This window comes from Hibiscus syriacus, unplaced genomic scaffold (assembly GCF_006381635.1).
Source record: "Hibiscus syriacus cultivar Baekdansim isolate YM2019G1 unplaced genomic scaffold, ASM638163v2 tig00113724_pilon, whole genome shotgun sequence".
Lineage (NCBI taxonomy): Eukaryota > Viridiplantae > Streptophyta > Magnoliopsida > Malvales > Malvaceae > Hibiscus > Hibiscus syriacus.
In genome coordinates this window covers 2,023,043-2,095,131 of record NW_024063470.1, presented here as the reverse complement: position 1 = coordinate 2,095,131, position 72,089 = coordinate 2,023,043, and the positions used below count along the sequence as shown (strand labels likewise).

Here is a 72,089-nt window from a genome sequence, read left to right as displayed (position 1 = left end):
AGTACTTAAGAATAGAACACAAGTATATTTAGAATAGTCATCTACCATTACAAATGCATATTGTTTTCCACCCAAGTTAATAGTCTTAATTGACCCAAAAAGATATATATAGATCAATTGTAATACTCTACTAGTTGATACATCATTAATGGATTTAAAGGAGGCTCTTTTGTGTTTTCCTTTAGCACATGCATCGCATATTTTATCTTTATCAAATTTTAGCTTTGGCAACCCTCTTATTAAATCTCCTTGAATTAGTCTTTGTAAAACACTCATGCTTGTATGTCCTAGTCTCCTATGCCATAACCAACTATAATGTTCATCCTTAGAAACTAGGCACAAATTGGTCATATTAATGGAATCTAAATGCACCATGTATATGTTTTCTATTCTATGACCAACAAGCATAATCTAATTAGATGCAATGTCAATGACTTTACAACCATTAGTTTCAAACATGAAATTGTATCCTTTATCGCATAATTGACTAATACTCAATAGATTATGCTTTAATCCATTCACATATAGAACTTTTTCTATTTGTATGGAAGATGTATTACTTATAGTACCTATACCTTCAATGTAATCTTTTGAGTTGTCACCAAAGGTTACGACTCCTCCATTTTTTTCGTTAAGCTTAATAAATCGACTCTTGTCTCCGGTCATGTGTCTCGAGCATCCAATATCAAGGAACCATGAATTTGAACTTGTATTTTGTTCCTTGTAGCAATGCTCCTTTTCCTACAAACATAGATTAATTTTTGATTTTTGGTACCGAAATTCTTTTTGGTCCATATTCATTAGTCTCTAAAATTCTAGTCCCCTTGTGTATCCATTTGAGTAGGATATCCTTATCTTTAGTAGTAATGAGTTCTTTAAGAACCCATATACTTCTAACGATTTTACTATTAGAGGTTCTTTGGGGATATCTATGATTGTAAGTTTTAAAATTTATTCTAACAAAGTTGGATTTTGAACTCTCTCCATTTTCAAAACATTTTTTTCCAACTTTATCAAAAGAAGTTTTAACATCATCAATTTTTTTATGACCATCATTAACTCTTGAAAGTAAGTTATGAAAATTAGTATTTTTCTTTTCAAACTCATCTAGTTTGATTTACAAATTTTTAATCTTACTTTCAAGATCAATGTTGGTATTGGATAAGAGATCATTTTCGTTATTCAATTTTGAAATATCATTCTTGTATTTCAAAAATAATTTCTCATAGTCCGATGCCAACCTAGTATATTCCTCTAATAACTCATCAAAAGAATAATCTTCGAAATCAAATGAATTAGAGGTTACCTGAGAATCTTCCCCGGTGGCCAACAAGCACAGTTCACTACTTCTTGTTCCTCTTCATTTGATGATTCATCATTATTGCTCCAAGTAGCCACGTGTGCCTTTTGCTTCTTCTTTAATTGAGGGAAATCGTATTTGACATGTCCGGGCTTTTTGCATTCGTAGCAAATGATCGGGTCTTTCTCATTTAGTTCATTTTTGAAGCCTCCATTTCTTTTGAATTTTCTTCCTCGTTTGGGCTTCATTATTTTCTGAACCGTTTGGCAAATAATGCCATTTCCTCGTCATCGTCATCATCAGAATCACTCTTTTTTTTGGATTTGAGAGCAACTCCAACGTTCTTCTTTCTCTCCGTATCCTTCTTTGTCTCATCATTCTTCTCAATGTCTACCTCATCTTAAAGCATCATTTCATGCGTGAGGAGAGAACCAATTACCTTATCGAGGGTTAAAGATTTTAAATTTTTAGCCTCGATAATCATCATCTTCTTTGATTGCCAAGCATTTAGAAGAGAGTAAACTATCTTCCTTACAAGCTTCTCGTCTGGAATGATCTCTCCATATGCCTTGAGACCATTGACAATCACAAAAAATCTATCTGTCATAGCTTTGATATCTTCATCCGGTTTCATCATGAAATTTTATAGCTATGAGTTAGAAGACTAATTTTAGATTCCTTTACCTCGTTTGTGCTTTCATGAGTGACTTGTAATTCATCCTATATCTCCTTGGCGGTTATACAAGATGAAATTCTCTCGTATTCATCTGGTCCAAGAGCACAAAATAGAATATGGATAGCTTTTGAGTTGAGCTGGAACATTCTCGTCTCTTTTTTACTCCAAAAATTGGGATGTGTGGATGATTCGATGTATCCATTCACCACGACTTTCCATTCTCCCATGTCACTAGCTTGAATGAAGTATCTCATCATATTCTTCCAATAGGCATAATTAGCACTATTGAAAAATGAGGCTTGTTTAGGGGCTGAGAATCTAGAACGAAGTCGAAGTTTGATGTGGAGGCCATTGATGACTTGAATATCGATATAAATCTTCCCGAATCGAATCAAGAGGTGGCTAAACCTTCAAGTGAGTGTATATCTAATACCAATTGTTAAGTTAATCGATCGATGAATCGACCATGAGGGGGTACATTGGCAATAAAAAATTTGGTGGAAGCTTTTGCAGAAAATTGAAAATATTTGCACATCGATTTAGAGTGGTTCGACTTTCTCAACCAAAGTCTGTGTCCACTACCTTAGCTATCCACACTAAGGATTTTCCAAAAATTCACTAATTTGTTTTTCTTTTGAGGACAAAGAGTAACCTTACAACTCCCTTAAGAATTATACCCCAAATTCTTGAGAACACTCTCTCCCAAAGAAAATTACAAATTCCACAAACTTACAGAAAAACCTCACTAGGCAAGATGTTTGCACAATTCTAGAACAAAGAAAGAACACTAAAAATGAATACAATTAAGTACAAATGGTGTTCTTGAAAGCAAAATGAATATTGAATGAAAAATAGGCTTGAAATGCTCAAACAATAAGGTTTGATGCTTTCTTTTTGATTCTCTCTCAATTCTTGTTTCTTCTTATTGATCAATGGCTCCTGAGCTTGTATAAATATACCTTGGATCACTTCTGAACGTTAAGGATCATTGGTGAAGTCACTAGAGCCTTTATGATGTGAATATCATTTAAAAAATATGTTGGGAGTGTAGGTGTATCGGTACACTATCAAGATGTATCGGTACACTCAGTGTAAAATTCAAATATTTCGACCGTTAGTTGACCTAGTGTATCGGTACACTCACATGTGTATCGGTACATAATTACATTCGATTTTTCTCGAAGCCAGGAGTGTATCAATACATCAGCTGTGTATCAATACCCTTATTCCATTCGAAGTTGGGGGTGTATCGATACATCCAAGAGTGTATCGGTACCTCCCTTTGTAAAAATTATTTTTGGCCCGATTATGGTTCGAAATACTTTCTAAAAATTGTTTCAAAAATACTTTAAGACTAAAACACAATTTTACACTTAAGTAAGGATTAAAATCGACATTTGAAAACTTAGAATATTTTTTATATTCGAATAATTTAATATATAATTTTAAATCAATATAAAATCTTAAAATCCAATAGTACTTTATTTGTTATATCGAAACATCAAAATGTTTTCAACAAACTGGCTCATTCAATAAAAAATATCCTCCTCCTTTTGTCCTTTTCTGCTCCCAAGAATGCCTTCTGCTACAACATTCTTCCACTTTTTCGTCAATAAAAAATGCTACATCGAATCTCCTTACTCTCATTTGCTTTTAAAATCACCTACCCATCAACAAACAAACACAACCTTCCCCATTAAGCAACACCATTTTACAAAATAAAATGTTGCGGCAAAACAACTCCACCAGATGCAATTATATGATCCTAAATTTATCTATAGGAATCTAAATGAGCACAAAGACAATCAATAACCTATGTGAAAAGGCACATGATATAGCCTTTTTAGAGGGTTATCACACCTCCAAACTTAAGTTATTGCTTGTCCTCAAGTAATAAATAATAATCAATAGAAAAAATTGGTATAAAAACTTTGAGATCAAGACAGTTACTTGGTTTAAATTTCATCCCTCAGAAGTGAATTGGTTTCAACAAACTAGACAAGTGGAAATTTCAAGAATACTACCCTAGGAAAAGGTCTTTTGCAAGGTGTGTGCATAATTGTACCCAATCCATGCTTAGTCAAGTTAGAAAGATTCTAATGAAATCTACTATTCTTCTATAGCATATGTTCAAAATTAAATCTCAAATACCTTACTCTCAATTCCTTGAATAACTTAAAATTAAATTTTTTTAACACTGCTACGAGGGGAGTCAGATTATCACAACTATTATCCCACACTCTAGATGAATTAGAGCAAACATTCTATCCTCGAGCTAGTGAGGTAGAGTCATCCTGTGACTAATTTCATTCACTCATATGCATACAACTGCCATTTATTCAAGGGTTTTCTAGACAATGTTATAGCATAAAGGAGTGTCCCTCTACAGTTATGTCAAGGCATTTATTCAAAATTAACCACAATTAAAAACCATATAGGAGTTTGATTCCAGTAATTAAGTTCATTCACATTAAGATATAATAAGGCATTCAAGCTTTTTTACCTAAAAATTTCTAACAACCCTGAGTATATAGAGCATACAATTGTGTAACAAATTAAAACACGAACAACCAATTCTTAAAACAAATCCTAGCCAACTCCAAACTCATATACATTTAGTTTATGATAGCCATAAGGATATATCATCATCTGGCGTCCTCAAATTATTCCACTAACTGTCTAAAAATCACAAAATTATGCTATAATAAAAACTATCAACTATCATGAATGAAAATGCTACCTATGAACACTACATCCCTCAAAATTGAAGGATGCATTATCCATAATGCATAAAACAAAAATAAAAACTAAACTATATGATATGATATGATATGCAATGCAATGTATCTTGGCTATCAACGGTGGTGGTGTGTGGTCCTTGCCTCGTGTCTAGGGCACTTCTTCAATATGGTGGAGCTTGGTTGTTTTGACTCTGATTCCATCTCAGCAGGTGGTGTGACATCGTGTTCTAGATCAATAATAGGTGGGATCTTTGTATGGCCAACAGTCATTTTCAAATAACACATGGTCGACCGTTGGGGAGATTTTTGCGGCATCTCAAGTTAATGGGAGACTTCATTAGTGGGCTCGATGATAACTCCGTAAAAAGTCTCAATTTCCAGTATTTTCACTAAATTTATTGCTCGTCTAGACAAAGTGTGCACAATATTTTAGTTGCATATATGTTATGTTAGCTTGTGGTGGATAAGTTTTGCTTAGGCAAGATTTATCTCACCAAGGCTAGGTTTATATGAAGAAGTCTGAAGCAGGTGTGACGAAATTGCCTATGTCACACGCCAGCTGGATGACCTACTTCACGTGCAAGCAAGCCTTAATTATTCTGAGAGCCGTCAACCACCTTTCATTTTTAAGTCTGGGCATTTAATAACAGTTATTTAAGGAAACTCCAAAAGCATACAAAGCCCTAGGAGATATTTCCTTATAAATAACTAACCGTACCTGCCAACGAGGGAGGCAAGGAAGAAGAAGAGAGAAGAGCTTTATCCAAGGTATGAGCAAGAAACTGCAGTACTTTCCCGCCGTCAACCGACAACCTTCCTTGGTGTCCTCCATAACAAGACTTTAGCAGAGTGGTGATCAGGTCTCGAGAGAGGCTGATCACCAAGGCAGGCGTGGTACTGATCAGAATTGTCGCGACAGAGCCCCCGGTTTTGGGAGTCATTCTTCCTTTGTTTTAACTCTTTATCTATTTGAGGTTGTATTAAATGTTGAATCTTGAATGATCTTTGATAGCACCATGAATGTCTTACTTGGTGTTAAACTTAGTTTTTCCTGAACAATATTTTTATGTTTTATGAATGATGAATTATGCTTTGCTTATGACTGTTTTGCTCATCGTTTAAATATTTTACCATTACGCTGTAAGAGCATCGAGAGATCGCCTGGGGTTTGCTAAAACATGTCTTGGAAATATAAGAGCTTTGAGAGATAGCCCTTTGTCTAGATAGTGATTCTTATATTCGAGAGAATTAAGATAGATCCACGTGAGCAATGTAATGAATCCGAGATGGTGAAGTTCTAACTTGTTACCTTAGAGATAAGGAGTGAGTTTCAAACGACTAAAAGGGGTAGACGCTACAGTAGGATAGACAATGCCTATAGTTCACGCTGAGAGGTATTGCTACAACAATAGTTTGAAAAACCAAGTGTTGTAGTTAACGCTGAGGAGTATTGCCATAACAACCGTCTAAGAATACCTAGTAATCATGTTGAACAGCTTTAGCAAGTCATAGTAATTTATTCTAGACTTAGAATAATTATTGTCAATACAAAAGTTTAACATAAGTTCTCTGTCATACGTCTGAATATATGAGGTTGTTTGCATTATATTTTAATCAACACTTATCTTATTTTATTCCAACATTATGCATACTTATTTTGCATCGAGCAAACTTTTCTGCAATCATTAAGTCAATTCTTTGTTTTATTAATAGTATTTCTGAACTTGATAATTAGTAGGACTTAGTTTGTGACACTAGTTCTAGTTGTGGTGAAAATATATTTCTCGACCAATCCCTGTGGAGACGATACTCACTTACCATATATTACTTGCATCAATTGTGTATACTTGCACAGATTTGCTTGCCTTAGCATATATATTTGCAAGCGATCACTCGAAAATATCATGTAGAGGTTCAATAGACTGCTTAGGTGAAGCTGGTGTAGCATTTTCAAATGTAAGCAGTATGGAATTGGGGAAAGTAAAAAAATAGTTTGTCTGGAAATCATCTCCTTGAAGTAGGATTCTAAAACTACATCAAGTTGCTTTACGTAACTGAAGAATGTCCTTAGATCACACATTAGACATTGACCTTCTCCATAATACTCCAAGTAGAATCAACCATTGCAGCAAGTTTTGCTTCTGTAAAAGCTTTTGTACTACTCTCCAGTGTTCCGCTAGGCATATCTTCATCAAATCCTAACAATTTCGTGATTTTTCCTTAGTCAGACCTTTCTTTCCTTGGTTCATCTCATCAAACTAATCTTCAAAAACTTCTTTCTTGTGACAAAGGGATGTAATAAGATTTGAGAAGACCAAAGGGATAACCTTGCGTTTCAAACATGCATGCACCTCCTTGATAATGATTCGTCCTATGTCGATGGTACATCTCATAAGAATAGAATGCAACAAAAATATTCACAGTAATGATACAGTTGTATGATGGGATATGGGCATCAGCTTTGATTTAAGGAAATGATTACATAGTTTGGCATTTGGAATGAGGCATCTCCTTTCCACCGTATATCAGCTAGCTTTGTTTCCACGCCATGTAGTGCCCTGAAAACAAAGATCTTACAAGACCCCTAAGTATCACTTATTATTGGCATCATCCACAAACTTACCATACCAGTTTACTACATCTTGGAGTTTAAAGAAACGATTTATGGTAGATGAGTAAATCGAATGGTCTTACCTCAAATATAAATGTAATGTTGAGATGAATTTACAATATTGGCGTAAAATTCTTTCACAACTGAGACATTGACATTCTCAGGGTGTTGAGCAAATTTTTTCCACTTGTGCCTTGTCATCACATCCATCACCTCGATGTCAAAGCCTTCATCTCCCAAAAATATAAATCATTGTTTGGGAAGTATGTGGTGGCCCTTCACAAGTTGGAATCGCTCCTTGGCTTCATCGTCTTTAAATGGCTATAGCAGGTGGCTGGTTTAAGGTGCTAGCTTACTCCTCACCATGTTCGAAAATTTCAAAAAGAACGAAGGAAGACAGAGAAAGCTTGAAGCTCTAGCTATGGAGATAGCTGGTATTAGGGAGAAAGAGAGGGTTGAGGGAAAGGCATGAGGAACAAAAAAAGAAGAGAGAGTAAGGAAACTAAAATTGGTGATTGCTTTTAAAGTGGGGAACGTGCGAAAAAGTGGGGGTTTTGGTTAATAAAAAGAGAGTGTAATAAATAATGGCTAAAAGGTTGGAGAGAGAAAATAATAAAAAATTAAGAGTGATGGAATTTGAAAATTAAATATATAAGTTCCCCTATTTTTTGTTTGTTTGTTTCCAAAACCTATGACGGTATGGTTTAGTGTAATCCCTTTTTGTCTAATTACCCGGTGCCACCACATGTCCAATGACTAAGGTAAATAATACCTAAGAATAAAACATGGAGAATGAAAAATTAAATAACAAGCTAAAGTAATAAAATAAAATAAAATGCATGTGTTATTTATACATATAGTAACCAACAAAAATGATGTAGCAATTTAAAAAGGATACAAGAGCAAACTCAGGCATCTTGAAAGTAGAGCGTAGCCTTGTCACGCAAGATGGGGGCTCCAGTGTAGATCGTCAATCTGTGACCATTAACCTTGAAAACGATTCCATTTAAAGGTTCTTGATATCAACAGCTCTGTGGGGGCGTACATGGTGTACTTAAAATTGACCTGACTACCTTGATTTGAGCTTGCCTAGGAAGAGCTTGAGCCTAGAATTATAGAGGATCACCTGTTGACCCTTATCAAAATGTCATAGAAAAATGTTGTTTGTCATACCAATTTTTGGTCTTTTCCTTATATAGGATGGCATTCTCATATGCTTGAGCTCTAAATTCGTTCATCTCGTTTAGCTCTAGAAATCTTCATTCACCCACTAAATGGGCATCTAAGTTAAGCTTTTTTATTATCTAGTAGGCCTTGTGCTCCAATTCAACAGGGATATAGCATGCTTTGCCATAAAACAACTTGAATGGAGACATTCCAAGTGGTTTCTTAAAGTTGTACGATATAGCTATAAGGCCTTGTCAAGCTTTGGGGATTAGTTATTCCTTTTGGGGTTAACCACCTTTTCAAGAATTTGCTTGATATCTCAATCAGAGACTTTAGCTTGACTGATGGTCTGTGGATGGTACACTATAGCAATTTTGTTTCTAACCCCACTTAGATATGTAATGCTTTAGAAATTAACTTGTTGTCAAAGTGGGCTTCTTCATCATTAATGATAGTCTAGGAGCACCAAATCATGTGAAAATGTTTTTTATTAAGAAATTTGAAGAAAATCTTTGCGTCGTTCCTTGGTGTTGCTATTGCCTCAACCAACTTAGATACGTAGTCCACTTCTAATAAAATGTAAAGATATCTAAATTAAGAGGGTAAGGGTCCTATAAAGTTTATACCCCATACATCGAAGAGCTCTAGCTCCAAAATATTTTGCAAGGGCATTTTATGTCGCTTGGTGATGTTTCGTGTGGGCTAGCATTTGTCACAAGCTTTGTAGAAGTCATGTGCATAATTGAGAGTGTAGACCAAAAAAAGCCTGATTAAATAACCTTTTCAGTAATCTTTGTCCCTCCAAAATGACCTCTACAAGGAGTTGTACGACTGATATAAAATCTCTTTTTGCTCAACTTCGGGGACATATCTTCGGATCATCTGGTCAGCACATTGCTTGAACAAGTATGGCTCATCCCAATAATAAAATCATGCATCATGTTTGAATTTTCTTTTTCCCTGGCTGTTCAAATCATAAGGCAAAATACTACTAACAAGATAGTTAACGATGTCCGCATACCACGGGATTGCCATGGAAAATAAAATTTTATCGTCAGGTAATTCCTCTTTGATTTATGAAATGTCATGGCATTCAACAGTATTTTCTAGCCTAGAGAGATGATTAGCAAATTGCTTCTTAATACATTTCCTATCCTTAACATCTAAGTCAAATTCTTGCAATAGCAATATCCACTTAATAAGCCTAGGTTCTGCATCCTTCTTATTCACTAAGTATTTGATAGTTGAGTGATCAGTATGAACAATAACCTTAGTACCCATCAGGTATGCCCTAAACTTGTCAAATGTAAATACTACAACAAGTAATTCCTTCTTAGTGGTTGTGTAATTAAGTTTTTCTTCATTTAATGTACGACTAGCATAGTAAATAACATGAAAAGTCTTACCTCATCGATGCCCAAGCACTACTTCCACAACATAGTCATTGGCATCACACATTAATTAAAATGGAGCAATCCAATCAGGTGGAACAACGATGGGGGCCGAGATGAGTCTATCCTTCAGCTCTGTGAATGTGTTGAAGTAAAATTTATCAAAAACAAACCATTGATTTTGTTGTAGCAATGTACAAAGAGGCTTGGAAATTGGAGAAGTCCTTGATGAATCTCCTATATAATCTTGTTTGCCCTAAAAAGCTTCGAATATCGTTCACATTGGTTGAAGGATATAGCTTGTCAATCACCTCAATATTTGCCTTGTCTACCTCTATGCCTTTTAGTGAGATCTTGTGACCTATAACGTACCTTCAGTTACCATAAAGTGAAACTTCTCCCAATTCAAGACTAGATCATCTTCTTCACATCTCTTGAGTACCCTTGCTAAATTACCAAGGCATTTTTCAAAATCATTACCCCATACAGAAAAGTCATTCATAAAGATCTCCAAGAATTGTTCTACCATATCTAAAAAATGGCTAGTATATATCTTTGGAAAGTTTTTGGAGCATTATAAAGTCCAAACAACATCCTTTTAAATGCATAAGTACCATAGGGGCATGTGAATGTGGTCTTCTCTTGGTCCTCTTGCGCTATAGCAATCTGGTTGTACCCATAATATCCATCGAGAAAGCAATAATAATTCTTGCTCACCAATCAATCCAACATTTGATCGATGAAAGGGAGGGGAAAATATCCTTCTTAGTGGCTTTGTTAAGCTTACGATAGTCCATGCAAATCCTTAATCCAGTGATGGTGCATTTGGGGTAAGAGCTCATTTTCTTCATTGCTTACCACGGTCACACCTCTTTCTTGAGGACACATTACACCAAGCTAACCCATGAGCTATTGGATAGATAACTCCAACATTTTTTTATCATTACCTTCTTTATAACAGGATTGAGCCTTCTTTTTGGTTCAACAGAATTGTTGTGGCAATCATCAAGCAAAATCTTATGCATGCATATAGTAAGGTTAATTCCTTTTAAATCAACCATAGTCCAACCTAAATTTTCTTTCTCATGCATTTATCAAACTATGTTCTTGCTCAGGTGTAAGACTAGAGGAGATTATTACAGGAAAAGTTTTATTGCGACCTAAGTAAGCATACTTAAGATGTGCTGGAAAAGTTTTTAGTTCAAATGTAGGAGTATGCTCCAGTGAAGGTTTTGGAGGAATAAATTCTTCAAAGTTTAGGGGTTCTAATTGCGTACCTGACCTAGTTATGAGTGAGCTAGATTATTGTACCTACATTGGGAAATCCTCAAGCTCATTGCCTACTTCTCCATTGAGCTTCACATAATCTACAAGCTAAAGGAAATTGTTGTAGAAAAATTCCACTGAGTCCATGTCTAAAATGTACTGGCATTCCCCATAACCATCCGCATACTTAAGGGTATGAAACATATTGCTTGTTAAACTTTGATCATCTATTCGTATTATTTTACTCTTTTCACAATCGATAAGGATACAATCCGTGGCTAGAAAAGGTGCCCCAAAATTATGGGTGCATTTTCGTCGACCTCACAATCAAAGATAAGAAAATCAACTGGGAACACAAATTTGTCCACTTTCATTATGACATCTTTGATCCTTTCCTCAGGACGAACTTGGGATTTATAAGCTAGTTACAAAATAACAGTGGTCGATCTTGTATTTCCCATCCCAAGCTTCAGGAACACTGACTTGGGTATCAAGTTCACGCTCGATCCAAGATCGCATAGGACTCATCCAACATAATTGTCTCCTATAGAACAAGGAATGATAAATCTGCAAGGATCTTTTCACTTTGGCGACAACTTGCTTAGTGTAGAGCAATATTCTTTTGCTATAATAATTGTCTCATACTTCTCAACCTTCCTCATCTTTGTGACAATTTTCCTTGAAACATTTAGCATATGTGGGCATCTTCTCAATGACCTCCAAGAGTGGGACATTGATATATAGTTGGTTAAGGATGTCTACAAACTTCTTGAACTGAAGGTCATCCTTATGCTTCTTTAATTGTTGAGGGAAGGCTGGTGGGGGTCTTACTTCTTCTACTATTAGTGGAGGAACAACTTTTGTTGTGGTATTTTTCTTTGCTCCATCAGTAGGTTCACTTATTGAACACCTTTTTCCTTTTCCTCAAGTATGTCCTCTTACAACTCTGATTGTACTTGCGTCATCGTAGGGTTGGAATCGTCCATCTTAAAAGCTTGACACTTAAAAGACATTGAATTTCAACAATGATGAATAAACAAGTTAGTAGCATAAGAAATTCAATATATCCAAGTCTAATATACTTTATGCAATACCAATTGTTTTGTTTAAGTGCAAGTGCATAAAGCTATCCAAAAATGTTTTGTATTTGAAAAACAATTGATATCAATTGTTAGAGAGATATCATTTGCAATTAAAATCATATGCATAAGCATTTAAATTAAAGGTCAAAAATAAAAATTTGTAAAACAAAACATTAAAACCAAATTTTGACCTAAATTCATTATGAAGAACAAAATTTATGAAAAATCATTAAAACTTTAGAAAATGTTCATCACGTCACTTTTTAACATACATGATATAGAAAACATAAAATTATATAAAATCAAAATTCATGCATGATTAAACTAAATGAGCAACCAATTATGCAAGATAATCAAGATAAGCTTAGAGGTTACCCATTCCATATCAAGTGTGGCTAGAGCATTTGAGTATCTTCACTTTAATCATCATTGCTCTCGCACACCTACAAGAGACATTTATTTGGATTTTGGTATCCAAATTGCTTTGGATCCTTGAACATTAGTTTCAATGCCCCTTGTTCCTTTAAGAATCCATACTTGTCTAATTTTAAAACATTTTCATTTCTTTAAAGGATAAGATGTTCCATATGACCATGATAATGGCAATGTGAGCATTCTGCCATTATCAAACTAGATGAATTATTTAAAATAATTTCTTTTTCTTTTGTTAAGCATCGAAGCTTAACTTTTAAATCGAATCATTCTTTTTCAAAATTTTCAATTTTTTGCTTTTGAAAACTCTAAATCATTTTTCAAAATTTCATTTTGTTTTTCAAACTCCAATTTTTCTTTCAAAAGAAAATCATTTTCAACTTCAAATTTTGAAATCATTTTCTTGTATTTGGAGTTTATAGTCTTAAACTCCAAAAATAATTCATCATATGCTTTTTGTAACTCATCAAAAGAATATGAAACGAACTCATTAGAGTTAGAAGATACATTGGGCTCTTCAAGAGCCATTAAGCACGCACCTTTGTTGGTTATTCTTTTTTGTTTCCATGGAGTTCTCTGACCTTATTCCAAAGATCTTGGCATTTTAACAATAAGAAACACCTTCATAGACATCAGGACCAAAGGCACAAAATAACATGTGTATGGCCTTGGCATTTCGTTGGGTGTTCTTTCATTCTTGGGCACTCCACTCCTTCATCTTATTCTTTGGAGAAGAGTAGCTATTCTCGATCATCTCCTATACATCAAGATCATTGGATTGGATGAAAAACTTCATTAATTTCTTCCAATGATGGTATTTGGCTCCATTGAAGTGTGAAGACTTGTTTATTTGGTTGGAAGTCATCTTCTCGGTTGTGTTGGAAATGTATAGAGCTTCTTCAAGGATCATCTAAAGGTTGTTAGACCTTCTAATGAGTTAAGCTCTTATACCAATTGTTGGGCTCAATGAAGCTCGTTTGATCAACTAAAAATGTGCCAAGATAGGGTGAATTGACTTTTTTAGATTTAGGGAGTAAGGAGTATAAAGATAGAAAATTTTGCACAATGATTTGTAGTGGTTCGACTTCCTCAATGAAGTATACATCAACTACCTAAGCTCTTCACTTAGGATTTTCCAACAAATCACTAATTTGTTCTTTCTTTTTCAAGGATCAAGAGATAACTTTGTAACTCCCTAATTTTTCACTTAGTTAAACTAGAACAAAACCCTTTAACAAAAGGATATGAACGTGTTCACAAAATTAAGCTCAATAAAACACTAATATTTACAAGAGAAAGGAAAATAATAATGAAAAACTCTTCTCTTGTGTTTGATTGCTTGGATATGTGTTGTGTAACCTTCTTCAACTGTCTTAAACTTGTTTCTATATATTGGAATGAGTTACTAACTGTTTCTAGCTGTTTAGGAAGGTTTGGAGCCATTAGAAGACTTTTTGTACACAAAGTTTTAAAACTTTGGGAAAGTTTCGAAACTCTTTGAAAGAGACGTTGGAAAAATATGACAGTTGGACCCAAAGTATCGAAACTTTAATGAAAGTTTTGAAACTCTTGAATAGTTTCGAAACTATTAGAAAGTATCGAAATTTTTGGGAAACTGTCTTGGAAAATTTCGAAACTCTGGTAAAAGTTTCGAAACTTCTGGTCAAAATACTCATTTTAAGGTTTTGATTGGACTTTGAATCATTTTGTTGAAAACTTTGAATAAATTCCAAAAATATTTTACCCTTATTTGTTATATCAAAATATTAATTCTACAAAATTTAAAAAAATTGATTTTTACTAAAAAGAGTAATTGAAGTTACATAAGTATTATATTGTGATAGAAAAACATGTAATTTAAATTTAATAAAAATAAACATAAAATAAAAATTAAGAAAATCATATAAAATTAAAAGATTAAATTACAAAAATAAATTTTGTTGTTAAAAAAATTAAAATTACACAAATATTATAAAGTGATTAAAGGGCGTGTAATTTAAATTGGATTATAATGGTCTTAAAGAAAATAGAAGAATAATAAAATTAAAGACAAAAATCATAAAATAATTAAATTTCTTAGTCAAATATCAAAGACAACGTTGTTTTAATTTGGAAAAAAATATCACAGGTGTTTGTACTTAAAAAAAACTAATATGGTCATTGTATTATTTTTGTCACGATGTGGTCCTCCAACTCAAAAAATAAGTCCAATTTTTTCGTCGTTTGATCGTTACTATATTGATGTGATAGTTCAAGGTGCTGACATGACAGTCTATAGTTTTGACGTTGTTCACAATGGTTGATAACGTGACAGATAACATGGAAAGTGTGCTAAATTGGTAACTCAAACATAGAAGATGGATTGTCACGTCAGTATTGTAGACCACCACATTAGCATCGTGAACTGCCACATCAGCATCGTAACGATCAAATGACGAAAAATGTTGGTCAAAAGGTTACGTTAGATTTGTTTTTTGAATTGGAGGGTCATATTGAGAGAAAAAAATAATACCATACCACATTATTTTTTTAAAGGTGTTGATTTTTGGCAGGTTGAGTGCAAAACTCATTTTAGTTAGATTCTTGGAAAGCTTTTGAAGCTAAGGGAAGAGGCGTGGATTTTGTTTGGAACTGTTTGGATTGGAGCACAATTAGTTGTAAGTGGATTTGGAAAAATAAAGTTCCAAGAGATAAGGTGAAATGGAACATACTTATTTGGTTTCCTTTTCATATACCAAATCTTTCTATGGGTGGTTATATTGAATAGATTGCTTACTATGGATAGGCTGATTCGATTTCAGATTGTTGTAGATAGTCTATACGTTTTGTGTGGTGATGGTATAGAGTCTCGGAGTCATCTCTTTACTGATGCTCGTTTTCCAGAATAGTTTGGAGGGATATGTTAGATGTCTGTAGGTTGTATTACAGGAATCTATATTGGAATGATTTTTTTATGAGCGATGATAATTTGAAGGGGTTCTCTCTTTGCATGTGGAAAGAGCGTAATCATCACCTGTTTAGGTCTACTAATAGTTCAAGTAGTTTTGTTGAATGTGTTAAAGAGTTGGTTAAGATTAAATTGAGTAGGATTCCTATAAATAAAGCTAATGGAATCAATATGACTTTATGTGTTGATTGGGGTATTTTGTAAAGGCTGGTTAGATTGTTTGGGTCGGGATGTTATTTTGTTCCAGTTTGATTTTGATAGAGGTGTTGTTGCAGCAACTTTTCTGCTTTCTTTTAGATAATATATTGCATTAAACATATTTTTTGTTTCTGATAAAAGCATAAGTGTTTTCTCAAAATTTCCATAAAGCATATATTTTTTATAAATTGGAATAAATACAAGGCAATATATATTCAAAGATAATTCTCAACATTTCAACTTGAACGCTCACAACCCTGACATATGGTGCTCGAACTCGGGTTCAAAGAAAAATAATAATTCCTTTTACAACAGAGGTCACTTGACTCGTGCTAATTTAATAAAATACGCTTTAAATTTTTTAAAAACAAAACTAAAAAGACTAATAATATAATTTAATACACATTAGTTTCACGAGATAAAGAGCATAAGGGTGTTAGTTTATATAGGCATAGTAGAGTGTTTAGTTTATATTTGCTAATAATATGTGATAAAAGTTAAAATGAGTTCTTTTACCTTTTCCTCTTGTTGTCTTTATTTTTACTTAATACATTAGGTTAGATTTTTTACTATTTAAATATAAATTAGAGTTTATATTAATTAAAATTAAATAATTTTTATATGTTAAAATATTTATTTTTTATTTTCTTCTATGATCGATCGATGTAAACATCAACAACTCTAAATTATATCAGTTTCTCCCCTACAACCTATAGATCACTCGACCAACCTATCAAACAGATGGAAGATCTATCTAAAAAGCAATTTGTATTTTGTATTTTATATTGAACTTTTAATAAAGACAAAGCTAAGATTAATGGGCATGCTAGATAGCAACAACATGTCATTTGGACATAGTTCTTCATTTGTATGTTTATCCATGTGTATTTCTATTTGTATATTAATGTCATTCATATCATTCTTTAATTTTGTTCTCATATTCCTCAATTATAGAAAACAATGAAAATTTGCCCAAATAAACAAAATAAGATGAAATTGGATTTTATATTTTCACATGTTCATATTAAAGAAAAAATAAATGTTTATTTATAGTATCTACTAAAATTTCATGAACCAACTTACCTCAGTAGTTAAGGAATTGATGTTATCCTTTAAGTTTTACGAGTTTGATACGTAGGTTAACCTATATATTTTAGATTTTTTTTATGTATTTTGCTATAAAATTCAGTTTGTTGGAAAATTGATATAATTTGGAGTTGTTGATGTTTACATCAATCGATCAAAGAAGAAAAAAAATATTTAAATATTTAAATATATAAAAAAAATATTTATTTTAATAGTAAAATAAAAACTCTAACTTAATGTATTAAGTAAAAATTAAGAAAATAAAGATTACATAAGAAAAATGTACGCGAACTCATTTTAACTTTTATCTCACATTATTAGCAAATATAGACTAAATACTACACCATGCACATATAAACTAACACTCTTAGCTCTTTATCTCATGAAACTAATATGTATTAAATTATATTGTTAGTCCATGTAATTTTATTTTTTTTAAATATTTTTAAAGTGTATTTTATTAAATACGCTTTATGAAAATTTGAGGAAAAGCTCGACCCTTGGGATGTGCCTCATAGCTGGCTCACCATGTCAGCTAAGGCGCTCCCCTTAGGACGCACTTTTCTGTCATGTGTGCAAGGCGTGTTTCACGAAACGCGCATCTCCCTCTCTTTGTTAGAAAGGGTGTTATTTCGGTAAAATTTGGAAAAACGGTGTCGACTCGGTTTTTTTTTTAATTTTTGGGTATTTTTAGACAAAAAAAATCATTTGGTAGTGAATATTGTGATATATCGCTAATAAAAGTAGACAGTCGAGGATTAGAGGCGTTAATGAACCAATTTTGAAATATTAAGATTGTATTTGAGTTTGTTAGTTTATTTTTGAGATATTTCTGTTTTGTTTCAGTTAGTCTAAATTATTAATAGGTTTAAATACACATTGTCCCCTAAAATATATCATTTGTACCTAGTTGTTTCCTAAAATATTTTTAAGACATTGTGTCCCTTAAAATTTAAATCTTTGTCTCATTTGTCCCAAACCGTTAACTCCTTTGAAAAAAATAAGAGTAAATTACATATTTAGTCACTCAACTATCCATTAGATTCAAGTTTAATCACCTAACTATTTTTTAATCACCTAACCATTTTCTTTTTCAAAATCATCCCTAGACACGTAAAAAGAGCAACATGTCATTAGCAACTCTTCTCCCCTCATCTTCCTCACCAAAACCAAACTTAAGTATATTTTCCTCTCCTCAAAACCCCAAAAAAACCCTCATTTGAATCGCTCTCTTCCTTCAAAATTCGCTTTTCCAGTGATGATTTTGAGGTTACAAGACTGAAATTATCCCTTTAAAAATTCGCTGTTAAATTGATTGATTTGTATGAACCTGTTCAAAATTTTGGCATCTTCTCTGTACATATTTATATATATATAGATAGAAAATAACCTTAGTGACCGAAAATACCTTATAATATACACAATTTTAACCAACTTTTTTTGGATTTGCGAAAATGACCAACAAATTCGCAACGCGAACTCCAATTTCGCAACCCAGTTTCCAAATTCGCAACGCGAATTTGTAAATCGCAACACAAAAGACAAATTCACAACACAAGAGTCAAAGCGCGTTTATTTTCGCAATATTAATTTCGCAACACAAATGTAAACAGTATTATCACAAATCATAACCTAAAACCCTAAATCACAACTCAGTCCCATCTCCATCTCTCACTCTCTACAACGACATCCGTCCCCATCTCCGACAAAATCCGTCTATCTCCATCTCTCATAGCAACCCTCACAACCATTCACGTTCAGAAATGGAAAATCTACCACAGAGAGTTAGTTTTTTAATCTCTTATTTTTATTTTAAAATTTGTGTATTATTATTAGATTTTTCTTATATTGATGATAAATTTACTGGTAATTTCAATATATAGATTAACCATTTCACTTAGATTGCTTAGTAAATTCATTCGGTTGCTGCCAATACTGCTAAACTGTTTAGTCTTTAACCCTGTGAAGTTAGTATTTGTCTTTCTTTTGTCTTTTTGTTGAAGAAATTCAATTCATTCAAGTTTCAATTTGCAGAATAATAGTTTTTGAAACTTAAATTCGCAACACGAAAATGAAAATCGCAACACGAAAATTGTAACGCGAATTTAGTTTCGCGTTGCGATTTTGTCGTTGCGATTTTGTCGTTGCGATTTTCATTTTCGTATTGCGAATTTAAGTTTCAGAAACTAATCTTCTTCTGCAAATTGAAACTTGAATGAATTGCATTACTTCAACCAATAAACAAAGACAAATACTAACTTCACAGTGTTGCGAATTTAAGTTTCAAGAATAAACTACTACTCTTTATGTTGTCCTTGAACCTGCACTAAACCTATATGTTGTCCTTTTAAATGTTTTATAAGTGCTTACTTCTGGAATGTTATCTGATGCATTTTGTGAACTATGATGGAATAATGACTTGGGTGAATACCATGCTAGTTTGAATTATATTTGGCTTTGTTTTCACTGTTTAATATCATGTCTGTTTATAGTGTATAATTTATAGTTTTTGGTATATCTAACTTGGTATGTTTATTGTTTTTGTAGAAATTTTTTTCGGCTCAATTGACCTTAAGGAATAAATTAAGCCTAACCACTAAAATTGCGTCGACGCTTACACCTCTACAAAGAAAATTGTTTGAGGATACATGCTCCGGGCCATGGCTGAAAGTACAACATCCGGGTGGAGATACTATGTTGACACATTTGTTTCTTCAGACCATGGCTAACGATCTACCCGAGAGGATACAACGTGGTGATGAAGAGATATGGTTTCATTTTCCTCGGCGTATACTTGTTTTGGGTGAGAGGAGTTTTACTTAATACTGGTCTACGCTTCGGACACGATGAAGTAACCCGATACACTAGTCATATCTCTCGCCCATCATGGTTATCTCGGGTTTTTCCTGAGCTGGCAAAGTCGAAGCCGAGTTTACACGTCGACAACTTGAAGAGATTATTTATTAAAGATGGTTTTACTAGGATGGATGACCTTGATGTTGTCCGAGTATGCCATTTATTACTTTTGCATGCCAGCTTTTTTAGCAAAGAGGGCAGACAACCTATTTCTAAGGACCTAATATTATTGGTAGAGGACCTAAATGCATTGAACCTGTTTCCGTGGGGTTCATATCTATGGAAAGCTACCTGGAAGAAGTTGTCGTCTTCCTTTGAGGACCGAAAAAGTTTGCGGGGCGATGGTTCTAAATACACTTTGGCAGGCTTTATTTGGGCATTTAAGGTAAGAATTTCTATATAATGTTTCCAAATTTATAATTAATTATTTAACAATTATTGATGTTTTTGTATTATATTGTTTGTAGATTTGGATATTTGAGGCTTTCCCCAGCATGCGGACATATGCGATAAAACAATCAAATGATATTCCTAGGGCTATTACCTAAAGAGGATCTGCCTGTTGGATTGGGAAGAGTTACTCCTATATACGACGATGAATGATGTAAGTTAACACACAAATACTACCATATATAAACAAGTTATTACTAGTACACATTTAACTTTGTTTGAGTTTTTATATTGTTAGGAGGCCAACTATCCATTACAGATGCTGATACCCACAGAGGCTGAGCTTACCACTGATTGGTGGAAACTAGTAAGCGGTTTTTTTGATGGGACGATGATGAGCACCCCGCCACAACAAACGGAGAGAGCCAGGGGGGATTGTGGTCCTCTCGTATGCATGTGCTTGGAACGTTTTACGACAGGAAGTAAACAGTTTCTACCTCCCACAGATAGAGATAGAGGTATAGTAGGCTTGTGGTTTCGGCATTTTATGGCTAGAGCGATTTATGTGAGACGCTTCCTACTTGCATCCGCGTGCTGAAAGTGTGAATAAACAATTGGTAAGTTTGAGCAAGTGTTGTTAACATATATATTTTTTGTTGGTTTGAAAATGTTTGGTTAAGTACCTAGAATTCAATAATTTGTTGTTTGTTGGTTTTAGATGTGTAGAAAGTGTTGTTTGAGCAAATGTTTGGTTCTGCAGGTTAATCCTGAAGTGAACTGCGTGAAATTTATGTATTTGTGCATAAACAACTATCTGGGGTACACTTTTTTTGCTTGTTTAATTGAATTTTATATTGATTTGTAAAAGTTGATTTGTTTAATTGATGAGGATATAAGAATTATTTTTTGCTTGTTTAATTGATTTGTAAAAGTTGATTTGTTTAATTGATGTGTAAATAAGAATTATTTTTTGCTTGTTTAATTGATTTGTAAAAGTTGATTTTTTGTTTATTCAATCTGCATTATGTTGAAGGAAAAAATGACCTGTTGATGGTACATTTTCGTAACGCGAAAGTCTAATTTGTGTTGCGATTTTTTCGTTGCGATAGTAAAATTCGTAACGTGAAAGTCAAATTCGCAACGTTAAAGTCAAATTCGCAACGCGAAAGTCAAATTCGCGTTGCGATTTTCGGTTTGCGATTTCGAGTTTCGAATTTGACTTTCGCAATAATCGCAACGCGATAATCGCGTTGCTAATTTGACTTTCGCATCAATCGCAACAAAAAATCGCAACGTGAATTTGACTTTCGCGTTGCAAATTCAAGGAAAACACCTTCAAAAAGATAACAGACAACAATCTGATAAGTGATAACAACTGAACAGATCATAACAATGTTCAAACTTAAGTTACTAATGAATGTCTAACTGAAAATGTATGCATTCACACATAAAATACACATAATACAACGTTTGCATTTAAAAATACCTAAGTTAATAAGTCCCAAAAGGTGAAGCCGGTTGTGATTAGGATTTTGATTGCGATTTTGATTTCCTTTTGCTTGGCACCATATGAGCTTTGGATTTTGATGAGGATCCATATTTTGGTAGAGGAAAAGATGATTGTGATGGCACTGGTGATCCATAGGTCAACCTTGTATGACCACTTTCCTTGCACCGACTATATGTCGATGTCCTCTTCTCTTCACCCTTAGAAGGTATACGATCGTGATTTTTTGGTCGGCCAGGTAGCCTGCTGTCTATGACTGGTGGCAAAACTGTTTGAAAGTCATCTGGTATGTCCCACTCAGAAGGATGTGGAATAGGGTAGACAATCTCAGTATAAGTCTATCGATATACTTCTGTAGTATAGCAATCCATAGCGTATGCGCTTTAATCATCTTGGTTTAGATGAAGAGAAACTTTTATAACATGGCCACACGGATAACTGGATGTTTGTCATTTCATACAACTACAAGTCTTTGCATTTAGATCGACAAGCCCATTTAAGTTATTATCCAATACTTCAAACAAAGTGTTTGAACATGGTTCATTTCTCTATGACATTGACTTCACAACACATTTTGTTATCTTTTTTTTAGTCCATGGTGTAACACGACGTTCCAATGTTCCTGTAAATTTAAATAAATAATACTTAGTAAAATATATGATAAGTTACGAATTTAAAGAAATAATACATGCATGGTTTCTTTTCTTGTAGTACCACTGTTGAATAAAGGCTCGAAAAAACTCCATTAACATAGTAATGGGTAATTTTCGGGAATGACGACTTAGAGCGTTGATTGATTCTGCACTATTAGACGTCATGAAACCATATCTTGCTCCAAGTTGATGTACTCTTGACCATCTTTCAAACCCGACATCTTCTAGTGTTTGAGCACATTGAGGCAAAACACGTCTTAAACAATTTATATGCTTATTAAAATCCACTTCCCGATAAGCTTTTACAGCCTTCCAGTATGTTCATTTGTGATTTTTTATACCAACAGACCTTGATTTTATATTTCTGTACAAATTAACACCACAAAGTCCATGAAAAGCATCTGGGAAACACCTTCTGACAACGTTGTCAATTGAGTTTTCCCTATCGGATATGATTGTCAGATTGCTAATAAGACCTATACAATCCCTAAGATACCCCATAAACCATGTCCATGAATCAGAGGTTTCAGATTTGCCAACCCCGTAAGCTATTGGCAGTATCCCATTGTTAGCATCCATGGCTACTGCTAATAAGTTTACTCCAAGGTATCGACCTTTCAAATGTGCTCTGTTAACTATAATAACTGGGCGCATGCAAGTAATAAACGAACGAATCTACAAAATAATATGCATAAGACATATAATCATTTAAATGTGAAATGCATGTAACTAACAAAAATGAGTAAACAAAATTATATTGATTTACTAACCGCATCACCAATGGCGATAAACAGCAACTCAAAGCGTCCATCTCTATCTATTTTGATATGAGTTAGCGACCCAAGATTTTTCAGCTTTAAATTGTGTCAATAAGCCGGCAGTTGGGCAAACGATGCTTCTAGAGACCCTCTCAACAATTCCAAGGCATAACATTTGGCTCTCCAAACTTGAGAATATGAGATACTAATCTTCAACCGAGCATTCATGTCAGTCATAATTTCATGTCCCCGATATACTCTGCCATTCAAAAACATTAACTCAGCCAGAAAACCACCCAACACCTTTTTGTTTGCCTGTCTTTGGTGAGAAAAAACTTGGGTTCTTGAACATGTATGTTTATCAATAAAAGTACTAACTTGAAACATTTCGCAATCTTTTATCCTCTTTACAATCATACGCCACGTACAGTTTTTGTCAATCATACACTTTGTTTCGAAACTATCTTTGCTTGATTTGTTAACTTTTAGTTGATAGTCATCTTCCACACATTTCGTATACAAAGCTATCTTCAAGTCTTCCTTTGTATCAAAACAATCATCTTTCTTGATACAAATACTTTTGTGTAACAATCAACTACTATCTTTACTAACTCTTCTTCCGATATCTGAAGTAATTCTGGCATATTCCAGTTATACTCCCGTGGTATTTTCTTCTTTTTCTTTTCTTCAGGGACTTCTTCTTCTTCTTTTTCTTCTTCAGGGTTATATGAATTACAGAATGGATGTTCAACATGTTCATTCACAATCGTAACTTCCTCCTCATTATCATCAACAACATCTTCCTCGACAACGGTTGTTTCATCATCAAAATTCAGGTATTGACCAATATCAAAATCATTACACGCAGGGTCTGTTTCTTCTTATGAAACATCATCAAAATCCGAGTATTGACCAAGATCAAAGTCTGTGTATTGACCAAGATCAAATTTCGAATACTGACTAGTACTCACAATTTTTTTTGTTGGCTCATAATCGTCTAACTGGTCAATACGAAAACCGGAATTTGGTGCTGAAAGTTCATTGGGATTTGGATTAGGAAAAGGTTGTGGGTTTTGATATTGCGTTTGGTATTGGAAATGTGGTGAAACAAAATTTTCTTAGTGATGAAATTGTGGTGGAACCATTAAATTTTGAGGTTGATAACAACGTTGTACATTGTGAGCATCATAAACTAGGGTTGAAGAACTTAGTTGATTACTACCCACTACTGACCCAACTTCACTACTTCTAGGTTCAACAACATACAATGTAACATCATCTTCTTGCGAAACACTAATGTAAGCAATGGATCGTTCAACATCTTCATTGTCGGTTAACAAATAAACTTTACTTTTTCTCTGATAAGATAGCCTAAATCCACTTAGAGGCTCTAAATTCAATTTCTTTGCAACACGTAACATTAGAGTTTCATAAGTTAACTTTTTTAATGACAGTTTTAGTTGAAAATTCATGGGTAAAGGCACATATTGTAAAACACCATGAACATACTCCCATGACCCTCCAAAACACAAATCTATCCAAACATGATCAACATTAGATGATTTCATTCTACAAATTGTAAATTAATTTACTAAACAAACGAGCTATAAACTACATATCATCACTAACTTAGAGAAAAACATACCTTTATTAAGTTGATAGTTGATAATTTGGGAGAGAAATCATTGAAAATTATAAAGAAATAAAATTATGTAAAAACAATTAGAGATGGGAAAGGATGTCGTTGGATATAGGAACGGATGTCGCCGGAGAGAGTGATAGATGGAGATGGAATGAGTTACGATTTAAGGATTTAGGTTACGAGTTGTTGCTGCTGCGTAGTTATATACCCAAAAGATTTATGTTGCAAAACTAAAACCTATTGCGAAATTAAATTCGTGTTGCGAATTCGAAAATCGAGTTGCGAATTTGAAATTCAATTGCGAATTTGAAATTCAGTGTTGCGAATTTGACTTCTTTGTTGCGATTTTCTAAATTCGCGTTGCAAATTTGGAAACTGAGTTGCGAAATTGGAGTTCGTTGCGAATTTGTTGGTCATTTTCACAAATCCAAAAAAATTTGATTAAAATCGTATATTATAAAGCATTTTCGGTCACTGAGGTTATTTTCTCATATATATATATATATATATAGTAGACATCAAAATTTTTTTATATTAAACCTGGAGAGTACCCGCTCTCTCCTTTTCTTTGAAAAATAAAAAACCTGTTAACCCAGGCAGCCACGTTTGCTAAACAAAGCCTCTTGCATTCTCATCTAATTCAAAGAAAGAAAAGAAAATGTTCTCAAAATCTTACAAAACCAAACAACAGTTTCACTTCAAACTTCAAAGCGATCGTCGCTATGTATTTGGGATTTCTCATAATCCTCGACGTCGTTTTTAGTTTCTACACAGTCCAATAGGACCATCACCCACCCAGAAATCCAAAAAGTACTCTCATTTTCCAGCAAGTATTCCTTTCTTCTTCCACCAACTACATAGTCTCCTCCTACCTCTGCTCCTTTACCTCTCACCCTCATTTCGTCGACACCAAGCCTTCCATCGAAACCATTCAGGCATTCATTACGTTAAAATCCACTTCCAAAATCTTGGCTTCAAAACCCAGACGGTACCGTTTCAGACCCCTTTCCCCTACCCTCTCCATGCTTCTGTTTCAATGCATTTCAGTAACCAGACTTTCTTTTGTCTTACCAGTTTGATACAATCCTACCATGCATTTCCCCTCGGGAAAGACGCTGGATAAGGTTGTTTTTGCGAACCACGAGATGGAAGATGATTATGTTGCACTTCGATGGATTGAGGTGAACGTTAATGACTGCATAGTGAAATTAGTGATGGTTAAAAAAGGTGGCGATTTGGGTAGAGGAGCTGTTGTGAAATTAGCTGCATCGTGGCAGGTTTATTGTTTTAGTGATGATTTGGAAAGAAAAATAATTGGATGAATATAACTTAACTATAAGAAGAGTAGAATGATTAAATGTGTAATCAACTTTTAATTTTTTTAACGGAATTAACGGTTCGGGAAAATAAGGTAAAATTTTAAATTTTAGATGGCGTTTGGTTCGCTGGAATGTTTATGAGGGAATTAGAATCTTTGAATGAATTGGAATCTATCAGAAATTGGAATCCAATTATATATTCTGTTTGGTTGGCAGGAAATTGAATTGGAATTCAATTCTATATTCTGTTTGGTTCGCATACATCTCAGATGAATTTGATTTCAGTAATGTAAAATGACAGGATTGTCCTTCTTGTTTTTTTTTTGCTCAATTTTAGTTTGTGTTTATAAATTACATGTAGCAATATATTATAAAAATATATAAAAATAAATAAATTTTAATTTTATTGATTGATTATTCATTTCAATAAATTATAAAAATCATGCTAATAAACATCATAAGTTAAAATCATCCTAATTAGGGATGGCCTTGTTCTCGGGTTGGGTCGGGTTTTTGGTCCACCTGACCCAACCCGAGAACAAGGAAACCTCCATCCGAGACCCGACCCGACCCGAATAAAGTTTCACCCGACCCGACCCGAATATATGAATTAGAAACCCGACCCGACCCGAAATAATAAAAAAATTATTTTTATTCAATAAAAACAATGACTTAATTGGAAAAAATATATATAGAGAGGGGTATTATTGTAATTATTCCTAAATATATAAGATAAAATTATATATTTTTTGGTTCGGGTCGGATATTTTTCACCCTAAACCCGAACCTGACCTGACCCGAATATCACACTTAAAAAAACTGACCCGACCCGACCAAAATAAAGTTTCACCCGACTCGACCCGAATATATGAATTAGAAATCCGACCTGACCCGACCCGAAATAATAAAAAAATTATTTTTATTCAATAAAACAGTGACTTAATTGAAAAAAATTATATATAGAAGGGTATTATTGTAATTATATCTAAATATATAAGGTAAAATTATATATATTTTCGGGTCGGGTATTTTTCACCCTAAACCCGAACTCGACCCGACTCGAATATCACACTTAAAAAAACCGACCCGACCCGACCAAAATAAAGTTTCACCCGACCCGACCCGAATATATGAATTAGAAACTCGAACCGACCCGAAATAATAAAAAAATATTTTTATTCAATTAATGAATAAGTTACCAAAAAATTGATGAGGGTAGTATGGTCAAATTTCAATTCCCTCCAACAAGGGAATTGAATTCTATCATAGAATGGATAGAATTCAATTTCCCTCATTTGATAGAAAGTTGAAGCCACGAGGGATTCCAATTCCCTTAGAAAACTTGAATCAAACATGGGAAAATGGTAGAATTAGATTACAATTCCCCCTAATTCCAAGGGATTCATGTCAACCAAACGCCACCTTAGGAGAAAAAACATTTCAAAAATTATTTTAGGAGGTAACTCGATACAAATAATATACTTTATGAGGTAATGATGCATTTAAACTTACTAATGTTATGTTTATTTATTTATTTATTTTTATAGATATTTATTTTTATTGGTTTAGCTTAGACGAATATGCTTATTTATATTTCTGAAAGTGTTCACGTGGGCTTACTTTTCAGCAAATATATTCACTAAAATGGTGAACTTACACTATTGGTCCTTAAGTTTTTTAGAATTCACATTTTGAACTCCAATATTCCTAAGTATCTTTAATTTAATTCATATCTTCACCAATATTTTAATATAAAAAATAAAAGTAAAAGGAAAATAGGGCAAACGAGATCAAAAGTAAGTGAATAAACAAACTTTCAAATGAGCTTGTGCGTGATAGAAATAAATTGAATATAAATGTTCATATTCGCTTGTTTATTAAATAAGCAAAAAAATTATTCAAATTCATTTATTTAACTGAATAAACTGAATAAACGAGCATTAAACAAAACATTCACCAATGATTCATCCAACACTATTTGATTTATATCCCTATGAAGGATGTTTCAAGCTTTTAACACAGCGGGTATAAGAGGTTTTCTTTTTCTTTTAATTTCGCCTCTATATTATTTTTATCTTTCTAATTTAATACTTAAAAATCTTATTTCACTACTTAAAACCGTTATTTTCATCTTATTTTATTTTAAAAGATTTAATAAAAAACTTATCAAGTATAACATCCTCATTAATAACTTCTTTTAGATATATATATATATATATATATAATATCAAATATCAAAATCAAACTCACTGATAACATCCCAGATTGAGTATTAAGAAGATATGCAAGTTAAAAATATTGAATAAAGCCATGAACTGTACAATGAAGCCTGCTATCAGCTAAAGCCTCCAGGAGAAGTGGGGTTATAATTAAGGGGAGTTGAAATATGCTCAAAATAGCATCTGAATTTGGAAGTTCAGCCTCTTGTGCAACCCATGTGGAACCTACGCACCTTCATATTTCCGTTTAAGGCAAGGGCCAACACATCATATTCCTCTACATACCACAGTTCCGACACCGTCGCCTGAATCATATGTACAAACATCAGAGTACAAACATCAGAGTTCAAACACAATCTTATAGATATGTATATGTGTGTAATATATAGTTGTTGAAGTGCACGAAAACATGGATTTTTTTTTTGATAGAATAAGGTCTCATTAAAACCCCCTTCTTATCCTACGTGTTACAAACATAACATGAAGGACATTGGAAGGAGGGAAAGAGTGCCTCTAACTTTTATTAATGAGAACAATAATACACCTCCACACCTAACATCTTACAAAACAGAACAACCATGATTCTAAAAGCATAAAACACCCTAATACACCCTAAATAGTAACAACCGAGACATAACACCTTAACAATTACACAAACCTAAAGTCAGCCTATGCCAGCTTTAGCTAATTCATCCGCTTCCCAATTAGCTGCTCTCGAGATGTGTCTTGTGATAATACCCTTCCTCTCCACAGTAGAAGCTATATCCGTTACCAAGGATTGAAACAAAGTAGTACTAAGATTCGAATTATTAATCCACTTCAGAGCATTAGAAGAGTCCGATTCCAATATGATCCTCTGATTTGGACAGAAAACAACTTCAACTTCCTCAATAAGAATCAACCCTCTATTGATAGCCAAAAGCTCAGCGAGTAAAGGAGGACCTCCCCCTACCTTCTCTGAAAATGACCCAAGCACCAACCCACTGCCATCCCTAATCAAGCCACCTATTCCACCCTTATCCCAATCTTTAACCATTGCACCATCAACATTTAATTTTAAAAACCCTTTCGGAGGAGGACTCCACCTAGAAGAAGGAAATTCTTCTTATTCGGATTACCAAGTTGATCTGCTAGTTTTAAATCCCCCATCAGAGAATCGAAATGAAAGTGAACATCCTCAACTGATGTTTCAAACCAAGAAACAGTTCTGAAACGTGTAATGAAGAACAACGCTGAATCAAACTTCCCTTTCTGAAAAATCACCTCATTCCTACATTTCCAAACAGACCACAACACTGCTCTTGGAATAACTTCCATATGTGAGATCGTGGCACTAGGTCATCCCAGGCCATTAAGAAATCCATCAACGAACCAGGAACCACAAAGAAAACATTCCATAACTTTAAAAACTTCCCACAAAACCCATACCACTTCGCAGTGAAGAAACAAATGAGCGACCGACTCATTGTACTTCCTGCACATAGGGCAGACAGAGTCTTCAACCCCAATAACTCCTCTCTTCAGCAGTTCTTTCACCGCAACTCTATGATGAGCAAGTTGCCAAACAAAAGATTCCACACGTGGTAGAGCTACTCCTTTCCAAACATATTTTTCCCAATTGCTTTCTAATTCATCATTACCCTCTCTATCAAAATAAGCTTTCAAGCATGATTTTGCTGTAAAACAGCCCTCTCCATTTCCCAACCAAATCCAACAATCTTCCTCTACTAGGGACAAAGAAGAGTTATTCAACAGAGAGATAATTTGAAGCCACTGCTCAACCTCCCAATCCACCAAATTCCTTCTCGTTTGAATGTCCCAAACCCAACTCGCATCATATGCAATCTGAATTCTGCAACCTTACCCTCTTTGTTATTCGAGAGAGCAAATAACCTTGGGAACCTATCTTTAAGAGGAACCGAACCCAACCAAACATCATGCCAAAACTTAACTGTTTCTCCATTTCCTGCTCTAACACACAAATTTCTCCTAAAACAGTCCCCAAATGCATCGCTTGAAAAGTTCTTAACTCCTCCTCTCCAAATCCAAGAAGTACGAGCTGTCCAAGTATTCCGGATCATCAAAGAATTAGGATCCATATTATAAACACATCACACAACAGATTTCCACCAAGAATTTTTCTCTGCAGCAAATTTCCACACCCATTTCCCCAAAAGAGCCCTGTTTAATAACAACAGATTCGGGATCCCTAAACCCCCCAACTTCTCTGGCTTACACACCAAATCCCACTTGATCCAATGAATGTTCTTTTTCTCTGATGTTCCCCCCATAAAAACGATGCCATGATAGAGTTTAATTTGTTGAGAACTCTAATAGGGATCCGAAAAATAGAAAGGTAGTAAATTGGAATAGAGCACAACACGGATTTGACCAAGACAACCCTTCCAGCCAGAGATAAAGACTTGGCCTTCCAACCAGCCAAACTCTTATAAAATTTTTGTACAACCGGTATTCCTCTTGGCCCCCAATGGAAGACCTAAGTACTCCGATGGAAAAACTCCCTTTACGCACCCTATTTCCTTTGCCCATGAAACTAACTCCTCCTCTCCCACGTTAATTCCAAAAATTCTGCTCTTGGACAAATTCAACTTCAAACCCACCAGCAGTTCATAAATTAGAAGCACCCTCCTAATATTCACCAAATCATGACTAGAAGCCTTACTAAAAATTATTAAGTCATCCGCGAATTGCAAATGAGATAACATGAAAGAACGATCATTAGAGCCTAATTCAAAACCCGAAAAAAACCCCTTGTTCACTGCTTTCACCAACATTAAATGTAGCAATTCCCCTCCCAAATTGAACAACAAAGGGGATAACGAGCAGCCCTGCCTTAGACTTCTAGTAATGTTGATTTTTTCCGTAGGAGTGACATTTACCAAGACTGAAATGGAAGCTGCTGAAACACATTTATACATCCAAGAACTCCATCTAGCTCCAAACCCCATTTTACTCATTATTTTTAGCAAGATTCTCCAATCAACCGAATCAAAAGCTCTTTTGAAGTCCACCTTAAAGACAACTCCCTTCAATCCTTTTTTCCTCCAACAATCGATGCCTTCATTTGCTATAAACGAACAATCTAAAATGTGTCTCCCCGGAATAAATGCGAATTGTGATGGACTAATAACATCATTAATGCACAAGCTTAACCTTCTAGCAAGAACTTTTGAAAGAATTTTGTAGAAACCCCCAACAAGACTAATAAGTCTAAAGTCTTCAAGCCCCTCCGGATTGTCCCTCTTTGGAATAAGAGAGAGGAAAGAGTGATTGGTTTCCATGTCCCATTCCTTTCCCTCATAAAATTCCTTAAAAAACAGCAGCAAAACTTCCTTCAGACTTGGCCAAAACTTCTTAAAAAAGCCTAAATTCAGTCCATCAGGGCCAGGTGCTTTGTTACTATCCGAATTAGCGATTACACCCCAAATTTCCTCTTCAGAGAAAGGCTTCTCGAGGGCCATACTCTGCTGATTCGAGAGCTTTAAAAAATCCAAGTCCGGTTCCTCAACTTCCAATGTATTTTCCTAGTTTAACAACCCTTGAAAAAGTGCACCACCGAAGCTTTAATTAGTTTTGGATCTGAAATGTCTTCATTATCGACTTTGATGGATTTGATACTATTTCTCCTTCCTCTACCTCTTGCACACTGGTGGAAAAATCTAGTGTTCTTATCCCCATTCAAATTCCACTTCAATCTTGACTTTTGAAACCAAATCAGTTCATCTTTTTTATACAAGTCCCACAGCTCTTTCTTTGCTTCCACTAGGTTCTTCATAGACACCGTGGAGAGACCTTGTTGCAAATTAAGTTCCATCATCTGAATTTCTTTCTCCAACCTATTTATTCTCCCAGGGATCTCAAGATATCCCTTCCCATACCATTTCTTCACTGCTTCCTGCACTCCTTTTAGTACACTAGAGATTAGTTGCCTATTCTCCACATCACAAAGCTTGACAAGTTCTCCCTCCATCATCTTACAAAACCCATCCTCTTCCAAGACATAATTAAACAATTTGAACGGTTTAGAACCCCAATTCCAGCCCCTATTTTCCAGCAAGATGCTATTATGGTCAGAAACAGACCTTTCTAGGAGTCTTTGAGTTATCATAGGGAACAAAGATAGAAATCTTTGGTCCACTAGGAATCGATCTAACCTCTCATAAGTTGGGATATCTCTATTGTTGCACCATGTAAATCGGCCTCCAACCAGAGGCAAATCCAGTAAATTAGCTTTGCTTACAAAATCTTTGAAAGCAAACATTGTAGCTAAGTTAACTGCACCTCCGATCTTCTCTTCCTGTGACATTACCACATTGAAGTCTCCTCCGAGACACATTGGACAGTCTATATTCTCTAAGAATGATAACAGCTCCCCAAAAAACGCCTCCTTTTCTGAATCCACACTTGGACCATACACATTTATGAACCAACAAGCTCCTTGTGACTCATCAATAATACCCTTAACTGCTACATATCTCCTATGAATGACCTCCTCTATAACCTTACACTCTTTTTCATTCCATAAAGTAATCAGACCTCCAGCAGAACCTTCAGCTGCTGAAATTACCGAAGCTGTCAACAAATTACCTCCCATTTTCCTCACTACCAACGGGGTCAACACTTCTTTTTTCGATTCCTGAATGAAAAAAATTAAAGGCTTTCTCTCATCAACAACCCTCCTTACAGCTCTAGCCTTTATCCTCCTACCCAAACCTCTAACATTCCAAGTCAGTAAATTCCAACTAATCATCTATATCCTATCATAACCTTGGAAACCATCACCCCTTAATTTCCCCCATGTACTCCTCTCTCCTTAATCAATGGAATTGCTCTGTTCATAAAAGCTTTTTCCCCCCTCTAAATGTGACCCCTAACAATTTACTAACATTCCAGCTCTCCAATGCCTCTGCCCCATCCTCCTCCTCGTTGTTATGTACATAATCCGAACTTGTACCTAAACAACTCCTAGTTCCCCTCGACCTAGATCTTGAATAAACATGTTTGTATTTGCCCCTTCTCAATCTACTCCCAAATACAGTCCCCGAATTTCTTTGGGAGGTCAGGAAAACAGTTCCCACATGCACATGAGTTTGACATTGCACAACATTATTATCTGTTATTTCGAAACAGCAACCCTTGCTTAATCTCTCCTCCTCAAGCTCCAGCCCACTCCTGGAATTTAAAACCGGGCCCCTAATAAGCCCATTTTCGCAGTCAACTATATCCTGCTCTATAAAACCACCTCCCAAACTTTTCTCATTTTCTCTCCCTTCATTAACTTCTTCTGACTTTTCCCGCTGTGTAGAGACATCACCTACTTCTGTCACTTCTTTGCACAAGTCAAATGTATTTTTCCTACCTATGTTTAAATTCAAACCTCCCTCGGTAGTTGTGTTTTTGCCTTGTTGAGAACTTCTAACCCAATACTCAATCCTATTTTGGGGTACTAACAACTCCTGTACTCCCTCCTGCTCTTCTTGTCGTTTCTGCACGTCTTCATTGCTCCAATCCGAAGAGCTTTCCTCCTATGGTTCCTCTGCAGCTTCTTCTACCTCCATATATGTTAATTCTGGGAAAAAATCCTCAGCACCATCAACTTTAATTTTAATCATGAATTTTCTCCCATACGTAGTGATGCTGGTTTGTTCTGGAATGTCAAATGGACTCTCAACCCTTAGTAACAGCTGCGCCACTCTACAGTCCACTCTGTGTGCAGTTTGATCTTGGATTTTTACAACCTTGCCCCATCTGGATGCTAAGCTAGAAAAGAACGGGACCGACCAACAATTTAATGGGACACCAATAATTGAAATCGCACAATAAGCTAATGGGATACCCCCCTCCTCTACCACTGGCTCCAATATATCAAACCAGAATGTTAAAGCTTCCCATTTTTCTTCCATTGCAATTCTTCTCTCATCAACCGACTGAAACACCACCAGACACGCATTCTTCGCACATCCCCACCTTATCACCTTAACTTTGAAGCCCTCATTTCGTAAGGCTTTCTGCACAAATTCTACTTCAAAAATATCTTTGCAAATGTCAGTAAGTGAAGATTTCAACCATAATCTCTCTTCCATCGGGATAAAGACATCCAAAGATTTCTTCTCTTCCTTTGTATTCCTTTGACTGCTAACTCGAAGACCTTCTGGAACTTTCTTCACCCCAACTACAGTGTCTCTATAAGTTCTTCCATCATGGAACTTGTTCATTCGTTCCATTTTCTCTTTCACTTGTGCTGGAGAAGCCATTCGTTTGCCCTTCCACTCTCCTCTATCTACCCTTTTGAAGCCTTCCTCAGTATTCCCTTCACGATTCTTCATCCCAGCTAACTTGTCATATTAAGCTACTGAAACAGAAATAATCTTCCCGTCGATCCTGACCTTATTCATCTTCTCCATCGCATTGCACAGATCCTTCCTGCTAGCAAAATGGACAAATGCAAACGTACAATCCTTGTATTTTGGTCTGTTGTTAATAAAAGGAATAAACACCCTAATAACTTTTCCATGATAACTAAAATGTTCCCCTAATGTTCTTCTGTTCACTCTTCTACTAAGGTTATCAACGAACGCAGACCAAGTACCCCCTCCATGAACCTCTCCATCTTTGTCACCAGAATATCTGCCCTCTCACTCTCTCCATCAGAAATTTTCCCCAGAAATGATTTATGAACCGTTAGTTGCACGAAAACATGGATTACAAATATAAGAATGCATTTCCATTCAACCATGTACTAGCCGGTAGACTAATGCTATGCCTAGTACAAGAGGGTTCGTGTTTTCGATATTCATGTTATTTGACTACATATCAAACAACTCCGATACTTAAGTACCTCCTAAGATATGATGGGGAAGAATCGATAAATTGGATACCATTCCCTAGGTCTTCTCCCTCAAAATGAGCTTGAAAGTTTCTCGGAGCCATGTTTTGTACAGGTTGCGAGGTTCCGCAGTTCAACATCAAAGAACTTAGATATTGAAGAACATACAATGTACATTGTGTAGTCATTTGTATGTTCTTCGATAAGTGAGTTCTTTAACACCTTAAATTAATTGTCCTTAAAGGACATACAACATACAATTGTTCTTACAGGACAATTAAAATATCATACTGATCCAAAGCAATTCCGGTTCAGGTTAGTTCAACTATTTATCAGTAAATCTTTTCTAAAACAGAACTGCATCTATCACTCGTATGTGAAAGAATTTCATGCTGCTGTTGCATGAATTGTCAATAGGGACAAAGACAAGTTGTGAAGTTGCATAGTTTTGAATTTTCTTTTGTGATTCAGAGATTTAGAATATGAATTTTAAGAAATGTGAAGAGAAGGGGAATTATAAGGTGATTAACTGAAAAATGACGATCATGCACATGTGAGATTTTTATGCATAGACAGCTATTCAAACAACGCAAACACATATGACAAGTGATGATACAAAGTATACCAACTTGCCTTAAATCCGCGGATTTTATTGTTGAGTTGAGAGACCAGCTTACGCAACAGTTCAATCAGGTTTGAAGTATTATCGGTGTCCTGCATAAAACATGCATTATATACACATGATTCATGATAACTGTTATTTTCCATTTGACCTAAACACTGAAACTATATATAACAAGATTTGCCAGCCATTTCTTTTCCCTGAGAAGCATAAAGTTACAGTTCACTCGTACAAGAGTTAAGGAAACCTTATTATGTTCAAGTCCGCAAAATTGGCTTTCACCAAATTACAACAGCGATTACTTTTTGTAATTCAAGGTTCAACCATCATGGCAATATGAAAAGGATTGTAACTTATCTCAATGTTCTTTCATGCATGTTACATCATAAAATTAAGAAAATAAAAAGGAAATTACTGTAACTAAATAGAACTTTAAAAATTATCGTAACTAAATAGAATATCAAAACAATACCATGAGTGAAGCTTTAGGGTGACTCAGAAGCCTGGCAAAAGATGTGTGAAGAATAGCAGCATCATACTGCAAAAGTAAGTAGATAAATACTCATTTAATTCTTATTATTGTCAGAAAATAAGGACAGATCCCGACAACGATGCCAAAACCATTAAATAAGAATTAAGACAAGAAAAGACATTTCCATAAAAAAGCATAGCCCTTAAATTCACAACATTGCCATTTGAATATTACTAGTTTGACCAAAATTAAGATTTTCACAAGAATCTTACAAGTTGCTTCTCTGGAGCTTTTGGAAGTGCCGTTCTCAATTTAGCACGAATTTCTGCAGGATCTGTTCCAGAAATTACCTAGAAAGGAAAGAGATAGCGTTCAACAGTGCACTAAAAAGTACAAAATCCTTTTATTTTGACAGGTCAGCAGGGGGAATAAAGACTATAATTGAAGAAGTAACCTGCCAGCAACCAAGGAGCACACCAGTCGAAGTTAAAACTACCCTGTCTAAGACAATTTCTAAAGGGCATAGCCCCTCCACAACGGCTTTAACAACAGCTACTTCGGCTTCAATCTGAAAAGAGAAAAGAGGCTTAAAAATCAAACCCAACGACTAACAAGCTGAAAAGAAGGGCACCAAAGTAGCTCTAACAGGCAGTTTACCTCAACTTCAGAGGCAGGAACAGGTTCAATATGATGCGAGGCGTGGAACATACTGAAATGGTACAAACTAGAGTTCTGAAACCAGATAGCTAACCAAAATATATATAAGCAAACAAACACATGAGAATAAATACAGAAAAGGCAGAAGTTATCAAATAACTGAATGAATAATTAAATAAAGTTATCTAAACTACTCTTGTTATTAAAAAAGTATCAAATAAATTAAATCCAATAGATTACCAAAATAACTGAAGGAAATATGTGGAAGAAACTGTAGCATAAACACATACTTCTTTACAAGAGATTACCTTTGTCAAAGTATGGATCAAACACTTGTTTTACAGCCTCTCTGTGACAAGAAAAGCATGCATCAGACTACCATGTAAGGACCCCTCCCCAACTCTCAACCCACAAAAAGTGTTTAGCATATAATGGAAATACTAAATATAAGTCCCCATTAATTATCTCAAAGTCCTACATACCATAGAAAGCCTGTTTCAAACTCAAACCAGAAAGCTGAGTTCTTAATTGGTACAACTAAAGTAGATGTTCTAATTTGTACTTTGCTGAAGTGGCATGACGGGAAATCACACATAACTAAGATCAAATAAAAGTCACTAGCACAGGCATTTTACTTCTAGGGTCAATGTTCCGATAATAAGCAAGTAGGTCATAAATTTAATAAAAACAAAACGCATTCTGATGGAAACAAAATTTACGAGATGGGCTCTGCGTATTTTGTGCTCATATACAGAATGTTGGCTCGTACAGGAGGATCTGCAGCCTGCAACGAAGACGAAAGTCATTACTAACCGCTAGTCTGGAAGGATTGATTACATCTCAGTTGACTCATGTATTACCTTAAGCACAGGTGTAACATATCCATCTTTCAAAGTAAAGAGATCTGAAAGTGTCAGTGACTGCGAAGTTTCACCATGTTTTAGAAAAGCTGCTCCATGTTCCTCCAAACTCCTTTCCATTTTATCATACAATGTTGATCTTCTAATTCTATATGACACGAAAGAATCTGACACAAAAAAAAACCCTAACATAGTTAACATACTCAAATCTAAGTTCAGTAATATGATGATCAAGAATTTTATAAAAGAAAACTATAACATAAAGAGTTTTTAATAACTAAGGCAAACATGATGAATTAACACCACGAATTCACAACTGGCAACATAATGTTCTAGTGATTTGAAGCCTAAAACCATCAAAATTAAATAGTGTCAGGTTTACTCAAACAATCATACAAAAAAGTATTCATTTTTCCTAATAAATCAATAAAAAAACATTTACACTAAAAGAAAATCCCAAACCCAAAAAAGGAAACATGAAGTTTAATGAAACCCCAGCAACAAAAAGTCAAAAACCCAGGACAACTTTAAAGCTCACATGAAAAATTAGGATCGCATGATGTACAACTAAGCTGCCCACTAATTATTTTAAAGCTAAAATGACATTAGATCATAAAAGATAAAATTAGGATCTCGTGATAAAAAGCTAAGAAATCATTTAAATGAATATGGAAGAAGAAAAAAAACATGGTAGGGGAAGAGAAAATACCTAAACGAGGAGGAGAAGTTGAATTGTGGAGAGCCATTTGGAAGAGAAAGTAAAACAAAGCAAGAGAGGAAAACCAGATTAAAGCAACAGTTTTTGAATGGCTCCACCAATTTCTAACTCTACCCATCACCACTATTCCTTTGCTTCTTCTTCTTAGCTTCCCTTCTTAAAATAGCAGGTAGGATAGGAATGGCGATATTACGGGCGGGCGGACTTTTGCCTGCCCCGGCTTTGATCCGAATTTGAAATCTATTACGTATATATTAAGGTGTTTTGACCCAAATTCATAGGCCCAACCCATTTATTTATAATTCATTTATTTGTTTCATGTCCTTCATTCTTCTCTCTTCTAAAACCCCAAATCTCGGGCCCTAAAAGAACCAAAATCTCGGTAAAAGTATCATACAAGTCCATGTATTAACTACTACATTGTATTTTAGTCCTTTGATTGAAAAATGAATAAACTAGTTCATATGCAATTCGTATTGAACAAATTGGTCCTTGCGTTTAAACTCCCATCATTCCCACAGTTAAATGTTAAAATTGCAACAAAAACGTAATTTCTAAAATGGTCCTTAGACTTACCATTTTCTCTCAAAATAACACCTTTACTCTTTTTGTCTGAAATTGATATTTTGAACTTTAATTTAATAAAATATTATGGTATTTTTTTCATAAAATTATTAAACAAGATTATGTGATAACATCAAATTTTGAAACATAGTATTATTTAAATTTTTAAAAGGATGAAAGTTCAAATATATATAAAAATCTAAAAACATATAGTCCAACATCTTGTGGTTTTCTCTATGATTGATGCATTTATTAATTTTAAAATCTAAAATTTGATATTTAAAAGTAATCATATAAAGTCGATTAAATTTGTGCTGTTATAAGGAATATCGCTTCAATCATTATTGATATTAAATTTTGAGTTTAATTTTGGACAACTTTTTTTCCTTCTAAAAATCAATAACGTAAAATATAATTTTTATAATCTAAAATATCCTATTCAATCATCAAAACGATAAAAAAAAAATTAAAATCTTTTAATATTTCTATTAATATATCACATACTTGAATTTTTCATAATAAAATGATCGATAGCAATTGTAAAACAATTATACAAATCGAAGCTTCGTGTTGTTATAGTAGAAATAAAAAAATAAATCAAAATAATAATAGAACTACAGCTACATACTCAAAATATAAAACAAGTGTCTTAATGATGCACATATCCTATAAAATAAGTCGAGTTTTGTACTCTAAGAAGAAAATGTTAGAAATTTTTCAACGATGATGTTCCTCTGAAATGAACAACGAAAACATCTGAATATTGAGCTTTACAAACTCACAACACACTTCTATTCTATTACACTTCAAACAACTCATAAATATAAGTATGCAAAGCGACTACGTGAGTATAAACAAAAAGCGATGAGCATAAACATATATCATCACTAACTGGGATATTTTACTTACCAACATTTTTTAGTATACTGCATAAAGGTATCAGTAACAATAAGTTAATCAATGACTCTGAGACTTATTAACACAATTATATCAACAACAATGAACTACTCGATATCACTTAATAATCTCGTAATAAAAAAATCATGATACTTGATATCATTTAGCCGTAGATAAATCAACAGTGATAATCAATTTTATATCATTTAGCCCTAGATACCAATCGTACTACGTGAGTATATACATGATGTATTAGTGATTCCAAGAGTATAATTGTTTGTGATATATTTTTCTTCGTCATCTTTTCTTTTTTAAATCTCCATAACATCAAATGACTGGTAAGAGCATTTTTCCATACTTAAATAAGGTTTTAATTTGTCTCAATTATTTCTTACAACCCTTATGTATGTTAAGAAATTCTTGCATCTTTTGTTGGCTAAAGAAGAGTATAAAAGCTACCAAGTGCTAAAGGAAGAAGATGAGAGTGATAGTTGAGCAAATGAGTTTCATTTTGGGATTCTTTATCAAGGTAGTGTATTTCTAATCCTTTGTGGTGTTATGACTTTCCTAAATATGATGTTTTATTGAAGATTTGGGTGTTAAGCATGTTTGGGGGTTCTTGCTTGATTTTGCCCTAGATGACGTTTTTATTGTAAAGCTTGTGTTCTCCCCTAAGTTGTAAAGCATAATTTTGGGTTAAACTAAAGTGTTTATGAGGATTTTAAGTGTTTCCCGAGCCTAAACGAGACATTTCTGGGTTTAAGTATCGATATTGGATTAACAATATCGATACTAAATGAACTAGGTTGATTTTTAGGCATTTTATAAGGGTAGTATCAATAGTGTAAGGGGGAGTATTGATAATACTCATCTAGTATCAATATTGGAGGTGTTAGTATCGATACTAAGGTGATTTTTGGCAATTTTGAAGCTATTTTTTGGTATCGATACTGAATGGAGTATCTATACTTGTCAAGGAAGTATCAATATTGCATGTATGGTAACAATACTACCTATTTTAGGTGCACAAATATAATTTTTTAAAGGCTTGTAAGAGTGAGGGATAACCCGCAATAGTGAGATTTATCCTGCTAGAGGCTTAAATTGTTAAAAGCAACTAATGACACTTTTGAGAGTGATTTATATCCATAAAACCCTTAACGGTAGAATACCTCAAAGTATCCTTAATCGATCACGTATCGAACAATCATGAAAGAAGTATCATTCCAAAGAATGCTCTTGTAAGCGATATGATGTATCATACGAACTTGTGATGAGAGTAGTTAGAGAGTTATTGCGATTAATGAACTTTGAGTCAAGTAGTAAGCCACTAAATAATATATCAAGTGGGTACTGGTAATAGTAATTATCTTAAGAACGTAAAACGCTAGAAACACATCAATAGGTGAAAATTAACCAAAATGCCCTTGAGGTTAATGAGTAGAACATAGTGGTCTAACAAAATAATAGACGTAAAAAACTAATAAAGTTTTGCATAATGTTTTAGATGTGAGAACGAGTGAGATAGAGGCGAGTGAAGGGATGAAACCTAATTGTGTTGAACTATGTTAATGGGTAACTAGGCTACCTTGATTGTCCTTGTGTGGTATTGAATGATGTGTGTGTCCTATGAGTACCCTTGTATACATATTTGATTGCATTGATTTTTGATTGATAGATACTCATGATGCTTGGCTTGACATCCATGTGACACCAAACCAATGTTATGTTTAAGTGGAAATTTTACCGAGGCTATGTGATGATTGGGTTTTCTCATATGTGATTGTACTTCGTGACTATGTAATATTGAATACTATCATTGTGTTGTGTGATGATTGTGTATTAAATATGATGATGCATAATAATATGATATTATGGTTAAAGACTCAATATATATATATACTAATAGTGAGGCCCTTAGCAGAAGACTAAGGGATGTGTGAAACTCAGACTATAGTGGTAGAATTGTTGAACCTTAAATAGGTAGCACTTGATTAATGTCTTCTAGCATGCTTATGTTTATGAGATTCATAATGGTGCTCTAGAGAGATTATACTACTAAATTTTGTAAGCTTAGTGTTCAGATATATTTGTTCGTAGTCTAGTAGCTTGAGTTGTTCGAGAAGCTCCATCGCGGCAGGATTTCCAACATTCCTTACAGAGATTGTATTATTCTTTTAAAGGGCATGTATATGAATATGACCCTTACTTTTGTATTGAGTTTATAAACTATAAGGTTTATATTATTTTAATTTAAACTATATGTTGAACCATGCTTTGATATTTTTAATATACCAAAAATTAATACTTTTAAAGAAATTTTAAGAATATTTTTATTCAGTTTTCAATATTATATTTGATTCAATCGTTCAAATATGAAAAGTTAAAAACTCCATTTTTACTCCTAAATTTTTTGAAAAATTTTAGTCATAAACTGGGAAAAATTTCAAACTTTTTTACGAAGGGTTTCGGATTTTAATTGAGTCAAAAATTAATTTTTAACCTTACAGTATTGATACTGCAAGAACAGTACCAATACTGGCAGCGATTCTCCCTTAATGCTTTTGACAAATGCAAATTTCAGTAGGCTATTTTGGTATTGATATTGTGCAAGTATCAATATTGATATCAATACTTTAAGTAGAGTATCGATACTCCCCTCTCCCCAATGGCTAGAATTTTTTATTTAATGCAATCAATATCGATACTCCAAGCAATAGTATCGATACTCGAGGTATCTAGGCATCATTTATTACGAGAAATTTCATCCCAACGGCTCTATGAACTCTCACAACAACTCAAACGACTAGAATTGAATCAAGGGATATAAAAACAAGATTCCAAGTCATATATGAAGACAATAAATCAAATAGGAAACCATAGCAATCACAAAGGCTAAAAAATTGTTTCAACAACACTTTTGTATTTCTTTATTTTATTCTTTCAAGTGTTCTATTTGTTCTAAATTGTGCAAACACATTCTTTGTAAGAAATATTTCAAAGTTTGCTATTTGTAATTTCTTTTTTGGAAGGGTTGTACACTTGAGACTTTTGGGTATAAGTCTAAATGTGTTGTAAGGTTACACCTTGTCCTAAAAAATTTGAACAAATTAGTGAATTTGTTGAAATCCTTAGTGTGGAAACTAATGAATTGTATGTAGACTTCATTGAAGAAGTTGAACCACTCTAAAATTACTTGTCTAATTTTTCTTATTTTTTTGCAAAAAACTTTTATCACTCTTTTAATTGCCAATTCACCCCCTATTGGTCATTCTATTGGTTCGATTGACTCAATAATTGGTATTAGAGTTAGAATAATTGGAAGGTTTAACCATATCTTGAGAAGATCCTAGAAGAGTTCAATATGTTTTCAAGCCTTCAATGGCATCTACTTCAAACTTTGACATAGTTAATGATTCTCAGCCCATCAAGCGGCCTCCATACTTTAATGGATCCAACTATGCCTATTGGAATAATAGGATGATGGTTTTCATTCAAGCTAATGATTTTAGAGCATGAAGCATCATGATGAAATGTCACACTACTCCAACTATGGATATGGAGGAATGGAATGAAGAAGAAAGAAAAATGTTCCATCTCAACGGTAAGGTCATGCACATTATATTTTGTGTAGTTGGCCCTGATGAATACGAGAGAGTGTCATCTTGTTCCCATGCTAAGCGATTTAGATAAATCTTGAAGTTACTCATGAAGGAACAAATAAGGTAAGAAAAAGTACAATTAGCCTTCTCAATCATAATTATGAAGACTTCAAGAAGAGATTGGCTGAGGATATTAAAGCCATGACCATCAATTTTTATTTATTGTAAATGTTCTCAAAGGCTTTGGAGAAGTCGTTCCTAATGAGTAGCTTGTTAGGAAGATGATCTATAATCTTCCCAAGTCATGGCAATCCAAGAAGATATCCTTAGTTGAAACAAAGAATCTAAAGACCCTTAATCTTGATGAGCTCATTGGGTATTTGCTTACTAATGAGTTAATGGTAATGGAAGAAGAAGAGCAAGAAAAGAAAGACAACGAAAATAAAGAGATGAAGAAAAAATAAAAACATTGGCATTGCTCTTAAATCTAAAAAAAGATGAGAGTGATTCTAATTAAGATAATTAAGATAAAGAGATGACAATATTTTCCAAATGATTCAAGAGATTCATGGGTCCAATAGAGGAAAAAGGTTTCAAAGAATGAGGGCTTCAAGAATGAATCAAAAGAGAAGGATTCCATAATTTTTTATGAGTGTAAAAAGTTGAGGCATATCAAATTCGATTCCCCTCAATTAAAGAAGAAAGAGTCCAATAAGAAGAAACAAAAGGCACATATTGCTATATGGAGTAATGAAGAATGCTCTGATGAAGAAGAGAAAGAGGTAGGAAATTTGTGTCTCATGGCCATAAAGGACAACTCTAAGGTAACCTCTAATTCATCTACATCAAATGAATATTCTTTTGATGAATTACAAGAGACTTAAGATGAGTTAGCTTAGGAATTTGATATCATACTTTCAAAACATAAGAATAATATTTCAAAATTAAAAAGCGAAAATGATCTCTTATCCAAGACCAACAATGGACTTGAAAGTATAATCAAGTATATGCAATTCAAACTTAAGTAGTTTGAAAAGAAAAATCAAGACTTGCACAACCTACGTTCAAAGTTCCATGATGATCTTCAAAAGTAATTTGATGATCTCAAAGCTTCTTTTAACAAGGTTGGAGCAAACCGATTTTAAAAAGACCAAACTTCTAAATCCAAATATGTTAAAAATAGCTATAGACAATAAAAAAAATAGAGGTCCCCAAAGAACCTCTAATAAGAAAGTTGTTAAAAGCATATGGGTCCCCAAAGAATTAATCGCTACTAAAGACAAAAATATCCTAGAAAAATGGATACCTAAGGGGATTAAATTATTAGGAACTAATTCCTATAGAACCAAAAGAATTTGGGTACCAAAAATAGAAAATTAATCTTATTTTGTAGGTGGATGAGCATTGTTACAAGGCACAAAACAAAAGCGTAAATTCTTGGTACCTTGATAGTGGATGCTCAAGACATATGACTGGTGACAAGAACCGTTTCAAAAAGCTCAAACCTAAAAGTGGAGGACTAGTAAGTTTTGGTGACAACTCTAAAGGCCACATTGAAGGAATCAGTTCAATTGGAAACAATTCTTCCATCTTTATTTAAAATGTGTTATATGTCAACGGATTAAAGCATAATCCACGTAGAATTAGTCAATTGTGTGATAAAGGTTATATTGTATGCCTAATTGTTAAAGATTAAAATGGTTTATGCTTATGGCGTAGAAAACTTGGACATGCTAGCATGAGCATATTAGATAAGATAATGAAAAATGATCTAGTGAGAGGCTTACCAAAGCTAAAGTTTAACTTCAATAAAATTTGTGATGTATGTGCTAAGGGTAAGCATAAAAGAGTTTCCTTTAAATAAATTAATGATGTTTCCTATAGTAGAGTGTTACAATTGATCCATATTAATTTATTTGGACGTATTAGGACTACTATCTTGGGTGGAAATCAATATGTTTTTGTGTTTGTTGATTATTACTCTAGATTAACATGAGTTTTTTTAAGTACTAAGGATGAAGATTTAGATAAATTCATCACATTTTTTAAAATAACCCAAAATGAAAAAGGTTACTCGATTTATAGTGTTAGGAGTAACCATGGAATCGAAATTCAAAATCTTGGTTTTGAGGATTTTTGCAACTCTTATGGTATTAACCATAATTTTTAGCCCCTAAAACCCCTTAACAAAATAAATTTGTTGAGAGGAAAAATATAACTTTAGAGGAAATTGTTAGAACCATGCTTTGTGAAAATAATTTGCCAAAATATTTTTGGATGAAAGCCACAAACACCGCTTGCTATATTATAAATAGAATAATGATTAGAACTATTTTGAAGAAAATTCCATATGAACTTAAAAACCTACCATTAGCTATTTTTATCCTTTTGGGTGTAAGTGTTTTATTTTAAATTATGAAAAAACAATCTTGGCAAATTTGATGCAAAAAGTTATTGAGTTTTTAATAAAATAAATATAGTGGTAAAAGAGTCTATTCATGTTGTTTCGATGATAACCCCCTTATGAGGAATGATTCTTATATTGATGATGATGTAGTTATCATAAACTCAAATGAAGTTGGTGAATCATAATTGAAACATATAAAGGATGTGCAACCTCAAGATGCTCTCAAAAAATCTAACTCTAGAGAAAAATGAGGTCTTCTCCCTAAAAGAGTACAACTATGTCAAAGGTGGTGAAATTTTTGGGTGATTCATCCCAAGGGGTAACCACTAGATCTTCTTTAAAACATTTGTAATTTTATTTCATTTATCTTATGCATAGAACCTAAGAATATTAAAGAAGCATTAAATGATGAACATTGGATTATGGCTATTCAAGATAAGTTAAAACAATTTGAGAGAAGTCAAGTATGGGCATTAGTTGAAATGCCTAGTGACAAATCTACTATAGGTACTAAATGAATATTTAAGAATAAATTAGATGAAGATGGTAATTTAGTGAGGAACAAGGATAGACTTGTTGCTCAAGGGTATACTCAAGAAGAATGAATATATTTTGTTGAATCTTATGCTCCCATAGCTAGGATAGAGGCCATTAGAATATTATTAGCATTTGCATGTTATAATGATTTTACTTTATACAAAATGGATGTTAAAAGTGTTTTTCTAAATGGTTTTAGAAAAGAAAAAGTGTATGTAGAAAAAGCTCCTAGTTTTGAGGATTCAAAATTTCCAAATTATGTTTTTAAATTGACAAAAACTTTATATGGTTTAAAACAAGCTTCTAGAGCTTGGTATGAAAGATTGTCGGATTTTCTTGTTGAAAAAGGTTTTTCAAAAGGAAATGTTGAAACTACATTATTTATAAAAAGTAAAGTTAAAGATTTATTAGCAATTCAAATTTATGTTGATGATATTATTTTTGGATCTATTAATGATATTTTTTTGCCAAGAATTTTCTAAGTTAATGCAAGACGAGTTTGAGATGAGCATGATGGTGGAGCTTTTATTTTTCTTAAGGCTTCAAATCAAGCAAAGGAAAGATGATATCTTCATCAATCAAGCAAAGTACATCAAATATATGCTTAAGAAGTTTGGATTGGAGGATGTGAAACCCCAAGCCACTCCTATGAGCTTATCTATAAAGCTTGACAAGGATGAGGAAGGTAAGTGTGTAGATGTTAAACTTTATAGGTCTACAATTGGATCATTATTTTATCTTACTACAAGTAGACCATACATTATGTTTAGTATTTTCTTATGTGCTAGATTTCAATCATGTCCTAAAGAAACATATTTACAAGTCATTAAGATGATCTATAGATACCTAAGAGACACTCCTAGTATAGGAATTTGGTATCCTAGAGACTCTAATTTTAGCTTGTATTCTTTCTTGGATGCGAATTATGGAGATTGTAAATTAGATAGGAAAGATACTTCTGGTACTTGTCAATTTCTAGGTAGTATATTGATTTTATGGTTTTAAAAAAATAGCGTAGCATTATCAACCACGAATGTATAATACATTTCGATCGGTAGTTGTTGTGCTCAAGTTTTATGGATGAAACAACAACTCATGGACTATGAAATTGATGTAGATATTGTCTCTATAAAGTTTTACAATACTACTTATATTTGTCTTACTAAAACTCCCATCAAACATTCTAGAACTAAGCATGTTAAAATTGGGCATCATTTCATTAAAGATCATGTCTCAAAGAAGATATAGTTCTAGATAGAGGTGCACAAAAAATCCGAATATCCGATTTTGAGAAAAAAATATCCGAAACTGGTTTTGTGAAAAACCTTTTTTTAAACCGGATCAGATATTTTAAAACTGGTTAGTATAACTTGGATGATGATGCATACCGCCTTAAGGCAAAGGGAAACATTGCAAACATTTCACGATCAGCTTTTCGAGAGGGGCCATGTCCCAAACAATTATCCGGATTCGAATTGGGAAACTATAGCTAAAATAACTGATTTACTTGGGGTTTTTAAAAATGCAACAACTTTTTTATCTGGTGTTTATTACCCTACTAGCCCGTTGGTTCTTAATCAAATATTTTTGTTGGCTACCCGACTAAATGACTTTGAATTTGAAACCGAAGTTTTTCAAGAAATTGGCTTTGCAATGAAGGAAAAACTTTTAAAATATTTTAAGGAGATTCCGCCCATTTTTACATGAGTCGCCGCTTTAAACCCAACGTTAAATGTTGGCGGGGTTGAAACACTAATTGAACAAATTGCGTTTGCTTTTAATCTAACCGATGATGAACCCAACTTTGTTCAAAACCAAATAAATTATTTTAACAAATTTTTTTGAGACATGTTTGCAATTTATTTAACTAAATACGGATCAAGTAGTGTAATACATGATCAAATGAGAACGAATGCGGAATCATCTAGTAGACGTCCAAGTAACATAAATTTGTCACTTTTTAACACTCTTGTAAATTCTCAATCCAAACGATCACGTACTACTACCTCAAGTTGCTAGTTGGGAAATTACATGTCATGCGATTTTCTATCAAAAATGGCATTTGAAGAGTTTGAAAGTTTGGATATTTTGGCTTGGTGGAAAGAAAAAGAAGCACAATTTCCGATTCTAGCCGCCATGGCCCGTGATTTACTAACCATCCAAGCTTCTACGGTAGCTTTGGAATCCTCTTTTTCTGTTAGTGGCAGGGTTATATCGCAACGGAGATCAAGACTAAGTCCCGAGTTGGTGGAAGTATATATTTGTTTGAAGGATTATTTGGATAGAGCGGCTCGGAAGCAACATATCACCACCCTAGAAGATGCAATTGATGTCGATTTGGAAGCAAACTTACACATTGAAGAAGTCGAACTTGGAATATCCCCTCCAAATGAAGAAGGCAAAGATGATGAAGAAGAGATGGCGATGTAGTTTATTTTTAAATTTTATTTCAATTATCGTAAACTTTGTTTCAATTATCGAACTTGGAAGTTTTTAAGTATTTAAATTTATCAAACTTGGAAGTTTTTAAGTATTTGAATTTATCGAACTTGGAAGTATTTAGTATTTCAATTATCGTAAACTTTGTTGCAAATGATGACGATGTAAATTTAATAATATTAAAATCGGTTTTTTTATATCCAGTTTTTTTAAAAAACCGGTTTTTTCAAATCGAAACTGGTTACATCATTCGGCCCTCCAAATCGGTTATGATCCAAACCAGTTTTTTTATAAACCGGTTTTTTGGTTTGGTGAAAAAATCGGATCGGTTTTCATCCGATCCGGATCGGATTTAAATCCGGCTATGTGCATCTCTAGTTCTAAAGTATGTAGACACTTTGCATCAAGTAGTGGATATCTTTACAAAACCTTTAATTAAGGAAAAAATTTGGGCACTTAGGAGAGAATTATATTTAACAAACCTACCTTGACTTTATGTTTAAATGTTTTATGCACTTTTATGATTTTATGAAAAAGCATGATAAATAACTTATTTGATGCCTACCATGTAATTAGTTAGGGGGAGTTTAGGATTTTTCATTAAAATTGATGAAGAGTTCAAAGTATGCTTAAATGTGTATTTGTTTGTTTAAACATGTTTTCCTTCCCAATTTAGAGTTACCTATACCATTATTAATTCCCTAAAGTATGCATTATGACTTTTGACCTTTTGTTGTACCTTAACTAAAAATTCATGCAACTTTAGAATTCATAGGTATTTTTGTTGTTAAATCATGTATGAATGAATGAATGCTTGTATCTTGGTCTTAATTCTATGTCTCATATGGTCATGTGTTTTGTATGTTCTTAGTTTGTGATAAAAATGACTTCTTATGACTTATTTGCTACATTTTTTTTACCATTTCGTGCATTTAGTATTGATATTGTTCTTCCAATATCGATAGTGTTATTCCTTAGTATCGATATTATTCACCAAGTATCGATAGTGTTCTTATAGCATCATTAGGAGTATCGATAGTATCGATACCAACTCCTTCAGCGTAAGAGTATCGATACTCATTTTAATGAGTACCGATACTCAAGGTCAGATTTGTGTTAAAACACTTAAAATCCCCAAAATTTTTCATTTTCTCAAAACCATAAACATATCGCCATAAAAAATACTTCCCCTCTCTAAAAAAATTCGCCATCTATTTTTCAAAATCATGCTGACATCACTCATTCCATCTTATTTCAACAAATCAAAGTAAAAAAATTTTGAACCCTATTTTTTCAAATTTAGGATGATTTTTTCTACTATTTTACTTTGAACCAATATATGGACTAGGAAAATACATCATTTTCGCATCAATGTCTACCGCTTTTCATTACTAATTTTCAATTGTTTTACATATATTTTGAATTAAAAAAACAAAAAGTTTTTTTTGTTATTTTCTTGTTTACATACATTTACACACACACGTTATCACATCTATATACATATGTTTTTTTACTTACATTTTTTAAGTATATATGCATTATACTTATTTATATATATTATATATTTATTGTTTTCAATACAATTACACATATATTAATATGTGAATATATGTATAAATCGTTAAACTCATTAGTTCTATTTATTTTTTCAATACCTTGAATCGTGGACTCATGTTGAGTTTCGGGATTGATGTTCGCTTATATATATATTGTTTTTTTTGTAGGCTTGTCTATCCCGATTTTATCTCAAAAATTCTAAAAGACCTCGTTCTTCCCAAGCCTATCCTCATCTCCGTGCACCTCCTCAAAATCCACCTCCTAACCATATTCCTAACCCAAACAAAGACCCAGATGAACTAAAACTTTCAACTCTTGTTTTAATAAATCGGGTAATACCAACCTTCTTAAGCGATATACGGCTACTTTTGAGACATTTCCTCTTAGAAGTGAACGTATGCCCTCCCTTTCCGCCATGACCGAGCTTAACTTTAAATATATTATGATTCTCAAGTCGTGAAAGTTCGACAAAACTTTTAAAATCAAACATGTTATCTATCAATAGCTTGTTCACATTTTATATTCAAATGTTATTTGTGTTTTTGGTTAAGCCCAAAGTCGTACTGTTAGTATTCGTTACTATCTCATGGGCTAATACATTCACATTGATGTCAATTCCATTGCCCAAGATTTAGGTTTAAAGGTTAAAGGTATCGAAAATGAGAAAGATCATGTAGATTCCCCTTATGTGGTTGACAATAGTGTCAATACCTTAGACATTCATGAGTGATTCTTCCATCTCATTATCTCTTGGTGGTTTCGACCATCCGGAGGTAAGTTCTCCTCCCTTCGTTCCATAGACCTTTGGCGGATCCATTGCTTTTAAAATAAAAATAAATAAAAAAATCCCCCCAATTATCTTTGGTTAGCTTGTCAATACCATATATAGCTTTCAATCTAATAAATTTGATACTTTAGTTTATGGATGTCTCCTTAGCCATTTCTTTGTTAAAGACGGCATCAATGTCGATCAAAATCCTACTATACCCTTGTCCTCCTAAATCGATCTTAAATCTCTTCATACATTGGGGTGTGAGAAGATTGGGACAACTTGGACAAGAAAAGGGAAGTAACCAGTGTTTACAAAATAGGAGCTCCGTCATAAAATCAAAATACACAAGTACAATAAATACAATTTTTGACTCAAATACAAATAATATCCTTGTGAAGTACATGCCACTACAAAGTATCTAAGATGTACTCTAATCAAAATAATCCAAAGCAGAAGTTACGATTGGTGATGACTCCTCAATCCAACGAAAACAAATTTGGAAAGTTGAGCTCACAAAGTTAGTGCCACGCAAATAACTCTAACATACTATATGAATTCATCACATAGGCATGCGAACAAGTATAAGCATGAACATGCAATCAATCCAAGACACGACAAAAGTATAAATCATGGTTTACTTAGAGGATCACATAGCATCTCAAGACTTATACCACTTTATCCTACTCAAGGTACCTTAGATAAGACTCGAGTCACACATCATCATAATCTTTATATAGAAAGGCCTTCATTGCCCAATACATATGACGCCTTAGGGGTGACATAGCATTAGAGCCTACTCACTACAAGTATACTCCACGAAATAATTGGGACACCTCCAGGGTCACTTAGCATTGGACCCTACATCCAACTAGCATTTAAAGTGCATAAGCACTAACCTAACACATTCGGATGTTTAACAACGTAAGAAAATCGACGTACATCTAAAATGGTACAGGTGTCCTTATCGTCTCTCGATCATTACACAAATCAAGTATTATGTCATCTTAGTTTATGTGGTTCTCAATATAATTATTGAAGTTTATTAGTTATTCCACTTTCAAAATTATTAAAGATGTCCATATGACTCTTAACCTATTCCCATAACAATAGATATTTAATCAACTTTCTATCCAAACAATGACGATGGTACTGACAATAGCCTTTCAGTATCGATGTTGGCCTTAGGGTATCGATACTTCCCCATGTATCGATACCAAAAATAAATTCAATGTTTTGGAAAATACCCCCAGTATCGATTTCTATTGGGAGTATCGATACCTACAATATCGATACTCCCATGAGTACCGATACCAAAAGTAGCTACTGGAATTCAAATGCCTATATTAGTATCGATACTAAGCCTAGAGTATCAATACTCGTGGGGCAGTATTGATACCACATGTACGGGTATCATTACTCTCACCTCAAAATGCCTTTGTTTTTTGCTACATGAAGAATAATATTGGTATTAATCATCTAGTTCCGATCTTCAGCCCAGAACACCTCTGTTAAGAAGGTTAGAAATGTGACTCCTAATCTCTAGAAATGGATTAAGAACACTAAGGAATCCTAAAACCCAAAACTCAAATTAAACCTCACCTTGGACTTTTTCAACAATGGATAAAACTCACAAAGTTCTCACATTTTCCTCTCTCAAGATACCAAATGAAGAGAGAGAGTATGAATATGGAGAGGAAGAGTAAAAAGATGAAGGAAAAGAGGAATGAGAGGTCCTTACCATTGACATCACCATCTTTTTATGGAATTTAATCTTTGAAACAATTTAGAGGTTATTTTTCACTCCTAGTACTTGTCCTTTCATGCCCAATTCAAAGACACCTCTTTTATGCATTATTGGGCTCAATCCCAACGAGAATAAGTCAAAATTAATCCAACACATCTAAATAGTCTTTTGTCCTAATTAAAACTCACTCGGTTTTACCTGTAATTACTAACCAAAAAATCGAGGCGTTACAACTCTCCCCTCCTAAAAAGAAATTTCTTCCTTAAATTTTACCTAAATAGAAAAAGATATGGATACTGAAGTTGCATGTCTTCTTCAGTTTCCCAAGTTGCTTCTTCCATACCATGGTTGTTTCATAGAACCTTCACTAATGAGGCCAGCTTTTTTCTTAGATCCTTAACCTCTCGATCCAATATCTTTATCAGTTCATCTTTATAGGTCAAATCTTGGCTCACCTCGAGATGCTCCAATGTAATGATATGGGATGGGTCAAAACGATACCTTCTAAGCATCAACACGTAGAAAACATTATGGATGCGCTCCATCTTATGGTAAGGCTAGTAATTAAGCCAGGGTCTAACCCTCTCTAAAATCTCATAAGGTCCAATCAAATACGAAGTTAATTTCCTTTTCCACCCAAACTGAAGTACCCTTTTCCAAGGTGATACCATGAGGAATACCTTTTCACGAAACTCTATATCTTTATTCTTCAAGTCTGCATAAGACCTTTGTCTATCAAAAGCCTCCTTATGTCTCACTTGAATTAACTAAATTTCTCTTCTACCACCCTGATCAAGTCCGGGCTGACCAACTTTTTCTCACTCAGCTCTGTCCAACATAAGGGAGTCCTGCACTTCCGGCCATACAAGGCTTCGTGGGGAGCCATTTGGATGTTATATTTATAACTATTATTGTAGGTGAACTCTACCAACGAAATATGATCCTCCCAACTACCCTCGAAATTCAAGACGCTACAACTAAGCATGTCCTCAAAGATCCAAATTACTCTTTCTAACTGACTATCAGACTGTGGGTAGAAAATGATACTAAAATGCACTCAGGTTCCTAAGGTTTCATGAAGTACCTTCTAAAATCTTGAGGTAAAATGCAGGTCTCGATCAGAAATGATTGACTTCAGTACCTCATGTAACCTCATTACCTCACGTATATAAAGATGAGTCAACCTTTCCAAGGTGAAGTCCATTCTAATTGGGAGGAAGCGAGCAATCTTGGTTAGTCTATCCATTGTTACCCATGGTAAACCCATCACGAAATCCATGGTCATCTTATCCCACTTACATGGTGGATTTAAATAGGTTGAAGTAGGCCTGAGAGACCCTGATGTTTCATTTTTACTTGTTGGCAAGCCAAACACTTGAAGATGAACTCAGACACCTCTCGCTTCATACCCAACCACCAACAATAATTGGCAGAGTTATTAGTACATCTTATTACTTTCGGAGTAAATGAAAAGCATACTACAATGTGTCTCATGTAAAATCTTGTTACACAATTGTTCATCTGATAAAATGCACAAAACATCGTGAAAGTACAACATGTCCTCATCTCTTAACTTAAAATCGGGTACCAAACCTTAGTGAACTTGTTATATCTGATATTTCAGCTTGTCGTATGAAATTTGTATTCTTTTACTATGCTTACTAGTTTAGGCTCTACTCTTAGCTCCGATAGTAAACCTCTATCCCTAGACAAACCATGCATGCTAGTAAAGCCCGTAACTCTATCATCGACATCTGACTTAGAGTATCTACGATCATATTCACTTTCCCAATGTGATAGTCAATAACATAATCATAATCTTTAAAAAGCTCTACCCATATGCGTTGTATCAAATTCAACTCTTTTACGTAAGTATTTGAGGATTTTGTGATTAGTAAAGATGTAACATTTCTCCCCGAACAAGTAGTGCATCCAAATCTTTAAGGCAAAAACTATTGCAGCAAGTTCCAAATCATGGATGAGATAGTTAAGTTCGTGTGGCTTGAGTTAATGAGATGCATAAGCCAAAAAATTCCCTTCTTTTATTAGGACACACCCTAAGTCATTTAGCTAAGCATTGCTAAACACGGTATATCCTTGCCAGATTCTGGTTAGGTCAAAGCGGGTGCTTTGGTTAAGATAGACTTCAACCGGTCAAAGATTTCCTGATGCTTATCATCCATATAAATGGAACCCCTTTCTGAAGTAATTTATCCATGGAAGCAGCTATCATAGATAACCCCTTGACGAAACGATGGTAATACCCAACAATGCCTAAAAAACTACGTACCTCTAACATATTTCTTAGCGGTCCCACTCAACTATGGCTCAAATCTTTTGGGATCCACTCTAATGTCGTCTTCAGATATACGTGGCCTAGAAAATTCACTTATGACGACTAGAACTCGCACTTGTTGTACTTGGCATAAAGTTAACGCTCTCTAAGTATTTGCAACACAATCTGAAGGTGACGGTCGTACTCTTTTTCTGACTGTGAATACACAAGAATATCATTAATGAACACTACTACAAATTGGTCGAGATACATATGGAAAACATGGTTCATTAGGTCAATGAATATTTTCGGGGCGTTGGTGAGCCCAATTGGCATTACTAGAAATTTGTAGTGTCCATATCGAGTCATGAAAGTTGTCTTTGTTACATTGACATCCTTGACTTTTAATTGATAATACCATACCTTAAATCAATTTTAGAAAACACAGAAGATCCCCTAAGTTGGTAAAAGATTTCTTCAATCCTTGGGAGGTGATATCGGTTCTTCATAGTCAGCTTGTTTAACTATCGATAATCAATGCACAACCTCATCGATTCATCCTTCTTCTTTGCAAATAAGACCGGTACACCTTAATAAGAGGTGCTCAGTCCGATGAAGCCTTTTTCTATGAATTCATAGAGTTAGATTTTAAGCTCCCTCAACTCTGTCGGTTCCATACGGTAAGGAGCAATAGACACGGGTGTTGATCTTAGAAAAACTTCTATTCCGAATTCCAATCTCGATCCAACATTAACCTTGAAAACTATTTCGAAAACATATCCAGGAAATCACATATGACTCAAATATCTCTTAACATTAGGCCTTGAACCTTTGAGTCAACTATGTGTGCTAGGAACGCCTCACAACCTTGATCTAACAACCTCCAAGTTGTCAATGAAGAAATAATTCAGAATATGCACTCGAGATCATTACTCATTACTACTTTGCTCCATCAACCTTTTTTAGCTTGAGTTGCCTCGCTTTATACCTCAAACTCTCATCATGCTCGGTAAGCTAACCCATGCCTAAAATTACGTCAAACTCTCAAAAGGGTAGTTTCATCAAATCGACTATAAAGGTTTCACCTTAAACCTCTAAGGGACAACAATAGTGGATCTTGTCTACAAATACATATAATCATAAAGGGCTAGATACTTAGAACCATATCTTCAACAATAGGTATATCACGATCAAGATCAATACATATATGAATGAGTAGACTCCGGATCCACTAATGTAGTTAGAAAACATTGTAAAGATACTTGAAATCACATCGTAGTGTTCCTCCTGAGCTCTCATAGCAAACTGCCTTAAAGCCACTCTTGGCATGAACCCAGCCGATCACGGCGATGAGTTCCAATGTTAGTTCAATGGTTAGATGCGTACTGACACTCACCATTGAAGCTGAAGATTGACACTCACCACTGAAGCTGAAGCTAAAGGTCTCCTCCTACACTATGACTTACCTTCACAGTTTGAAGTATAATCTGACTCTGGGTGTCTACTGAGGGGATCTCTAAGACACCTGAGAATCTTTGGCTCTATTTACCAGAGCTTGATATGACCTAGCCAATTCAGAAGCCCTTTGACTCTTCCCTACAAAACTGCTCATCACCATAGCTTTTATCCTCTGAACCCTCTCAAATAATTTAGCTTGACGAGTGAGCTTGGTAAAAACCCTCAAGGGATTGGCTTCCAGCTAAGTATGAATATCCAGGTGGAGGCCCTCCCTAAACCTCTGACACCTTAAGTCCTCGTTAGCTACCAGTTCGGTGCATACCAGCTCAAACAGAGGAAGTCCCTTTCATATTCAATCCTTGATTTGTCGCCCTGAGTCAGCTGAGTGAACTGCATCCTCAAATTATCAGCATGGGCCTCTCTAATATATTTCTTCCAGAACTCAGACAGAAAGTACTCTCCTATAGGACGCTTGGGCTCCAATGTTAACTCAATTGTCTCTCACCAATTGATTGCATCATCCTTTAGCAGTACGGTGATGCACTCCAAGTTTCACTCAGGAGTGAGGTGAAGATGGGACAGGGTGCGTAGGGTCTCTCAACCACTAGTCTACAACTATGGGTCATCCTCTCTAGAACCATAAAAATTCATCATCTTGTACTGACAGAGTCTCTCAACTGGTGACTCTTGCGTAGATGCAATGAGAGGAGTGGGAGGCTTGGGTGGAGCGATGCATGCTCTCAGAATAAAATGCGTTTTGTGCCTCAAGGCTTAGATTAGATCGCAACAGAAGGTTACCTCATCGACTGGAACTTTAAACTCCATCGAGTCTAACACAAACTCGTCACCTAGCTCATCCACTAGTGACACGCGACTCTTATCCTTTCCCTCATTACTAGGAGCAGTATCTTCGACCAATAATATGAAATTCAAAATGAAAGAGGTTAGGATCGGCATTCCAGATTTTAAGCACTCATGACACTTTAAAGGCATGTACTTACTGGGACCTATTGACTCTAACTCGTGGGTCCTAGGAAAGACTAAGACTGACACTCTAATATCATTAATTATAATATCCTAATCTAGTCTAACCCAAAGATTAATAGACTAAACCTTACACGAGACCACCAAAGTGGCTAACCCAAAATTTTTCTTTCAAAACGACAATCAACATGATTAAATCAAACTCATAACCATAAACATGATTTTAAAACATTGTCATTTAGTGTTTACAAAATAAGAACTCCATCATAATACCAAAATACATATGTTTAATAAATAGAGTTTACAACTCAAATACAAATAAGGTTCCTCTGAAGTACATGCCACTACTAAGAATCCAAGACGTACTCTGATAAGAATAAACCAAACTAAAAGTTATGATTGGCAATAGCTCCTCAATACTTCATCCTAAGAACCTGCGGATGGAACACATTTTGAACACTAAGATAACAAGCTCAATGCCACACAAATAACTCAATCATAATATATGCATTCATCACATGGACATACAAACAAGTATAAGCATGAATATGTAATCAATCCAACACACGACAAAAGTAGGTATCATGGTGTAGTTGAAGGGTCACATAGCATATCCAACTCAAACCACTTTATCCTACTCAAGGTACCTTAGATATGACCCAGGTCACACAACATCAAAATTTCATCTAGAAAGGCCCTCATTGCCCAGTATTTAGGATGCCTCTGGGGTCACATAGCATCGGAGCATATGCCATACTAGTCTACTCTTTATAGTATTTGACACGCATCTCAGGTAACTTAGCAAAAGAGCTTATGTCCAATTAGCATTTAAAGTCATAACCACTTACTTAACACATCTATATGTCTAACCACACAAGATGATCTTCATATATCTAAAGTGGTTCGAGTGTCCTTATTGTTTCCTAAACGTTATACAAGGCAAGTGTTATGTCATCTTAGTTTATGTTGTTCTCAATATAATTATTGAAGTTTATTAGTTATTCCACTTTTAATCTTATTAGAGAGGTCCCTATGACTCTTAACCTCATTCTCAAAACAATTGATATTTAACCAGCTTTCTATCCAAACAATGACGAAGGTAATAGAACTGGAAATTTAGTATCAATATTGGCCTTAGGGTATCGATACTTCCCTGAGTATCGATACTAAAAATGGGTTTGATGTTTTGGAAAATACCCCTAGTATTGATACTTCTACTGGGAGTATCGATACCTACCTGCAATATTGATACTCCCATTAGTACTGATATCAAAAGTAGCTAATAGAATCTAAATGACTATATCAATATCGATATCAAGCGCAGAGTATCAATACTTAGGGGGCAGTATCGATACCATATGTACTGGTATTGATACTCTCAACTCAAAATGCCTTTGTTTTTAGCTACAGGAAGAAAAATATCGGTAATGTTCATCTAGTATCGATACTCGAGCCTAGAACACCTTTATTTTCCATAAAAATACAACCAACAACTCAACCATTTACTCTTCTAAGGTTATTAAACATTTTGTATACCTTATAGGAGTTGTAGGGGACCATAGTATGTCATTTAGCATGCTTCATATACCCTAAAAACATCTAAACCATGATCATACGAATTTTTGTACAACATGCTCAAAAAACTCATACAAGCAAGAAAACACAAGAAATGACCTACACATGGTATAGAATAGTTATAGGTGTGTTACCTTAGTCATAAGCTGCAATCTAGCACTTAGAGTTCATCCAAGAATAAGCTTCTCCTTGCATTTGCCCTTAGAGCTTTCCCCCACCTCTTTCACTAATCACAAGTAATAAAATGAGTTACTAACTCATCTAGAGGCTTAATAATGTTATAAATATGACTTATAATCTCTAGAAATAGATTGGGAACACTAAAGAACCCTAAAACCTAAAACACATTTTAAACCTCACTTATGGTCTTCCATAGCTAAAGCTTGAAAACAATACATGGGTGAAAGCTTATAGGGTGAGTATTTCAATTCTTACCTTGGAATTCTTCAACAATGGATGAAACTCACAAAGTTCTCAACTTTTCCTCTCTCAAGATACCAAAGGAAGAGATATAGTTTGAATATTGAAAGGAATAAGACGAAGATGAAGAAAAAGTGGAATGGGAGTTCTCTATCATTGACATCACCATCTTTTGATGGAATTCAGCCTTTAAAATAATTTAAGGGTTATTTTCACTCTTATTCTTTGTCCATTCATGCCCAATTCAAAGGCACCCCTTTTATGCCTTATTAGGCTCAAGATGAACTAGAACAAATCAAACTTAATCCAACTCATCTAAATAGTCTCTTAGCCTAATTAAAACTTATTCGGGTTTACCCGTCACTACTAACCCGGAATCAGGGCGTTACATGATTCTTCATTTTGTGCACCTCATTCTTAGGATGATGATGTGATGCACGATATTGATGATCTAGTGATTCGCGTTCCTGGCGATCCACCTCGATTCGGTGGTGAAGATGCGAGTATGATGCTTCCTTACTTCCAGACTTTCATGGAGACGATAGATATATGGTTTGCTTCTTTGGAGTCTCACTTTTCAACTTTGGGGACTCAAGTTTCTAAGATTACTGCTCGACAGTTGTCATTGGAGGCAATGGATGTGGACTCACAAAGTGATTTTCTTGCTAGATTCGGCACGGTGACGGATAGGATCGACGCTCTTTCACACAATTTTTCTTCCTTTCGCACTTCGCCTTCGGATCGTGATCCTCCTCTTTCAGATGTCTGATCGTTTTTCTATATGATTGCTTGTTATTTGCTCATGTTTGATCTTGCATTTAGTTATTGTTGGATATTTTTATCTTTCATATTTGGATGTTAGTTTGCATACTTTGGTTGTGGATTTCGATGATTTGGATATTTTTATGGATATTTATGGATACTTGGATGCTCATTCTGATTTTATGGTTTTTTATATTTGAGACATGCTTATTTTTTATTATGATCATATTTTTTCTTAAGGATATTATTTATGTTGACTAACCTTTTTTGGAAAATTTGATCTTCACATCTTGTATTTATATATTGTTTAAACTTTTTTATTTAACAAAAAGAGTAGAAATGTTAGAGTAAGGGGAGCATTTATTTTCAAGAAAATCTTAAAATTTTTAAAAGGTTTTGTTATATCAAAAAAGGAGATAGTTGAACCATGCTTTGATATTTTGATATACTAAAAATTAATATTTTTAAAGAAATTTTAACATTATTTTTTATTCAGTTTTCAAGCTTATATTTGATTCAATGGTTCGAATATGAAAAGCCAAAAATTTTGTTTTATTCTTTACTCTTTTAAAAATTTCAAGTCATATACTGAAAATAATTTTCAAACTTTTTTTACAAATGGTTTTGTATTTTAATCGAGTCAAAAAATCAATTTTTAACCATGTAGTATCGATATTCCCGTAATGCTTTTGACAAATGCAAATTCCATTAGGCTATTTTGGTACCAATATTGTGCAAGTATCGATATTGATACTCTAAGTAGAGTACTGATACTCCCCTCTCCCCAACGACTAGAATTTTGTATTTAATACAGGTAGTACCTATACTCCAAACAAAAGTATCGATACTCAAGGCGTCTTGGCAGCATTTATTGTGGGAAATTTCATCCCAACGGCTCTATTTACTTCAACAACTCAAACGGCTATAATTGAATCAAGGGGGTATGAAAACAAGATTTCAAGTCATATGTGAAGACAAAAGATCAAAGAGAAAGCCAAAACAATCACAAAGAGTAAAAAAATCAAGTCAATATCTCAAACATTATTTCAAGTGTTTTATTTGTTATAAATTGTGTAAACACATTCCTTGTAAGGGATTTTTCAAAGTTTGTTATTTGTAATTTCTTCTTAGGAAGAGTTGTACACTTGAGACTTTGGGTATAAGTCCAAGTGTCTTGTAAGGTTATACCTTGTCCTAAAAGGTTTGAACAAATTAGTGAATTTGTTGAAATTCTTAGTGTAGAAGCTAAGGTAGTGGATGTAAACTTCATTGAAGAAGTTGAACCACTCTAAAATTGTTTGTGTCTAATTTTTCATTTTCTTGCAAAAAGCTTTCATCGATCTTTTAATTACCAATTCACCCCCTCTTGTCCATTCCATTGGTTTGATTGACTCAACACTATGTGTTAGGAGTTTTGGTTTATAAAAGTGTTTTTATAACTGTTAAGGATGTCTATTTTGATAAACATATTTTGTTTTAAATGGAAATGAAAAAAGTTTTAAATTTTAATGGTTGCCTCAGTAGCTTAATGTAGCATTTTAGTCAATACGAGTTTAGGCGGTTACACATTGGAATCTTAATTTCAACCTATATACATTGTATGTGTTAATTAGGTTTTCTAGTAATAAAAACTAAGTTCAATATTTAGAATTAAAAAATATAGAGAAAAAATTAAATTTATGTGATAATTACTTGTCTAACGTCATCCCAGCTCAAACATAATGCATTTTGACATTTACATGAATATCATTTATTAAAATCATTAATAATTACTCTAAAAGTATCAATAATAATTAAACCTTTTCATGTGAGGTTTATTTCTTTATATGGAACCAACGATTAATGTGATATATACCTTTAGTAAGGCAATCGTGCTTATTGGTACATAGAAGGATTTAGATAGAGAAATTAAAAACAAAATTATTGGAATTTAATAATTTCATCATGGTTGATTTACCAGCAGCAATAATGATGATGCATCCAACTACTTATAGATCTAGAGTTAAACTTTAATTATCTACACAGGCTTTGAAATTATTTAAATGTTTTTAAGTCTAGATTAATTTATTATTTGTAATAAATATACAAAATATTACTTTAATTCGAATCTAAATCTAATAATATTTTCTATCATTTATATCTTAATCCATTAATTTGAGTTACTAAAGTTAAATTTGACTAACGGGTTAGTTCAAGTGGCAAGCAGCTTAATATCATTTAAGTAGGTCTTGAGTTTGAGTTCTTGTGTATACAAAAAATTTCGGTATGATACTCACCCACCAAAATCAAGTATGCAATACGAGTCAATCTAAATTAATCAGAATGAAACATAAAACAAAAACAACTACATTTGTTTAAAAAAAATATGTTGCAGTGATTGGAATTCAAATATTTAATTTTACTATTTGTTCAAATAGTTATCTATAATTTTAAATTCATATAATTAGCATAAAGTTTTGATATATATATATAGGATAAACAAAAAAGTCAAATTATCTTATTAGTCTTTATACTATATGCAAATTATGAATTCAGTCTTTGTATTCTAATTTGTTTATTTCTAATTCTTATACTTTTCAAATTTTAAAAATTTAGTCCTAACATGAAAGATAGTTATTTATTTTGTTAGGTCAAATTATGTCATTAGTCTCTTTATTATATGCATAAATTGTAAATTTAATTTATTTTTTAATTTGATATTTTTAATTCTTATAATTTAATCATATTGTCTCCTATATAATTTGGTCATGGCTGAAATTTTAAAATTAAATATATTATTACATTTTATTACAAGTTATTATAAATTTTGGGAGTCAAAACAAAATAAAATTAATAATTTAGATACTAAATGTATAATTTACCTAAATTATTTCTTATATTTTTCAAAATTATTCAGACATTAAATTTAATAAATTCAAGAAAAAAATTCCAAAATCACTAAACAAATTTATAATTCCACAAGCGAAGGCATTTTTACTTCTTGCCTTCTAAAAAATCGAAAAAAAAAAAAACAAAGGATGAAATGAAATTAGAAAATTAAATGTAATAAATTAATATGAACACTGTCTCCTCCTCCTCCTCTGTTTTTATTACTTTCCATCAAACCCTAAAATGGCCCATATTAATCACACAGACAAAATTATTTCTTTTTTTTTAATAATAATAAATAAAACGAAACATTTTTTTTCAGAGAGCAATCAAACCTCACGTGTGATACACATCAAATTACACAACTAATCAAAAGAAGAAAAGGGATGATGCATGGTGATGAATGATGATGATTATCTCTAGGAGTGATGACTAGTAGAATCATGTCGAACATCGCCGCCATCAACTCCGCCGTGGTGTGAATGTGACCCGCTTGCTTGTGACTCCGATATGCCGGTGCCCGGAACTTGCCGATAAGGATTCAATCCTGCTAATATATTCAAATGCCCTTCATTTATGCCGCCACCACCACCACTAGCAGAGCCACCTGAACCCAATTGTTGACCTGACAATAAGGCCATTGGCGTTGGGAAGTTGATGAAATTATGCAACCCACTAGACATAGTGCCCCTATACAAACCACTGTTATTAACCGTTGGAAACGTCCATATAGGATCACCGCTCATAATTTGATTATTAGGATTAGTAACCATCCAAAAATTCGCCGGAATCTGAGTCTGACTCGCCGCCGTGCTCGACTGCAACAAGCAACTTCCCATTTGATGTTGTGAAGATAAATCTTGATATGCTCGTCTTTTTCTTCCTAGAGCACCTTCAGTGTCTGATATATTTTCCATTGAAGCTGTACCATCGTTGTCACGAAACTCTTGCTTGGGCGGGAGCATGAAGTTCAAGTTACTACTGCTGGTCGTACTAGGTTGGAAGTTGAGGAATGTCGGCGTCATTTCGAGTCCGATTCCGGGGAAAAAACTTCGGCGTTGTCGCATAGAAAAATTGGAGTTTAAACCCGAGGCTCGAAACTGAGAAGGAACCGACATGCTGGATCCGGAGCTACGGAGGGAGACATTAAGGGAGGTGAAATTTGCTGGGATAGTGCCAGTACCCGTGGCGCCGATCACAGCCGGTTCAGCTTGTTGGAGTAGCCACTCGATGGTTTGGCCTTCGGATTTATGGCCTAGTTCACGGGTGAGCTGGAAAACCCTAGCGGCACAAAGGGCCGGCATGCGGATCCTACGACCGCGTCCCTCGACCTTGGTGTGTCGGTCCTTGGTCGAAGTACTTTTGGGAGGCGGTTTCTTGGGAGGTTCCGGCGAGATTTGGAGGGTCGAAATGGAACCGCTTGTGTTAGATTGATCAGCGGAGGAAGAGGAAGGTGCCACGGAAGGGAAAGTAAGGGAGGAACAATGCTGGCTGTTATCTTCTTCTTTTTTCTCCAGCAATTGGAATGGAAAATCAGGGCGGTGCTGATGATGGTGAAGTTGATAAAGCTGGTGGCTGTGGCGGTGGTGGTGGAGTTGATTACCATCGTTACCTCCTCCTTCCATGATACCATGAAAGTAGTATAATACAGGTGTTTCCTCTAATGCGCTTCCTTTTTCTTTATGAAAGATTACTTCTTGTGATGACGGTGACAGATAGTTTTTTATTAGTATAATTTTGGCTTGGAATTCCCTTGAGAATTATATCATATGGTTATGTTTTTTCATATAAAATAAAATAAAAAGTAAATATAATGTGGGGTAATGTTAATGTGGTTGGACCGACAGACACATTGGTTCAGATTCCACGTGAGGGTGCCCTTTTTTTATCATTCAATCCATAAAGACAATGGTGACCCCATCCCAAGTCAAAATTATAATAAAAGATTTTGCGGTAAATTATCTTTAATTATCCACTTACTTTGACCATATTATTTTAGTTATTCAATTATCTTTTATAATGATATTTACTATTATATTTTAATTTATTTTAATTATTTGTAATTAAAAATAAATAAAATTGTCGATGTGGTTTATTTCATTGATGACATGAAATTAGGTTATGATGATGCATCAATATTATTGTTAGTTTTTTAACGACGAGTGATAAAAAAATAGAATTATACGTTAGTGATGATTTAAAAAAAAATAGTGAAGTGACCTAAATAAAACAAAAATGATAATTAATGATAAAATAAGTAATTTACCTTAAAAGACTTTATCAAAAAGGACCCTAATCTCATTCATGTAATCATTTCGATTTGCCTTTAGCATTTGCTTTTTGTTCTCAACCTTTGTTTGGGGTGCACTTTGGGATTCCTCTCCACCCAATTGTTGGGTTTACAAAAGAAAAAGATCATATCTTTGATCAATTTTTGGCCCCCTTTTGCTGATTAATGACAACTAAAAGCAATCACTTTGGACTAAGACTTTGTTTGCTGTAAAATCCCTTGGATTGTCTGAAACGCATGTGAAAAAAGTAGTTTTTTTCAACAAGGGATTACAAGTTTTTTTTAAATAATCTTAGATGATTATAAAATATTATATGTTTATAAATCTTTTTAACTATTACAATACATATAATTATTTGAACTCAAAATTTAAATTACAAGCTAATAATTAACTGTTTAATTTAGATTTTCCTTTAATCATGTGGATGGTGGAAAAGTATTGCTTCATCCTACACTAACCATTTCCCCTCAGTCTTTAATTCACCTGAGAAAAATGTACAATGATGAAGCTAGTCTGTAGGCTTTCTGGTGCCAAATCTGGTTAAACGTTTTAATTAGTTGGATCTTGGGAGCTCCTTTTAAGGCTCTCGTCAATGATCCTCCCTTTCATTTTGGGATCACAGTTCATACGATTATAGTGAATTTACTATTTTGTGATTAAAAAAATATTATTTTTAACGTTATGGGTTCAAGTTCATGCTAATATAGATTATGTACATATTATTAATAAATTAAAAAAATTGTAAATAAATACTATCCTATAATTATGTCATACTATTTAAAAAGAGATTATGACTATTATTTATTTTTATGGTGACCCTCACAATCTTTAAAAACAGGTTTAACTAGTGTTAAAAAATGAATTTTTGAACTAAGTACTAAAGTTGAGAACGACTAGAAATTTTAAAAAGTTTGAAACATTAAGAAAATAAGATAAATTTGTGTAGATTTCCAGTCGTTCAAGTTCTAAAAAAATCATCATTTTCTTTTTGTGAGCTTCGAGTTTCATGATGGGGAGCCTTAAATGGACATTAAAGGGGTTTATGAGATTCAAGAGTTCATCCTTCTATTTTTTATTTTATTTTTAATTCATATTTTCTCTCTCTTTAATCTTAATCATGTGAGTGATTAAAGACATTCATTATGAAATTCAGAGAAAATGTTGATATCTCTCTTGTACTATATAAGTTTGAAGCTTGTTTTCGTTTGTCTTGATGTTTTAAATGTCTTGGTAGTGGTATGATGTTTTTATTATGTTCCAGCCTGATTGAATATAATATTTTAGTTGCATGATATGTTGGGTGAGTATACATGCTTATAAGATGAAAATAAAGACTTCAGCTATATATTTATTTGTGATAATATTTGATTCCTGATATTTTATATCGATATTTAATTAATATTTAAATAATATTAAAAAAATTATGAATCTTAATAATAAATATCGATATCTAGCATAAGGTAATAATTAGGGGTGAGCGTTCGATCGAGTCGAGTAAAAAAATTTCAAGTTATTTGAGTTGACGAGTCCTATTTTATAACTCGATTTGATTTGAAATTTTTTTGAGTCGAGTCATTTTTATAAAATTCGAGTCAAATTTTTGAGTTTCTATTTAAATTTAATTATAGATATTTATAATATTATAAATTTATTTAATTCTAATTTAAATGATATTTTATAATCATATACAACATATATACATTTTTTTGTTTTTTTCATACGTGGTTTACATATACCATATAAAGTCGAGGAACTCAACTCAAATTTCGACTCAAATTACGAAAAATTTAGAGTTGTTCGAGTTGTATTTTACAACTAGATTTGAATTTATATTTTTTTAGTCGAATCAAGTTTTGCTCACCCTAGTAATAATACCATCCTCAAGATACCATTACTCTAGGTCTGATATAGCTATTTTTTATATTTGGATTTTATTTTTCAATCACTAAAACTGAATTTAGAATCAATAATTATTCCAAGTGTCGATACACTACTTCATTTTGGGTAGCTTTGGTTTGATGGGTAACTTTTTGACACATCTAATCTTATTAAACACTATTAAACATGATTTTCAGAATCGGACCGGTCATGTTACCGGTTCATTGGTTCAACCGGTCGAACCAGTCCGACCGGTCGGAAGAACTGGACGACGTCATAATTATTTAAAAAATTAAATAAAAATATCAAAAATATTTAATAAAAAATAGTTTTTTATCACAAGTCATATTCAAAGCAAGTCATAACATATATAAGTTAAAAACCATAAAATCAAGTGAAACAAAATGATTCAAATTAACTACAACATAATATTTAAGGTAAAACATATTAAATAATAAATATAATTCTATAACTATAATTAAAAAATAAATTTGGGGTTAAAAAATCATAACAAAATGATATTGTTTGGTTTAATTTTTTTTAAAAAAATAATCCCACATGACTAAGAAACATAGAAGAGCATCCCAAAAGTCTAAAGAGTAAAAATATAAGAACAAAACAATCTCACATTGCTAAGAAACATAGAAGCGCATCACAACTATAAATGACTGTCCCTTTTTCCCATATATATGGGGTAAGGGTGAGGTAAGATAGTAGGCTACCCCCAACACCAGGTTGAGAGCAGCTTTCGTAAGAGACGTCCGAATTATGAAATGCCCTCCGTGGGACTCGATCCCACGACCTCAAGGTTAAGAACCTTGTGCTAGAGGTAATTTGGCATTCAAAATCATTGAGCCTTTTGGTGAGCATTGAGTGAACTATTCTTTCACTTCAATCAAGCTCGAATTTTAGGCTTCAATCGAGCTTCTAATTTTTTTTTGAATTCAAGCCTTTTTGAGTTCAAGTTTCAATATTATATTTCGAGTTTGAGTTGAACTTGATAATTTTTAGCTTGTGAGTTTGAGTTGAGTTGAGCTTACTTTTAAAGTTTTCAAGTTCGAGTCGAGCTCAGCAATACTCGAGTTCGACTTGGCTCGTTTAACAAACGACGTTGTTTGGTTTAATTTTTTTTTAAAAAAAACAAAAATCCATGTTTTTTTCGGTTTTCAACCGGTCCGGTTCGAACGGTTCAACGGTTCTAACCGATTCACTAATAGCGGTTCAACCGGTTTAGATTAAACCGGATTAAGGAACGGTTTCCCGATGAACCGGTTGAACCGGCCGGTCCGGTCCGATTTTCAAAACAGAGCTATTAAATACTAGATTGAGTATAAATTATTATAGTAAAAAAGATTAATATGACTTCTATGATTAATAACATTATAAATATCCTAACTACTTAAACTATGAGATACAGTAAAATTATGATGATATCAGAGTCGGTTATAGAAGAATACCCTCAATAATAGTTCAAACCACAACTATCTATCTTATTTATTAAGGCCCGTATTTTCTTTAATTTTATAAAATTGTCTTCACTTTCTCTGAATTATTAATAGTATCTACCATTTACAATTTTATAAAAATTGTACACATCTTTCTAACCTAATTATTAAAGGGTCCTATTTTTTCAATTTTATATAGTAATCCTCACTTTCTACTTTTCTAATTGAGGGTCCTTAATTTTTTAATTTTATAAAATGGTCTCACTTTTTACCTTTATAGTTAAGGGCTCCTATTTTTTAATTTTATAAAATGGTCTCACTTTTTACCTTTATAGTTAAGGGCTCCTATAAAATTCTTAATTTCTCATCACCTTCTCTATCTCTGTCATTAATTCAGTCAACTTTGAATTAGATCTAACAGTAAAATAATATTTTATTTTTTTTTATTTTTTATTCTAAATCAAGTTTCATATCATACTCACGTTAAATTTTTCTTAATATAAAAAATAATGTATTTGATCTAATTTAATCATTTTTCTTTAGTTTATTAGTATAATATTATACTACTTATTTAAAGAATAGAATACACTTTTATTTTATAGGAAATATTTTTAAAATTTTGCTCAAAGTCCTAGAAAAATATCTGAGATGACTTTGGATGGTATGAAATAAATTTAGTAGTGTTGTTATTGTTATTGTTGTTATTATTACACGATTTTTTAAGCAATATATTATATTATAAGATTTTAGGCGCACATGCTATAAGCAATATATTTTTAATAAGATATTGTTAAGTATAGAATAAAGCTATGCATTTAAATTAATAACACAATTTTGGTTGGATATATCTAATTTTTGGCATGGATTCATTTAAGGTTTTACCGCATCGAATCAATTATTGAAGATAGATTTTTCAGTAAAAAAAAATGGACCCATCCTGAAGAAAAGATATCCGATGTCTCCTATAATTCCAAGCGTTGGATCAGGTCTAGAGGTGCACAAAAAATCCGAATATCCAATTTTGTGTAAAAAATATTCGAAACCTGTTTTAGGAAAAATCATTTTTTTTAACCGGATCAGATATTTTAAAACCGGTTTGGGAAAAAATTGAAAAACTGGATTTTTACCGGATAAAAAATCGGTTTGAAAAAAACCGGTTAAAACCCGATTTTTTATCCGAAAAAAATGGTCTGGGTTTAAAAAACTAGTCGTTGGGGTTTTTTTTTTACCGTTTTTTCTTTTAAAAATTACAATTTTACCACCCTAAACATGTATAAATAGGTTGATGATGTATTTGGTTGATTACAATATACAACTTTCTCAAATCTTATTACACACACCTAAACATCTCTCAAATCTTATTTTTATAAATTTTTGTTCATCATGAGTAACACGGCTACATCTTCCGTCGGGAAAAACCTTGAAGTCGTGAGAGTGATCGAACACAATCGAAACAAAGATATTTGGGATCACTACTATTTATGTGAGATGTCAAATGGCTCGAGGAGGGCGCGTTGTAAACTTTGTCTAAAGTTGCTTGCACCGGAAGGAAACACAACGTTGAAGAACCATTTGACAAAATCATGTAAGGCACTTCGCTCAAGATCGGATCCAAGTCAATCGAATCTTACACCGCAAGGTAGTGTTTTTGTTTACGACAACGAAAAATTACGAGAAGCGTTTACAAAGTTCGTGATTACAAAAGCATTGTCGTTCAACCACTTTGATGATGAAGATTTCACAACAACAATTCAACAACTAATGCAACCACGTTATACTCAAGTAAGTCGTTCTACCCTTAGAAGAGATGCTATAAAAATGTGGCGTACGGCAAGGGAAAAAATGATTTTAGGATTCCAAGAATACCGTTATGGTGTGTCGCTTACATGTGACGTTTGGAGTTCCCCTCATAATACCGGAAATTCTCTTTTAGTCGTTACGGCACATTGGTTAGATCAAGATAATTGACAAATTATGAAAAGAACAATCGCGTTTGAATTATTCGGTGAGCCGCATACCGGTGCTAATTTATTTACACTTTTAAAAAGGGTAATTTGTCTTTATAAATTAGAAAATAAAGTTTTTTCTATATCCTTTGATAATGCATCGAATAATACAAACGCAGTTCCAAGATTGAAAATATTACTTTCACCGATTTTAGACGGTGCGTTTTTTCATACCCGTTGCGTTGCACACATAATTAATTTATCCGTGCAAGCCGGTTTGGAGGTTATTGAGCCGATTAGATTAGAATTTAAAGCAATGATAAAATCGAAGTTTTGTAACAACAACAAAGACTAAATGATTATAAACGATTTTGTAAGTCGGTTAATAAAAAAGCTTTGGGTCCTAATTTGGATTGTCCAACTCGTTGAAACTCAACTTGGATGATGATGCACACCGCCTTAAGGCAAAGGGAAACATTGCAAACATTTCACGATCGGCTTTTTGGTAGGGGTCATGTCCTAAATATTTATCCGGATTCGAGTTGGGAAACTATAGCCAAAATAACCGATTTGCTTGGGGTTTTTAAAAATGCAACAACTTTTTTATCCGTTGTTTATTACCCTACTAGCCCGTTAGTTCTTAATCAAATATTTTTGTTGGCTACCCGACTAAATGACTTTGAATTTGAAACTGAAGTTTTTTAAGAAATTGGCTTTGCAATGAAGGAAAAACTTTTAAAATATTTTAAGGAGATTCCTCCCATTTTTACATGTGCCGCCGCTTTAAACCCAACGTTAAATGTTGGCGGGGTTGAAACACTAATTGAACAAATTGCGTTTGCTTTTAATCTAACCGATGATGAACCCAGCTTTCTCCAAAACCAAATAAATTATTTTAACAAATATTTTCGAGACATGTTTTCAATTTATTTAACTAAATACGGATTAAGTAGTGTAATACATGATCAAATGAGAATGAATGCGGAATCATCTAGTAGACGTCCAAGTAACATAAATTTGTCACTTTTTAACACTCTTGTAAATTCTCAATCCAAACGATCACGTACTATCACCCTAAGTAGCGAGTTGGGAAATTACATATCATGCGATTTTCTATCAAAAATGACATTTGAAGAGTTTGAAAGTTTGGATATTTTGGCTTGATGGAAAGAAAATGAAGCACAATTTCTGATTCTAGCCGCCATGGCCCGTGATTTACTAGCAGTCCAAGCTTCTAGGTAGCTTCGGAAT

The 72,089-nt window shown here is 33.7% G+C and overlaps 2 protein-coding genes and 1 long non-coding RNA gene across 3 annotated transcripts; 1 reads left to right on the top strand and 2 right to left on the bottom strand.

Moving 5' to 3' along the window:
• Positions 1 to 28,268: 28,268 nt before the first annotated feature.
• LOC120187286 lies at positions 28,269 to 38,592 on the bottom strand. Its single transcript, XM_039191039.1, has 10 exons — positions 38,409 to 38,592; positions 37,700 to 37,866; positions 37,559 to 37,623; positions 37,148 to 37,188; positions 36,840 to 36,928; positions 36,637 to 36,750; positions 36,455 to 36,532; positions 36,183 to 36,248; positions 35,722 to 35,802; positions 28,269 to 28,546 (listed from the first exon to the last, which is right to left on the bottom strand). The coding sequence occupies exons 1-10, from the start codon at positions 38,533 to 38,535 to the stop codon at positions 28,439 to 28,441; spliced, it is 936 nt and encodes a 311-aa protein (XP_039046970.1). The 5' UTR covers positions 38,536 to 38,592; the 3' UTR covers positions 28,269 to 28,438.
• On the top strand, positions 38,470 to 43,959 carry LOC120187287. Its single transcript, XR_005522274.1, has 3 exons — positions 38,470 to 38,586; positions 41,987 to 41,991; positions 43,930 to 43,959. It is a non-coding gene; the product is annotated as an uncharacterized LOC120187287 (long non-coding RNA).
• Positions 43,960 to 63,529: 19,570 nt separating this feature from the next.
• On the bottom strand, positions 63,530 to 64,903 carry LOC120187273 (transcription factor TCP14-like). Its single transcript, XM_039191025.1, has one exon. The coding sequence runs from the start codon at positions 64,901 to 64,903 to the stop codon at positions 63,698 to 63,700; it is 1,206 nt and encodes a 401-aa protein (XP_039046956.1). The 3' UTR covers positions 63,530 to 63,697.
• Positions 64,904 to 72,089: the final 7,186 nt, after the last annotated feature.

Coding starts and splice junctions, on each gene's coding strand:
- LOC120187286 (XM_039191039.1), bottom strand. CDS start 38,535: ATGGGTAGAGTTAGAAATTGGTGGAGCCATTCAAAAACTGTTGCTTTA. Junction 37,189..37,558: donor AAATACGCAGAGCCCATCTC/GTAAATTTTGTT, acceptor TTCTTGTCACAG/AGAGGCTGTAAAACAAGTGT. Junction 36,249..36,454: donor AAGCTCCAGAGAAGCAACTT/GTAAGATTCTTG, acceptor TTACTTTTGCAG/TATGATGCTGCTATTCTTCA.
- LOC120187273 (XM_039191025.1), bottom strand. CDS start 64,903: ATGGAAGGAGGAGGTAACGATGGTAATCAACTCCACCACCACCGCCAC.